The sequence below is a fragment of the Panthera uncia genome, chromosome A2 (genome assembly GCF_023721935.1).
Source record: "Panthera uncia isolate 11264 chromosome A2, Puncia_PCG_1.0, whole genome shotgun sequence".
Taxonomy (NCBI): domain Eukaryota; kingdom Metazoa; phylum Chordata; class Mammalia; order Carnivora; family Felidae; genus Panthera; species Panthera uncia.
The window spans coordinates 18,434,641-18,503,674 of NC_064816.1; the positions used below are offsets into that span (position 1 = coordinate 18,434,641).

At 54.0% G+C, this 69,034-nt stretch overlaps 2 protein-coding genes across 4 annotated transcripts; one reads left to right on the forward strand and one right to left on the reverse strand.

Annotated features, from left to right (window-relative positions):
• Positions 1-28,849: 28,849 nt before the first annotated feature.
• CA2H3orf18 (chromosome A2 C3orf18 homolog) lies at positions 28,850-38,644 on the reverse strand. Its single transcript, XM_049640547.1, has 6 exons — positions 35,877-38,644; positions 35,133-35,521; positions 32,439-32,464; positions 31,762-31,909; positions 29,542-30,520; positions 28,850-29,317 (listed from the first exon to the last, which is right to left on the reverse strand). Exons 2-5 carry the CDS (start codon positions 35,364-35,366, stop codon positions 30,440-30,442), a joined length of 489 nt encoding a protein of 162 aa, XP_049496504.1. The 5' UTR covers positions 35,367-35,521; positions 35,877-38,644; the 3' UTR covers positions 28,850-29,317; positions 29,542-30,439.
• Positions 38,645-38,771: 127 nt separating this feature from the next.
• HEMK1 (HemK methyltransferase family member 1) lies at positions 38,772-49,099 on the forward strand. Of its 3 annotated transcripts, XM_049640548.1 has the most exons (11): positions 38,772-38,850; positions 39,869-40,248; positions 40,547-40,638; positions 40,951-41,044; positions 45,069-45,203; positions 45,533-45,597; positions 45,874-45,923; positions 46,882-46,990; positions 47,826-47,921; positions 48,073-48,186; positions 48,350-49,099. In XM_049640548.1, the coding sequence occupies exons 2-11, from the start codon at positions 40,021-40,023 to the stop codon at positions 48,408-48,410; spliced, it is 1,044 nt and encodes a 347-aa protein (XP_049496505.1). In that variant the 5' UTR covers positions 38,772-38,850; positions 39,869-40,020; the 3' UTR covers positions 48,411-49,099. The 3 variants fall into 3 exon arrangements, with proteins under 3 accessions (XP_049496505.1, XP_049496506.1, XP_049496507.1); XM_049640549.1 differs by lacking the exon at positions 47,826-47,921; XM_049640550.1 differs by lacking the exon at positions 38,772-38,850 and having other exon boundaries at positions 40,122-40,210; positions 40,913-41,044; positions 48,350-49,096.
• Positions 49,100-69,034: the final 19,935 nt, after the last annotated feature.

Genomic DNA, 69,034 nt, shown 5'->3' on the forward strand with positions numbered 1-69,034 from the left:
CACAGCAGGGACATCTGTAAGGTGCTTGCCATGAAGGAACAATGATCTGAGCACAGCAAGGGCTGTGTAGCTGTCTCTTGCCAGAGATGGGGAGGGAATTCTTGGGCGTGAGACACCTTGTCACCAGGGGCACCTGCCTGAACCTCTCCCCTTTTCTTCACCTACAGGCTCTGGCCCCACTCACCTAGCTGTTCCCACTTTTCAAGCCTACTGCCCTCAAAGTGTGGCAGGAAGGGGCACTGGAACAGGTCGCTGGATAGGTCCTGGCATGGCCTGCAGTGTAGTGCCTGCCCTTATCAGCAAGTGGGTCCTTGCTTGGGAACACCCTCTCTGATGAAGGTGCCCACATGATGCCAGGCATCTGGATGAAAGATGCCTGCCTTCCTGAAGTGGGGAGGTGGGTGGGGCCAGAGCCAGAGCAACCTCTGGTGCCAGGAACCTCTACTCACCTTCCTGCTCAGTAGCCCTGAGGCTGGTCATGTTTAATTCTCCACTGGCACTCAAGGCCAAAGTCTGGCCATGGCTTCCTCTTGCCACTTGGGCTCCCTGACCCTGCAGCCCATGCACAGCTGCCCTGGATGCCCACATGGATGACAACTGCAGGACTCAGGAAGTACCTGGGGTGGGTGACTCTCTGAGGACCCTACAGGGATCTGACCTAAAAGCCCTCTCCTCAGTACCTAAATCTCCTTGACACATCCAGCCACCTCCGGTGTCTTTGAACCTATCCTCCCCTCCCCATAGTTTGGCCCCCAGGGTAGCCTTTCCCCTCATCCCTCCTTCCTCAGCTTCCCTCACTCCAGTGCCTCTTTGAGTCCCCTCCTGTTTACCTCCTCCCCACTCTGAACCCCTCCCCTGCCCAGCCTAGGGGCCATGCTGGCTGATTTCACCTTGAAGCTCCCTTATCACAGTCTCCATCTCCTGCTCAGCCTTAGCTAGAGCAAAATTGTTTTCTTTGTGCTTACCCTGAGCAGTGGGGCCAGAGTGAGTGTGGGGGTGGGATTGGGCTATGGTGGGTGGAAATTCAAGTCCTAAGATCCAAGGGTCTCCTCTGCCCCCTCTTCCGGCATGTGATCCTGTCCCTATTCCCCAACCCCTGGGCCAAGCACAGGTGTGGCTCACCCTAATTTGCTGTTCATGCCCACACTCCTTTCATCCTGGGCTGAGCTGACTTAGCAGACACTTGGATTGCCCTCTCCCCTGTGTGAACATGCTTCCCCCACCCCATGGGTTAGGATGCACACAAGCACACGCTCACATTTCTTCGGACTCCCATTTTGCACTTGTGCTCCCCCTAGGCATGCACATACTCCCCCCGCCCAAACATGTACCCACGTGTGTGCATACACCTAATAGAGACACCTCCAGATCAGAGCCCAGAGAAGCCCAAGAAGGTTCCATTTTCTTGACCCAGTCAAGACACCCTATTGTACAAATGGGAATGCAGAGGCCCACAAGGGTGAAATGGAAGCGGGCATCCTGGGTGGGAGGTAGGGCTGCAAAGTCCCAAGGAGAGGTTAGGGTTAGGAGCCCACCTGGTTTCCCTACTGCCTTCAAGACAGGCCTCTCTGCTGGGCTATTCACCTGGGCACATTCTCTCTCCAGCCTTTATTCCTCCCCAGAGCAATCAAGATCGCATTGCTCTGCCCTAGGGTGTTTCAGTCCCCCATGTCCCTCCACCCCTACCATCCACCCTTTCCTCTCTATCCCTTCCTTTCTATCCCTGGCCACCTCCCCATCAGGAAAATCATCTCAGACCCCAGCCATGGTCTGGAGTCCCAGCTCCAGGATCCTGCTATGTGACCTCAGGCAGGTCATCTCACCTCTCTGAGTTTCCATTTCTTCACAAATGGGGATGATAACAGAGCTGACCTCACAACCTCACAAGATCTTATGAAGCTGAAAGACTTACCTGGAAAGGACTTAGAACAGGGAACAGGTATATTACATTATACCAGCATAATAGTAACAGCAATGGTAATAATAAAGCTGCTGCCCTTCCTGCATCCCCATCCCTGGCCCCACCCTTAAGGATAATTTCTGTATCAAACTTCTTGCAAGAGTTGCCTGCACCCCAGCCACTACTTCTTCTCTACGCACATACCCCTACACGTGTGTGTCCACCCATGGGGGTGCGCCCCCCAAATTCACATTCATATCTAGTACTCTCACATGCTCACACACACACACAAATGGTAAACATAATATAATTCATTTGTAAAGGAGACTTCAGTCGTGCCATCCATCTTAAGCTAAAATCCAATATTTCCCGGCACAGCCCGTCGGGTCTTGATGAATGGAGAGGACAAAGGCTCCGACTCACACTCCCTGCTCTCTGGCACATCTAAACGCCAGCCACGAGGGGCCAAGTGGGGCTGGAGGGGCAGGGCAGCAGTCCAGCCATCCTGAAAGGGGTCTTCTAACAGTCTAGCAGCCCAGGTAAGGCCAGAGCAGGAACTCCTCTGCATCTGTCTCCCATCTGTAGCCTCCCAGAGGTTCAGGTGGTTCCTCTCTGATGCTGTATTTTTTCTGGGCCTTTTGGGCCTGTGCATCCTGACCAGGGGATGGGCTGAGCCTCTCCAACTGCCTAGATGCCAGTCCCCACTCAATTCCATTTCTCTGTCCCCAGCCTCTTCACTCTCTCAGCTACCCCTTCTTCTTCTTCTTTTTTTTTTTAATGTTTATTTATTTTTGAGAGAGAGAGAAGAGACAGAGTGCAAGTAGGAGAGGGGCAGAGAGAGAGGGAGACACAGAACCTGAGGCAGGCTCCAGGCCCTGAGCTGTCAGCACAGGGCCTGATGTGGGGCTCGAACCCATGGACCGTGAGATCATGACCTGAGCCGAAGTCAAATGCTTAACCAACTGAGCCACCCAGGTGCCCCTCTCAGCTACCCCTTCTGAAACAAGTTCCCCTGTCACTGCCTGCACTCCACTCCCTTAGAGCCTGACGCCACTTCTTGAGTACCCCTGGCCTCTGCTAAGATGTTCCACACCCTAGATCACCATTCCTTCCCTTCTTAACCTGAGGAGCTCCTCTGCACCATTCAAGGCCCAGTTCAAATGCCCTTCTCCCATGAAGCCAGCCCTGACCCTCCTGGAAACAAACGAGTCCCAGCCAGTCAAGGTGATTACGGCCATGCAGCTGGACACGGTGAGGGAGGACAGAGCATCTGTCTGGGGCCCCACCACTTAGGCCCCTGCAGGCCAAGGAGGGGGCTAAGATGCAACCCAGGCAATGGGAATCCATGCAAGGGATTAAGGGGAAACAGCGTGGCCAACTGAAGCTCCTGGCTGTGGTCCTTTCCTGACGGTAAGCCTGGCTGAGGAGCCCCAGCGCGGGCTGTTGGCTGTCGGAGTGCTCGGCTCCCGGTTAGCGCTGGCGCCAGAGCTCGCTAAGTGCACATTCCTCCGCTTGGGGAGTTTGATGGCCCGCGGGGCTTCCTCCGCAATGGCCTGTGCTGTTTACGAACCCCTCTCTGGCTTGGAAATAGACTGTCTTTCCTGAACGATTTTCTCTTTTCCCATTTACTAAACATTGATTTCCCCCCTCCTGCGCCTCTAATAGAGCAGAAACCAATACGTCTTTGTTTGCTTTTCTCGCGCGTTTGGGACTCGGGCGGCGGCGGGGGGCGCTGCGGAGGCGGCGGGGCCAGGCGGCGGCTGCGCGCATGTGCATCGGCTCAGGTGGCAGTGCCCTCCGCTGAGCCACTCGAGCCCCGGCCGGGCTGCCTAGGCCCACATCTGGGACACCAGTACGGTGCCGGCACACCCAGTCCTCTGGGCTGCCGCGGGGAGTGGTGGCAATGGTACCGGGAAGACAACCTTTTCTTAATCGTTTCCTAAATTTCCTACAGGCAATTTTATTAGCAGTGCCTCACCTCCAGATCCTTCTTTGAAGTCAAGGTACTTCTGGATGAGGGGTCCATTTAGTGCCTGGGCTGCATTCAGTAGGGGCCAAGTGAGGCTGGGACATTCTTTTCTTCTTGCATTCAGTCACCAGACATGTCAGAACACTTGCTGTGAGCCAGGTCTGTTGCTGGCTTGGCATGGAGGAGGATGAGGCCCCTGCTCTAGGGGCTCTAACTACGGGTCCCACACTGCTTTCTCCTCAGGAGGTGCTGGAGTAGAGAGAATTCTTAGACTGAGGCAGCTCTGGCAGGGGAGCGAGGAGCATCAGATTCCTAGGGGTAGGCCCTGGGCAGGCCACTGCTCCCTCTAAGCATCAGATTGTGCATCTGAAAACCCGGACTATAATAGTTCCCTGAACAGAGTGGCTTCAGGAATGAAGTGTTGCCAGCATTGTGCCTGGCATGGTGTAGCTGCTCAAGAAAAGTTCCTTTCCATCCTGGCCCTGCCGTCCCCCTCAGCCCACTGAAGAAGCAAACAAACCAGGGCAGGGAGGAAGGATAACTGAGCATGAGAAGACCTCAGCCACCTGTGGCCATGGTGTTCCCCAGACCAGCCAGCTGTGCAAGCCTTCCCCTTGCAGAGTGGGGATTCAGCTCCCTGGTTGTCAGGAGGAGCTTGGCAGATGGAGTCACTGCTAGACCAGGATTCACATGTGACTTTGGCAAGCGTTTTCCCTCTCTGGACTCTGGTGTTGCTATCTGGAACATGAGTCTGGTGTTCAGGTGGGCTAGAACTGCTGACCGAGGCTGGTGCTGCCCATCCTGACCCTCAGGAGCACCCAGGCTTACCAGCACCCACTAACCCACCCCAAGAATAGCTGCCACAGCTCTGGGTCCAAATTTTACTTTGCTGTTATTCGCGGTGGGAGCTTAGGCATATCCCTTCTGTCTTTGTGCTGGTGGATGGCCCCTAGTTCATAGAGTTGTGCTGGGGATCAAATGGCATGAGAGTGTCCAGCTCCTGAAATGCAGTAAAGAATCCATTTGTGGAGAGGGTAGAGGGGCTCAGAGAAAGGAATGGTGGGCCTGGGTGAGATGCCCCAAAGTGGAAGTTAAAACAGGGCCCCTGGCCTCTCTGCCAACAAGTTATGTGGTTACATGTCCATCCAGAACCCCTATGAGCTTCCCAACAGCTCTGTGAGGGACCTGTTAGAAACTGTGGTTTGTTCCAATTTTACAGATGAAAACAACGGGAACTCAGATAAGGGAAGGATCTTGCTGAAGTCACACAGCAAGAGAAAGGCAGACCCAGAAGAGGGCCCAGACCTACTGACTCTAGGTTGGGGTAGTCTGTAGTCATTGGATGTGTCAAGAGAAGAGAGGGCACATCTGGCAGGGATCCTGCTGGGAGCAAAGATCTAGAGGCAAGAATATGTATGATGCAGGCTGGAGGAAATGAAGGTCAAGGTCAATTTTTAAACTTCCCAGGAATTTGGCTCTGGCTTGTTTGTGACTAAGTGAAATGTAGGAGGAGACTTCATGGAGTTGTGCCTCATGGAGACAAAAACCAGAAGTCTCAGTGGACAAATACCAAGGGAACAAGGCTAGGGCAGATGCAAAGAGGGGTTTGGGGAGACTGAAGGGCAAAAAATCAGACAGGGATACAGGCAGAGAGATGGAGAGATAGAGGGATGCACAGATAGATGGGTTAACAATGGATAGATGGATGGACAAATGGACAGACCAATGAACAGAATCACTGAGAGCACTGAGCGGGATCCAGCAGAGCCAAGAGGAAGAAGGCTATCCCCATATCCCAGGCAAGAGTACCTGTGTGAGCAAAGGCTCCGAGGTGAGGCTGAGAATGACCTCAGGGCTTTGGGCAGTTGGGAAGGAGGCTGGTATCCATTACAGTAAACCTCAGAGGCTGAGGGCTATGAGGAAAGCAGGACTGGGGTGGCAAGTGGTTGGGAGGTGGGAGAGGAGGTAGTTATGTCCCCCTCCAGACTCCTGCCAACCCCAGAAAAGCCCACAACAGGACAAAGGTGATTCTAGGGTGGGTTGGGTCATTCACATCCTCTAAGGATCACTGTACCCATAACCCCTTACAGTTGGTGCCCAATGTCTATTTGGAGAAAGGGCTCAGATGGAGATGACTTCACTGCGCCAGGAGCCAGGTGTGAGGCTGACCTCCAGAGTAAGGCTGTGACCACCCAGGGCCAGCTAGGGCAGGTGGTGGGCAAGCAACAGACACCCTGAGGGAGCCAGCTGCAGCCACAGCACAGGGAACCTCAGTAGGGGCCTGGACCAATTAGGAAGGAAGGGGAGGCAGCAATAATTAAAAATTAAAAGCCAACAAGACAGCAGTTTAAAAATGGAAGGAGTGAGTAAAACAATTAGCAGAGATGAGGCAACAGGGCAGGCATGATACAAATGGAGCTGATCACAAAGCACTAATGACATCGGGAAACCTAATTTTTACGGTGTCAGGACTGCGTGATGAAGCACTGGGCCTGCTCCCCTGAACCAGTCTCATGCTGTCTGAGGTCAGTGGCACTTGGTCTCCCTCCGCACACCGCAGAGGGGCCTGAACACGAGGCCTGGGGGCAGAGGGCACCTGCTGGTGGGGAAACTTGGAGGCGGAGAGGCCTAGGGACAGTGCTGGGGGGCGGGGGGGGGGGGGGTGGTGGAGGAGGACAGGACCCTAAGTCTGGGAAACCAAGGCAGGAGTCGAGGGGGCCAGATATCACCCCCTCAGTGTCGACGCCGACAAGGCAGCGGTGGTGAAGTCACAGTCCTCCCCAGCACGCACCCGGTTGCCGCGGAGACCGGGGGACCCTCCCGGCAGAGGGAGGCTGAGTCAGTTTGAGTAATGGCGGAGAACGCCGCCGCTGATGGGGAAAAATACATCTTCATAACAGGGTGAACCTTTTGGAAAATGGAATAAGTAAAATAATTGAGAGAAAGAAAATTGAGTTTTTATTGCTTTTTAAGTGTTTAAGTGGAGGTTTCATTTAGGGAAATTATCGTTGCTTTTATTTTTAGCCACCCGGTAGGGTAGGGCGGGGCCTGGGAGAGCTTTGATTCGGGGCGGGGCTCTCCTGCCCCTCCTCCGAGGAGCCCCAGGGGCAGTCCATCCATCTCCCCAAGATGGGAAGGCGTCCAGGGCTCCTTCTGGATCGTGCCTTGCCTCATGGGGTGTCTTGGGTCCTGCATCAGGCTGGTTGCTTCACCACCTCTCTTGTCCTTCTCCTGTGTTGGAACGCCCCCCCCCCACCCCCGTTCTGTCACAGCTCTTGCCCACACAGTCTGGGATGAGCTGGGGGCCTCCCCCAGGGCTCCTCTTTAGGCTGAGTCTCTGGATGCCCCGCTTTTAATTTCCTGGCTCCTCCTGACTGGTCCTGTGTCTTCTGTCCCCTGCTCTTGTTGAGGGACTCATCCCCTGCTCTTGTTGAGGGACTCATCCATGATGGAGTGGGGTGGGGCGGGGAGGGATTCCTCAGTCTTTGGACCTGATGCCCAGAAAGTGCTTGTTGAGCCTCTCTGATGCCCTCTGCCAAGCCTGGGTGTCTACAGCCGCATCCACCATTCTTATCCCCATTCACTTCCCCGTCCCACCTCTGGCTGGAACCCTTCCACTTCCTGGAAATGGTTCAGTCCAAGGCCACCAAAGACCCCACCAGGCAGATCACACACAGTGGACGAGGTGGCCTGCCTCTCCAGACCCCAGTGCCCTCCTCTGCCCCATGTCTGGCTGTTACTTGGGGTTCCATCTTAGGCCTACTCCGGTACTCCCTTTTCTGTCTCTGGGATTGGTATCTCCAAGGCTCCAGTCTTCCTAGGATCTTCCAGATTCTCTCCTGAGCCTCACATGGAAAGCCTTGCTGGCTAGTCTTCTTCACTCTTCACTGGACCCACCAACCCTTCTTGTGCAGTTCAACCCCTGATCGATTTATTCCACAGACCCCCTCAGCTCTCACCAACATGGCAGTTCCAGCAACTCCTTGGTCTCCTGCCTCCACTCTTGGGCTCCCTGCCCTGACAGCTTTTTTCAATTCTTCAGTAGTGTCAAGCTTTTTTCAACCCCTTTGGGGCCTTTGCTCATGTTATTCTATTTGCTGAGAAACTCCCCCCTTCTTCACTTAGCCTTGCCCAGGCATAGGGGGTACTTTCATCCTTCACGTCGTGAATTGGGAGGCAGAAACCATGATTCATGTTATTTCAGTAACAAAATGGAATTTACTGGCACAAGTAACTGAAAAGTCCAGATCTATGAGCTTCAGGCATAGCTGGATACAGGTGCTCAAACATTATTACCAGAACACAGCCTCTCTATCTTATACTTCTCTGAGTGTGAACTCCATGCCTCTCCAAGACCTTCCATGTCCTTCCCCCTCAGAATACCTCATTCCTGTACCCCCAGCAGAAGCCTCAGCATCGAATTGGTCACATGCCCATCCCAAAAAGTCATTATGGTCCTCAAGCTGGAGGAAGCTGATTGGCCAGGCTTGCACCAAGTCAGGGAGATAGGGGGAGGACGTGTGCTTGTCTCCAACCCATAGAGAGAGAATGATGGAGTCATGGATTCCCCAGGGACAACTGGGAGTGAGCACGGGAGCAGGCCCGGCCACTGCTGAGCCTTCATGCTGCTTTAATTCCCTTTCCTTGATTCATTCCTGGGGCGGGGTGGGTGGTGGGTGGGGGTGATTCTTTTCTTGTCTGGTCCCCTCTAGGCTGTGCCCCAGAGGCAGGGACCAGGCTGTCTTGTTCACCACAGGATCCCCAGTGCCAATGAGTTAAGGGGAGCCCCCTCGTGTTACAGCTGGGGAAACTGAGACAGGGTCTTGGCTAAGATCACACATCTATGTTCATGCTAAGGTGCCCTATGCTCTGCTCCTCATGACATCTCCATTACTCTCCCACCAGCCCCTCCCAACCCTCTTCCGAGTGCTCCCACAGCCATCTCCCCCCTCCCAAATCACCCCCATTCCCACACATGCCTCCATCCGTCTGCCTGTCTGCTCATCTCTCCTACACTCCTCCCATGGTATCCACACTCTGATCTCTACTTCCTTAGTCCCAAAGCTGCCATATGCAGCTCCAAGGCCTTGGTGGCCCCCCACTGATTCTGACATGCACACAACAGCCCCTCACCAGCATGTGGCTTGTTGGCTTGTTAGCAACTGCTTTCCACACCACACACCTGCCTCCCCTCCTGCCCCTTAGCTGCACTGTCTCAGTCCCTTTGGACATGTCTTCTTCCAGCTGTCCCTGGATCATGCCTGTCCCAGGGCTCTGTCCCCACTGATGGTCTCATACCTTCTCTCCAAGTCCATCCTTGCTTGTGGCCTCATTCTCATCCTTGGGCCATAGTACGCATGTTGTTCTCCTGGATCCTTTTTTTATTTTTTTTAATTTTTTTTTAATGTTTATTTATTTTTGAGAGAGGGAGAGACAGAGTGCGAGCAGGGGAGGGTCAGAGAGAGAGGGAGACACAGAATCTGAAGCAGGCTTCAGGCTCCGAGTTGTCAGCGCAGAGCATGATGTAGGGCTCGAACCCACAAACCGTGAGATCATGACCTGAGCTGAAGTCAGATGCTTAACTGACTGAGCCTCCCAGGTGCCCCTGTTCTCCTGGATCCTGACCTCTGACTCGAGTCACCTTATGAGACACCTCCCACACTGCACTTAGGATCTATTCCCAGACATGCTGCTCCCACCCACCACCAATCCATCCCTTCTCCCAGCCCTGCACGCCCTATAGAGCACAGGTTACAACACTCTGGTTTGGACAATCCAAACTCCAGATGGGCCTTCCCATCCCACCTCTGCTCAAAACCATCCCTGACTCCCCTATTGTCCTCAGGATCAGCCTAAGCTCCTCCCTCCCACACCTACCACACTGACTGCTCCAACCCACGCCCATGTCCTGACCCTGGCTGCTGGTCTCCACAGATAGACAAAGTGCCATCTCTGGAGGGTGTTTTCATTGGCTTTCTTCCCATGCCCCTGCTGTCCCCAATGCCTAAGTGCTTTCCCTGTCTTCTCCCTACACCCATTCCTTTCCTTGGTTAACTGCTCCTATTCTTCCATCTTAGGTCAGAGATCACCCACTCTAGGGAGACTTCTGTGCCCTCCATCCTGAGCCAGACTCTTGTCCCTGTCTTCTCCCCTGCTGTAGGATGTTTACCCATGTGTGCACTGATTCCTCTCGGTGTCTGCCTGTGTCAAACCCTGAGCCTGGTGCACATTACTGAATGAATGAATGAATGAATGAATGACTTTCCAGTGCTAGGGACTTTCACACATTGGACCGGTTCTTCCAATGCAGGATGTAGGTCAGTCAAAAAGGCCTCCCAGGGCATGTTTGGCAGAGTCCAAGACCAGCATTGCCAATTGAACAGGTCCTAAAGCATCCTGAAATGTGGGTAATATGTCTGTATTATCATCACTGGCCCCTGCCCCACCAGGAGAGGACCCTTGGGAAGCTGAGAGGGCACAAGCTCATCCTCTGCCCACCTTGGGTCTCCTTTACATCCTTCTTAATCTCTCTGCCACCACTGAGTCCCGTCCTGGTCCCTTTGGTCGGTGACCTTGGTCATAGTTCCTTTCCCTTCCCCTTGCCTTCTGCTTTCCTCCCTGGGGTGTGTTCAGGAGCTGTCTCTGGCAGCCTCCCGCCTCACCCCCCCGCACACCTTGCCTTGCCAGCTCCCATCCCCTCCTTGTGCAGCCTCTGTTTCCTGAAGCCTTGCCCTCCCTCAGCTGAGTGCAGCTGCTTTCCTCTACGAAGTTAAGTTGAACTGATCTGCTGTTTAATTGCCTGATGTGTTCATTGTCCATGTGGTCCATTGGCAGAGGTGGCTGAGGTGGTGGGCAGGCAGAGAGCTGGGATGTCTCAATGCCTAAGTGGGCACCTGTCTGCCCACCTGGGAGCATAGCAGTGCAGATGTGCTTCCCAGAGTGGCCAGGGCAGCAGGAGAGGACTGCATACACCCACCCACACATGCATTCACCAACACACAACACAACACAAACACACACACACACACACACACACACACTGGCAGACTCTACTTCTAGCTGCAGCCAACAGCTGTTATCGCTGCCTTTCCTGGGCCTGGCATTCAAGGCCTCCATGATCAAGCTGTAATAGACCACGCCAGCCACATCTCCTCAAGGTATTCCTGGACACACTGGGGGCTGACCAGAGGAGGAGGCATTCTATCTTTGTCCATCAGTCTGTCAGTGTGTCTGTGGAGGTGTCAGTCACTCTGGGACTCCCCTCTATAGGCACTTCTCTCTGAGCCTGCCAGGGTGGGCAGGGGTAGGCCAGGCCTCCCACTCACATGCCATCTGCCTTCCTCTCTCAAATTTGCACTGGGAAGCTCCTGAATTCTGCCCAGCCCTGAGTTGACCCCAGGCACTAGGAAAGGAGGAGGGGTGGCAAGGAAGATACCTCCTGGAGGAGGCAGAAGAGGATGAGCCTTCACTGAGCACCTACTGTGTGAGGAGCTTTTCACACCACTGTAGTTGTTGCGTTTCGTTCTTATCACAATCCTGGCCTTCCTGTCCCCTGCCTGCACACCCTCCATGTCCCCCTCCCCTTCCAACAAGCAATGAGCTCCTCAGGGAGTGCCCTTCCCAAGTCACACACCCTCCTGCTTGACCCTCTCCAGCATTCCTTGGTTATTTTTGCAAGGCCAAGGATAAATCCCAGTTGCATCTCCTCTCTGGGCCAAGCAGGAACCCTGGGGTGGGCTTGATTGCCCCTTCTGCTCACTGCTAACCTAGGTCCATCTTGCCACATTCCACCATGATACTCGCCTCCTTGCCTCCTCACAATGTCCATGTGCCAGGCAACCCCTGAGGTCCTCACCGGCCCTGTGGCAGAGGTGTGCCTCTTGATCCCATTGTATAGGTGGGGAAAGTGAGACATTGAGAGTTTAAGAGACTTGCTGGGGAGCTCACGGTAGAAAGTGGCAGAGGCAGGAAAGGAACTGACCCTGGGTCATCATTGGGCTGGCTGATACCCAACTCCTTTGCACACCTTCCAGACAGATGGGAAGACTGAAGCCCTGAGGCCAAGAAAGAAATGTGCATGGTGGTCCCATGCACTGCAGCATGCTGATATTCAATGCATGGTATTCTTTCCAGAGGACAAAGTTTCCTCCTGAGGATTTCCTGTGGATTGGATTCCAGATTACAGGGAGCATATCTAGGCTGCTTGGGGATGGGATGCAAACCGTCCCAGGCCACAGCACACATTTGCATCCTATGCCCATTACTAGACCCTCTTATCTCTACAGCCCCAGGGGCCTCTCTTTGTAGGGTGCCATTAGCTGTTCCTCCCCTTTGAAGGGAAGTGGTCAAAGGGGTCTTTGTCCAGCGCCAGCCCTGGAAGGCTGACCTTGGATGAGTGAGTACAGTGACCACTGTCAGTAGCCCCCTTCAACTCCTTTCTCTCCCCGAGGGAGAGGGCATGGTGTGGGGGGAGGGAGCAGAGGAGGAGGAGGGGAAGTGGCGGAGGAAGAGAAGAGGGAGAAGGGAGGGGAGAAAGGGAGGAGAAGGGTGAGGAGACTGACTATGAGGGAGGGGGAGGGGAAAGGGAGGGAGGGAGGAAGAAGGTGAAGGAAGGAGAGGAAGAGGGAGAAGAGGAGAGGAAAAAGAAGGGGAGGGGAGGGGAGGAGGAAGCACAACCTGACCTGCAGTGAGGCTGGAGGGAGGGGAAGGCTGGCCGCAGGGGAGGCAGCGGTGGCTGCAGGAGACAGATAAGGTTGGGGAGAAAGACGTGGCTGATGGGAGCGGAGGGATTAGGGGCTCCAAGGGCCAGTCCTGGGCCTGTGGGTGGAAACTCAGGAAGAAGGGAGGCTGCCCTATCAGAAGGGATGAGAGAGAAGAGAGATCCCACTCCAGGGGACCCCTGTGCCCTTGGGGAGCAATGAGAAAAGCCCTGCCCCCATTCATCTCTGCTGCCTAGTGAGCTATCCAAGCAGGCTAGGGCCTCTGGACCTGGGCCGGTCAGAGGGACAGGGCAGTGTGGAAGACACCCTGAGCTCAGGGCCCTCCCCTGTAGGGGAGGAAAACTTCCTCCTCTTCCCGTCTGGGTTTTTTGGCTAGCCTAATAGTTAAATTGACATAAGACAGATTAACAAGAGAAAAATATTTAATTTCATATGTACAGAAGCTCAAAAAATCTGAGACTAAAATAAGTGACCAGCTTTTATACCTTTTGGACAAAAGTGGCAGCTTTTATACCTTTTGGACAAAGAAATTATAAATTTGTGAAGAACTGACAAGGCAAAGTTTGGGGCAGGGGTAGTAAACGGGTGAAGTTCTCGGCCCTGAATTCCCACCTCTGGTGATAAGGGTATCTTTCCACCTCCTGGTACAGGGAGGCTACTTTTCACCTGGGAGATGTATTTCCTGTTTTCAGGGGGACAGAGAAGGGCCAAAGTGTCCTTCCTGCACCAGCTGCTTCTTAAGTAACTTTAATTCCCAAAAATCAGTATGCCAAAATGGCATGTTTTGGGGTGGCTTGCCCTGAGCCCTATCACCTCCAATCAAAGGAGATAACTCATGGCTATGGCAGTCCACCACATGCCAACTTGGCATGCTCACACCCTGGCAGGCATGTATGCCAGCTATGGAGGCAACAGGGACTGTCCCTGCCCTGGCGGAGATTGGCTACCCTTCACACATGTGTCCTATGCATCTGTGTTCTTACTGAGGGCCACGCACAGTCTCTTGGATTCCCATACTCTGCTTGGTGCCTGTGGCCTCTCACCTGGGGCAGGGGGAGACATGCTCATGCCAATTGGGCTGGGCTCCAGTACCAGGTGGGGTAAGGGCCCTGCATAGCATGCTGTCATTCTCAGGGCTAGATTCTGAGGACATTCCTCTTCACCTCCTGAAACAGGATAAGGCAGGCTCCTTGGGGAGGCCTATGGGGCCCCTGGGCTCCAAGCTGGAGGAGCCCAGGCCTGAGGCTTCCTGAGTTTGCACTGATCATAAGGCTGAGCCTGGGAACCAAGTCTTTCCTGGCCAGAGGAACACGGCTCAGTGTGGGTGAGGGTGGGACCCCCACTTTGCTAACTGTGCTGTGCCCAGTACCCAACACATGTGGGCATGTTGTGGGCACTCATAGATGTCTGGAGCAGATGAATCTTGAGCTCTTAGAAGCTGAGTTTCCCAGGGGCTTGGTGGGAGGGGGTCACTTCTCCAGTCCCCTGCAGAACTGTGCAGGGACCTACCTGTGGTAGCTTCCTCCCTGGGGGAGTCCAGCTGATGAGACTGGGAGTTAGGGAAGGGCTACCCAGTATCAGCCCCATGGAATAGAGATAGGACCTGTTGGCCAAGAGCCTGGATGCTGAGAGCAGCTGATGGAGATAAATGTTCCCTATCTGGGTGGGGGTCAGGGCTGGCTAAGGTGGCCTTGGGCCTGATGGATGAGTCAGGGGTGGGCCAGGAAGTCGGGGAGGCCTCCTGCAGGGGATCTGTCCATGTAGCAGGGACCCAGCTGCCTGCAGCCTGCCCAGGCCACCTCCATGGGAGGGCTGAGGGTCTGGGGGAGGGGAGAGGCTTGCCCTACCCTGTCACGGGTGTGGATGTTGAGGCCCTGCTGGGCCCACAACTGCCCAGTGGGCCAAACTTCTGTCCAGGCAGGAAATGGTGGGTTTTCCTGGGTATATTTGTCAAGTAGACCAAGACTGTCCTCACAAAGACCTCAGTGTGAGGGCCGAGCTGCTGGAGGGCCTACTCCCAGGCCTTATTTGTTTGTTTGTTCATTCATCTATTCATTTATTCCCACGTCTGCCCCTGGTGTCCTTTCTGGCCTGCTATAAACCCTTCTCCACCCAGTGAGGCCAGGCCCTTCCCACTCTGGCCTCTCCTTGCCCGTGCCACTCTCCTTCTGCCTCACTGGCTTCTTGGCTGTTTCTCTAAGAAACCTCTAGACCTTTGCTTTTGCTGCTGTTGTTTGTTCCCATCTGGAACCCTCCTACCCCTGATGCACGCATGGCTAACAACTCTTGACATTTGGGTGTCAGCCCGGTGCTTCAGGAGCTCCCCCTCCCTGAGTGCCCATCTGAAGCTCCCCCTCCACTTTTTATTTCCAGTCTTGTTTTGTCTCCTTCAGAGCCTAAAAATACCTTGTTTATTGGTTCTTTGTTTATCATCTGTCTTTCCCAGGCGTTGGGGAGCCCAAAGGAGCCATCACCTCACCAAGACCTTCCTAGGAGACAAGGTTTCAGCTGCTTTCCCTACTGGTCCACGAGTGCCCAGGACCCCGGGGGGGAGGACGCACTCAGGTCAGAGTAAGATAGGCCTTGTTCATGGACCAGTAAAAAGAGTAAAAAGAGGGTAGTTGCCAGGGCAATTGGCTGCCCATCTCTGAGGGTCTCACATAAAGGCTTAAGGCTTTGATCCAGCCTGTCAGAGGGGGCTCAAATGGTCATGACACACCCAGAAAGCAGGTTCCCCAAGCCCTGCCGTGGTTAAGCCCCAAGGCTGGGGTGCAGAAAGGGTGCATGCCGAGATTGCCACCAAGTCTGGGCACCTCCTTATCCAGTATGATAGAGATAAACGAGAAGCATCTGGAGCTGGAGTGGATGACAAGGAGGCTGATGCAGCCTGAGTGATGCAGGGCTTGGGGAGGGGAACAAGACATTGGGAGGTGAGATGCTGGAAGAATCCAGGACACCATCCCTCCATGGTGAAGAAGAGAAATGTGCTGGGGAGTGGGGTGGAGGCAGTGGCTCCTGGGCCCAATTCAACCTCAACCCATGGATGGACAGTGCCAGAGTCTTTAATGCCACCCTGGTGCTGAGTTCTGGATGGGGAACCAAGTAGAGGGCAATGGGACCTTGCACAACAGTCCTGGCTCCTCTCCCCATCTACCCCCACCCTCTTCCTTCTTCCTCTACCTTCCCAGGGTCCTCAGTCTTCAGGAAGGGTCCTCTCTGGTTACCGGCTGGGAATCAGTGGGCATGGTCAGGGCTGTGGGTGTCTCAGGTTGCCAAGCTCCTAAGACCCACCCCAGGAACCCCCAGTCTCTGTTCTTCCCACCCAGCTACTGCCCCAGCAGCCCCTACAAGTGCAGAGAGGAGTCAAGGCCAAGTTCCCTCATTCCTCTGAGATGGAAGGAGGCCCTGTACCTTGGAGGAACTATGGCCCCATCTTGCCTCAGCTTTGGAGGTCCAGGGCCACCAGATAACCTCAGGGTCCCTTTGGAGGTCAAGTTTACAGCTCCAAAGAGAAAGGACAGAACAAGGCACACTGTGGCTTCCACTGCTGCCACCTGGTGGCTGACAGAGGCAAAACACCTGCTATTCCAGTTTCCAGAAGGAGGTGGAGGGAAGACACTCCTCAGGGTTGGGGGCAGAGGCACAAGGGGGTAGGATATGCACTCCTCTCACCTCCACTAGTATTCTGGCCTGGAACCTGGGCCTTCACTTGCCTTGGCTCAGAGCAACCCCAGGTACCATCAGACATGTACCACTAGAACTTTCCAGAATGCCTTCAAAGCAGATCTGTCTTCAGAGATGACCCATCTGGCTTCTACTGTATTAAGGGAGGATTGGGGGCTAGAATGATAACCAAGATCATAGCTAATGGGTCTTGGTGGCAGAGAAGAGGGGGAGGAATAGGAGCCTAGAGGGAGGAGGGAGAAGGGGGAGCAGAGAGGTGGGTGTAGCCCAGCCAATCCCTGCTCTTCCTTGCCTTACTCTTCAATGAAGCTGGTTCTCTCTTTGCAGGACCTGAGTTAGGTGAGTCCCATGAAGTTCTCCTCAGCACCCTGCAGCTTCTCACGTGTGTTGTGATAGTCCCCCTCCCTGCTCCAGAATTGGGGAGGCTTGCTCAGGACTCTTAGGCCTTGGCCAACTGGCCCCTCAAAGTGTCCTCAGGAAGGAACAGATTTCCCTTCCCACTATCCCTTAATTCCTCACCACTCTGCCTGTATCAAGGTTATGTCAAGGTCACAACATTGACTGAAGGAATTATGGTGTGGTAGGCAAAATTAAAACTGGGTACCAGGAATGACTGTTTCTGGAGTCCAAGCAAAAATCAAATGCAGCACCTAATGTGGGCTTCCCTCTCCTTTTTCTTAACCTCCAAGGGACATATCCCACCTTGCCACCCTATCCTAACAGGGCTGGTCTCCTGACATTGTTTGTCCCTGTCCACTCACCAGGCCACAGGACATGCTATTTCCCCAGTGGCACATTTCCCAAGTCTCAATAACTCATTGAGAATAACCTCCAGGAAAAGATGATGCTGAAATGACCAGATGATAATATGAGGGGAAAATTAACTTGGATCCCTACCTCACACCTTAAAACAAACACCAATTTTAGTTGGATCAAAGCTAGAGGGACCAAAGAATGAAGAACACATTTTCAGGGAAAAACAAGGGGTTTTTGTGTGGTTTTAATCTCATATGACCTTTTCTAACTATAACAACAACAACAACAACAACAACACAAAACAAAAACAAGAAAAGCCACAAGAGAAAAAAAAAACAGACACATTTGACTGCATATAAAGCAAACATTTCCGTGTGAAAAAAATAAGATTTAAATATAAACAACAAATTGAGGAAAAGAGTCACGAACTTTGATACTCTATGAAGGGCTCCTATATTCTAGAAGGAAAATACCAGCAATCCCACTGAAAAATGGGCAAAAGAGATGAACACACAGTTCACACAAAAGGGAATCCAGAAGACTCAACCACAGAAACCATGCTCAACCTTATTCCTCTGAGAGAAATGCAAATTCAATAGGCAAACTTGTGAAAGGTCAATGCACATTTCTCAGAGAGCAAGGGAGTAGCAGAAACTTGTAGCTGCTTAGTAGAGTGGAAATTGTATAACCTCCATGAGAGCAACTTGGCAATGTCTATCAAAAATTAAAATGCACAGATCCTTGGGCGCCTGTGTGGCTCAGTTAGTTAAGCATCCAACTTCGGCTCAGGTCATGATCTGACGGTTTGTGAGTTTGAGACCCGAGTTGGGCTCTGCCCTGAGAGCTCAGAGCCTGCTTCAGACCCTCCCTCTCCCTCTCTCTCTGCCCTTCCCTTTCTCTCTCTCAAAAATAAACATTTTTTTTTTAAATGCACAGATTCTTTGATCTAGCACTGCTCACTTCTGGGAATTTATCCTATAGATACACTCACACGCATGTGAAATTATACCCCAGGACATTCACTGTGTGATTCTAAGAGTAATCGGTTGGAAACAGCCCACTCCGAAGAGGAGCCTGGCTGAGTGAATATGGAACAGCCTCCATATTCACTATGTACAGACTATGCAGCTCTTAGAACAGAGGAGGGCGGGGCAGTGCCACATATAGGGGTGTAAGAATGAGGTGTAGTATATGTTCAGGATGTTAACCTCGTGTTTTTTTAAAAGAAGGGTAAGTGCCTCTGGAACACTGTGGTACCCTCCAGATCTCTCAGCCCCTATCTTCCCTGCTCTGTCCAGCAAAGTTGAGTTGTATGGGGGGCATCTCCCTGGCTCTGCCCACTGGTGTTGGTTATGACCACTGGGACCCCACCAGAAATTTAGCAGGTGAGAGGAGGAGGCCATGTTTATTCCCTTGGTCCCTCCAAGTCCATCCTTCTTTTGGTTTTTCTAAACAGATATCTGGTCACATCCCTCCCTGTTCACACTCTGTGGCTCCCCATTTCTCTCTGGATAGAAGCCAATCCCCACCTCTGACCATGGGGCCCCACCATGGCTTTTGAGGGTCTGCTCCTGCCAGCTTCCTGGCTGCCTGTTCTCTGTGTCTCCAGATCTCTCCCAGCTACCTGCTCTGTGGCCTCTTCCTGCTACCTGCAACACTCCTCTTACCTGAGGGGACAGCCTCAAAGGAACTCCTTGTCCTCTCCTGGATGCTGGGCTCCTGCCCTCACAGTGTCAGCCCCCATTGTAGTGCCTGCCGCTGGGCTGGGCTCTGCCAGGAGGCTGAAAGCAGGGGCGCTCTTCCCTGAGCCCCACCAGTGCTCCTGGAATGCAGAGTCTAGCCAAGTGAACAGAGGTTCCACGAGGCTCTTGGCCTCTGAATCCCTTCTGAGTCTGAGTTCTGCTGCAGGGCCCAGCTCTGTTCCTTCCAGACGTTGGAGAGAAGGTGCCCTGCTTGACTCACCTATGGGAGACTGGACCAAAAGAGGCGACTGGACCAAAAGACTGGACCCAGGAGACTGGAGACCAAGACTCAGGCAAGAACCCTGGTAGAACAGGCTGCCTGTCAAGACCGGGTAGGAAAGGGGCTGTGTGCAGCCAGAAGCTATGTTTTGTTTTGTTTTTTAATTTTTTTAACGTTTTTTTTTAATTTATATTTGAGACAGAGAGAGACAGAGCATGAACGGGGGAGGGGCAGAGAGAGAGGGAGACACAGAATCGGAAACAGGCTCCAGGCTCTGAGCCATCAGCCCAGAGCCTGAAGCGGGGCTTGAACTCACGGACCGCGGGATCGTGACCTGAGCCGAAGTCAGACGCTTAACCGACTGAGCCACCCAGGCGCCCCAGAAGCTATGTTTTTTTAAAATAACTTTGCTGTCAGCAGCGGTGAAACAATGTAATAAATATGAGAAATAAATCTCGTTAACATGTAATGAGCTGCCTTATTAATGTGTTAAACTTGTAAGAAATGCTTAAGTGTTTAATTGGCACCTAATGAGGGTGCCAATTAGGAATCATTATACATTTCTTTAAAAAATCGTAATTGGCAGGGGGCCATTTCAATCAATGCCACAGGGCTGGTTTCATAGGGACCCCGTCCTGGTGGTGCATCTGGTAGCCCTACCTGCAGGGCCACGCATCTGGTGGCTAACCCCACTGGAGCCCACAGCAATGTCAGGGCCACCGGGATTGGACCTGTCCTAAACCCCACCAAGCATCAAGACTCAGTTTCTTCCCAACCACCAAATCCTGCTACTGATTAAAGCCCACCTGAACTGGTGCCTTTGTCAGGAGGCCACCTTGTTCCTTCAGCCAGATGGGGGTAGGGGGAGATTTGGTCTGTTTGGAGGCTTCGAGAGGCTGGGAGCTCAGTGAGGATTAGTGGCTGTCCACCAGTGCCCAGCTCACAGAACCTCTGTGTCCCTTAATCAGCTCCCCCAGGAGCCCACAGGAGGAGGCTGAGAGAAGGCTGAGCTGGGGGAGGAGCTGCCACCGGGGTAGGGACCTCTCTGTGGCTGGAGACAGGCTGAGAAGCAGTGCTAAAGAGCATCCTAGGGTACCCTAAGGGCCTCTGAGGGGCAGAATCTGGGTCTCTCTTTCTCTCTCCCTCTCTCAGCTAAATATCATCTTGGTTACCTTTACAAGTAGCCCCTGTGTGTCTGGCAATGCCCAGGGAAGGGCAGTCAATGGACTCAGAGTGGATTCCATCCCTCCTGCCTTCAGGGATCAGCCCCCCTTCCCAGGAAAATAAAGCCAAGCAGATCTATATTCCAGGCCAGGCCAGTGGAAGAGAAGCATCTTGAGCAGCCAGAGCATGATTAATTACCAAATTAATTACCAAATTAATCACTCGGGTAATTGCCAGAGAGCTGGGAGGAGGGCAGAGAGGGAGGCTGCTGCCCACCAGGGGCAAGGTCCAGCCAGGGGCAGGGTGGGTCGTGACCCTAGCCCACGCATGGGGCTGGAGGGTTGAGGGCTGGCTGCAGGGGAGGCAGCAGGTTGAAGGCCTTGGGGGCCAGACTAGAGGGCTCCAGAGTTCAGTGAAAGCCTTGCTGGCCTGTGAGTGGAGGATGGAGGGGACATGGGGCAGTGTGGCAAGTAGGCATGGCTGGGAGCCTGGTTTAGGTGACTGGGAGGCTCAGGGAAGATGACCGGGTGGCCTGTGTGAGCATACTGTAAGACTTGGGCAGAGGTACTTGGTCCTCTGAGCTGGACAGAGAACATGGTGGGCAAGGGGCCAGCCCCTCCCCTGCAGCCTGTGGACCCCCAGGCCTCCTGGGCTCTGAGCCCCTCTGTGGCTCTTGTATTAGGAGTGACCAGGGAGTGGCAAAGCAGCCTCTGCCATCCTCTGGTTTTCAGGAACTGTCAGGAACCAGAGGGACCCCATCTGTCCCAGTGGAAAAATACTCAAGGTGGCCACTTGGAACCAGGCAGAGGGCTCTCTGGCCCCAGAGCTCAGGTTCCACCTTATCCTTCTTGCTTGCCGTACCTGCTACCACTTGTCCCACCCAGGCCAGATCCTAGAGGCTGAACTGTGTTCCTAGGAGACCCCGAGTCAGGTCAGGTTTGGAGGAGGAAACTGCCCCATACTCCTGTCCCCATTTATCAGTGGGGGACCTGGTGGGGCCATTTGTACTGCAGGCAGAGGCAATGTTAGGACTTGAGCTGCTAACAGGGGGTTGGAGGGCAAGACCTTACTTAGGAGGTGTGGCCTGGGCCAGGTGGACCTGCAGCCCCCGTGGACCCCAGGGCTGCCGGAGGGCTGGGCCTATAGGTGACTCCTTCCACTCCCGCAAAGGCCCTATACTCCTTTGGGCCACCCCTTAGATCTTTAGTGTGTTATTTATTTACTTGGTGTGTGCCATGTGTCAGGCACTGTTTGAGGCCCTCTACAAATATGAACTCTTAATTGTATCAAGTAGAGAGGACCTGTCCCAGTTTACAGGTGAAGAAATTGAGGCAAGAGGTGCAGAGGCTTGTCTGGGGTTGCAGAGTGGTTAAGCTGGGATTCAGACCAGCTGTTCATGCAGCAAGGGGCATACAGGTGAGTCCAGTTGTCCCAGGGTCCCTGGGCGGGGGGTCTCTGGGACCCCTGTCACCGATGCCCATGGTAGAAGGCAGAGTCAACTTACCAGGAGTCATACCTCCTCCTGACAGCTGGAAGAGGGTTCCAGGCCAGTTGTACCACCACTTCCTCCTCGGAGTCAGTCTGCCTGCTGCACTTGACCACCAGTAATCACATTGCAGGAGCTGCGTGTTTCCTGCTATCTGCCTTGTTGGAGATGATGTATGGGGAGGAGATGGGCAGCGCCCGCCCTCCCCAGCCACATAGTTTGGCTGCTGCAGGCAGCGAACGCTCCATCTCATGTGTTCACTCATGGGGATACCGGAGCTAAAAGGAGGGGGCATCTCGGTGATATACCCAGGAACCAGCCTCAGCCCAGGACCAGAATGGGGCCTGCCATGAGGGATGCAGGAATGAACCAGATCCATTCAGAGGCTGGCCACAGAATTGGGTTCAAACGCTGTGTGATCTAAGTCACAATCTTACTGAAACTCGGGTGCAGGTGGGATAGCTGATTAATTTCAGAAGAGTTCAGTGGCGGGGGGTGGGGGGGAAGGCTTCATGGCTGGGGGAGGGGAGAAACATTTATTGCCTTTCTGTGTGATGCCTGTGTGGGCACTGCAAGGATTTGAGGTAAAGATGGGACAGGCATTTACAGTGGAGGTCAGGATAGACACAGGTGGCAGTGAGAAAGTTCCAGGAAGGAGTGATCTGCTGATTTGTGAGCTTGGGCCATGACCACCAAAGGGCGTGTCCCCCAGCTTCACCCCTGCCCAACCTCCAGCCAGCTGAACCTTCCAGCGGGCCAGCCCTGTCAGGGGCAGGAGAAGGCTGGCTGTCTCTCCTCCCTATGGAAGACCCCTGGTGAAGGTGAGGGGGGCCCAGGCCCTCTGCCACCCTCAGTGCTTGGCACAATCCCCTGCTGGCCCCAAATATCCACAGGGCTGCTGCTGAAAGGTGAGGCACCTTGGGGTTCAGTTTTTATCCCCTGCTGGGCAAGGCTAATTAGATCCTGGGGTGGGGCCTGCTTAGACCCCCTAGGCGCAAGATGGGTGGGGTTTCTAGGGCCTGTGCTCTGGGAAGAGCCATCTTTCATAGTAGAAGTACAAATAACTACATACATTTATTGAAGACTCTCCATGTGCTTTTTATACATTAACTCATTTAATTTCCGTGATGCAAGACCCATTTATCAATCCTCTATTTAGTAAATAGCCCTGAGTACCTAGTATGCACAGGGCTCCGTTCTGGCGGCTCAGGCCACAGCCAAGAACAGTTGCCCTGACCCAGCTCCAGTCCAGACTTGCTCCTGGCGGGGAGGAAGCGAACAGCTTCATTGCACCAGCCATCCAAGAGTCCTGAAAAACGCCTCAAAGCTAAATTTCACCCGGAGTACCGCCCTTGCCCCCGTCGCTCAGCCGGCCTCCACCTGCCTCCCCCGCCACCCTGCCCCACCGACCAACCCCCTAATCTGGGCGTGCACCGCCACCTGATGGTCACATTGGGAAAGGGCTTAGAACTGAGTGCTCTTGTCTCCAGGAGGGAAACGGTGCTGGCTCTACCCACTCAAGCCCGGGAAGGTCAGCACTTGGGCCTCCTGGGGGCCTCTGGGGGTAGCGGAGATGGGTGTGGTCTGTCTAGGGGAGCCTTGCAGCAGCACCACTCTCCTGGCGATTCTTGCAGAGAAGCGTCTGATGCATCCCTGCTCCTACCTGCACCAGTGTAGAAGACAAGCGGTTACTTTGTAGAGAGGCAGTGTGGTCAAGTCATGTAGGGCTGGTCTCGCACAATGTAGGCCTTCCACGTGTGCGGGGTTGCCAGGTGAGATCCCCATCCCCAGTGCCCTGGCTGTGAGAAATCCCATCATTCCTTATACCTTGCTCAGCCTGAAACATCTCCCACCACCTTGTGTCCACTCTGTGCAAGGTCCAACACAGTGAAAGCCTTGCCTTGCCCCCAGCCAGAAGTGATTGACCTCTTTCGAATTCTCCTGTCACCTGACCTGCATCTTTGTCACTTCCTGGGGAGGGGCATGTTGTTGCTGTCAGTATCACTGTTCTGGCTTGCATACCAGGTGGGACTCTCCCACAGCCAGCCCCTTCTGGATGCCCCCTCAGCTCTGGAATCCAGCAGAGGGCCTGGTGTGGGAGCTGGGACCGTTTGAAGGGAACGAGTGAGGGGCAAGAGGAGGGGGCAGCTCTGTCTTCAGAAAACATTCTTTCCTTCTTTTGGAGTGTTGGGTGTGAGCTCTGGGGTTTGCCCTCTGGGGTCAGATCCAGGCCCTGCCTCATGCTGAGCAACCCTACTGTTCTGTGTCTCAGTTTCCCCATCTGTAATATGACCGCACACTTTGGGGCTGCTGGGGGATTATATTGGTTCTGATTCTGCCTGCAAGTGTCCCAGGAGGTTCCCACACACAGATTCTGGGTCTGACCCACCTGCAGGGACTCACAGCAGGAGCCCTGCCCTCCTCCTTCGCTTCAGACTTCATCTTATTGAGTGTCACCTTACTGACCCGTTATTGAGCTCCTGCTAAGTCCCTTAAGTCTCTCATAATCTGGTGTTCTCAGCCTTCTGCCGGTGAAGAGCATCTCCACGAGCTCCAGCCAGGGCAGGGGCCCTCCCTCTCACTGCATGGACTCCTGGGGCCTCCAACCTGCTGGCATGGGAGTGGGGGTGAGATGGGGGGTTAGTGTCTGCCTGCTGGGCGCTGACCAAGAGGGACCTCAGTAACAGGGCCAGGACTAGGATGAGGCACATGAGGCACCCAGGGCACAAGTTTAAGGAGGCACTCATGCTCAGGTTGGTGCACGTGCCATCTGAGTGAGTGGTTCCTTACATTTGGAACCCTAGGCCCCTATTCACTTCACTCTAGTCTTGGCGTCGCCAGATGAACCCTTGACGTGGGGCTTGCAGCGTGAGGGCTGCTCTCCACACCAAATGAGGGAGAGGCTGAGTGCAGGGAGGGATTCAAGGATGGGGCCTGAGGAGAACTGGCAGTGCGGGGTGGGGGTGGGGGTGCAGGGTGCGGGGAGCTCCAGACAAGTGACCTGGCTGAGGCTGGGGGCAGGAAGGCCCCTTGCAGTGCCTGAAGCTACCAGCAGGTAGCAGCACAGGCTGGCGTTGGAGTCTGAGAGGCAGATTGGGAACCCAAGGAGGCAGTGCCTTCTGGGTGCTCTCTCAGGCCCCATTACTGTTTCTAGGGTTTGTCTGAGACTCCTTTCTGGAATGGTGTAGAAGAAAAGCCAAGTGCCTGGCTCTGAGCCTGATGGCCTCAGTCTCTGGGTGCTGATGTCTTCCCCTGTAAGATGAATGACGGTAGGCCCTCACAATGGACACTGGGAATAAAGTGAGATTGTGCAGGATGTACTAATCAAGGGTAATTGTTACTAGGACCAGATTCTGGCCATTGTTCAGCCATGCATACCTTTGAGCTGAATGGCACTCCTGCTGGCAGTGGGGAAGACTGACCTGACCCTCCTCCCTCCGTGAGTGATCCACTGGGTCTGGCACATGGCATGAGCTCAATAAATCATGCATCATTATGATTTATTATTGCTATTACTATTATTGGCATTGTTATTACCCTGAAGTCTTTTATCTCTTGTCACACCCCAGGAAGTAGAGCTGACTGCCCCTCCTAACCCAGGCCTCCAGGCCTCCAGGCCTCCAAAGGAAGTGTACTAAGAGCTGGGCGAATGGGAATGGCCAGGGTGAACACCTTTCTCTCCTGTTCAACCAGTGGGTAGAGGACAGGGGGCCCACCAGCCCCAATGGCTGGTACGTCTGCCATTTTCCCCTCCCTACATTCTCCCAGGCCAGACCGCAGGTTGCAGTCAGGTATAGGAGAAGCTGAGGGGACTGGCTGGACCTCAGCCAGAAGACCCTGGGAAGCCCCAGCAAGTGGGCACTTTCATCCAGGAAGCTGACATCCAGGAAGGCAGGAGCTGGACAAGTGTGAGACTGGGAGACTGGGCGCTTCTTGACAGTCACCTGTGGGGCTGGGCAGCCCCAGGCAGGAGAGCTGGCACCTAGCGACAATGTTTCAGAACAGAGGGCTAGCAGACAAGGCCATGGATCCTCCCATGCAATACCACACATGTACTCCTGGATGATATGGGGCTAGAATCCAGGCTGCCGTGAAGCCTCAGAAGTGACCTAGTCCTAGCCCTCACCTATGAAAGCTGGGCTGAATCTGTGGCCATTTCTCCTGAGCTACCTATGTGTAAGAGGTCTGGAGACCGGATCTGCCAGGCTAAAGAGACCAGGAAGGTGGGGGCTTAGAGCATTTTGGGCCATCCTGGTGGGTGCAGGCAGATTTGTGCCCTGAGAGACTCCATGCAAAGGCCTGCTGGGCCACATGGGTTGTGGGCCCTGGGCCCAGGCTGTACCAAGTTCGAATCTAGGCTCTGATGTGCCCACTGGCTGTACACAGGGCCCTGGGATGCTTGCCTCTGACTGCTCAGTTGCAAGGTCCTCACATATGAAATGGGAGTGAGAAAACCCTCCTTCTCCAGCCATTTGTGGGCATCAGACATGATGGATGTTGGTCCCCAGTGAGAGATACTCTGGTCCTCCCCCCCTCCCCAGACCTCCAGCCCACACAGGAATTCATAGTCCATCCAGGCACCCAGAGAGTTACCTTTCAAGCTGAGCTGTGAGAAAGAAAGGGACCCTCCAAAGCTGAGGGGAAATCCTGCTTAGGGTGGCAGGGAGGTCTCTGACCCAGATTGCGTACCTCCAGCCAGAGGCTGGGAAAAGGAACCCCCTCCCCAGACAGGTCTCAGCCCCACCTAGCCCTCTGCTCCCCACACAAATGCCCTCCTGGGCTGAGCCTCTAGACCCAGGGTTTCCTCTGTGGTGGAGGAGACCATCCCTATTTTTTGCTCCTCCCCAGCCCCCTATGCCTGCTGACTTTCCTCTAGGTCCCACAGGTGTGTGGAGGTGGTCTCCCCCTGGGGAGAACAGACACCTACCCTGATCTTCTACTTGCAGAATCCAAGAGGCCAGAGTGATGAGTGGGGGTGAGCACCACTGCCAAGGGGCTCTGAGGTAGGGGTGAGAGAGGGCAGACCCAGGCGCAGATGGGACAGCATCCCAGCCTCACCCCTCTCCACTGTACCTGAAGTTCTGCACACTCTCCTCTTCCTCCCCCACCTCCTCCTCCTCCCCCTCCTCCTCTCCCTGTACTTTCTGCTTACACAGTTCTTGTTCATTTCTCAGCTTCACTGGCCTTTCAAAAGAGGCCTCCGTACAACCATAGATACCTCTGCCTGCAGTTCCCCTTGTCCTGAGGCCACAGAGGCCAGGCTGGATGGGGTGCCAGACCAGCAGCTCCTGGGGTTCCCTCGGATACCCTCAGCCAAGACGCTCCACACTGAGGACTGCTGAGGGGTGCAGTTGGACAGGATAGGGTGGGTTATCTGCCCTCAGCCTCCGAATGCCCCCCCAGGCACACCTGGCCCTTATCCCTGCGTTCTTTTGCATATAGATGTAGATATAAAGATATATAGACATAGGGTATATATGTATACACATCATACACACACACAGTCATCCTTTTTTCCTATTTGACACCTGCTTCCTCCCATCTCAAATGGAGGTGCAGACACCAACTAATGGAGCTGGTTCACTGACAGGATCACAGTGCTGGGCTCGGTAATGTTTCTGGAAGGAATCAATAGCAAGGTTAAACTGCTACTGGTTTCTGAGCTCACCTCCACAAGAACGACCTTTACATTCTGAAGGTGTCCCTGATGTCTGCCTGCAGCCAGGCAGTGGGGTTACTGTATACACTTTGGCTGGAAGTTGACACTTCACTTCACTAAACAAGGTGGCTTCCGCTGAAGGTGCCCATCCACGTCCACGCTGATAGCACCCACTACAAAGTGCTGCAGCTTTTACCCTGAAGCCCTGGTTGCTATTCATTTATAGAGGATTCGCTTAGCGATGTGTGTGTGTGTGGCAGGGGCATTTCACAAGGGCCTCCTTTAACAGACAAGTTCAGGAGCGATAGGGCAGGCAGGTGACTTTCTCCCCCCATTGGTCTCCTTCTCTGGTGAAGAGAGTTCTGGTCAGCCCGCCAGGCCCATGGTCACAAGGACACATCAACTGAATCCTTCCACCATGATATTTATTGATCCCATGCTCTGTGGAAGACCTAGGAATGTGCAGGGAGTTTGGGTCTCCTCCACGATTGGGAGAGAGAGCTAGCAAATAGAAGGTGGGTAGGAGGTATCTGCAAAGGGATAGGGATGAGGCAGTGGCCCTGTCACTCACAAAAAGTTGTACTGTCCACCTACCTGGGCCCACCCTTCGGAAAGGGCATGGAGCAGGCAGCAGGAGAGAATGGCGACAGGGTCCTCCTGGAGCCTCCATCCTGGCCCTAGTCCCTAGGTGCTAGCCTTACTCCATAGGCCTCACTCTTTTAGGGTCCCTTAGACACTGAGTCTTCTGTAGCTCCCACATTTTTGGATTGAGGGGTTATCCAGCAGGATGGGGGGCACACAGCCCATCCATCCCTCTCCTCTCACCCCATGACCCTTAAGAATCCTTCTGCTAGTCTGCGAGACCAGGGTCATCACTGACAGGCCCATCTGTGTGACCCCAATGAGGGTGGCCTATGGAATTCTTGGGGAATCACCTTTACCCAGGGCCCTGGCCTGCAACCCCGGCTCCCAGCCTAGCCCTCCGCCATGGAACTGCTGCTCACCCTGTCCTTGTTTCCTATGCTGGCCTGAAGGCTCAGGTCTTTAGGGGAGGATCTGAATATCACTTAGAGTCCTGGTTTGTGGGATTTTCAATGCTAAAATTGGGCAGTCCTGAGAAAACCAGGAGAGTTGGTCACCCTGGTGTCATTCTCCCCAAACCCTTCTGAACCCTGTAGGTGGTTTCCACACAGATGACCTCAAGGCTTCCCAACTCTACCCACTCCCTGCACCCTGTGATCTGGGAAAGACCACATTATTGTGTTCCCTTTTGTGTTTCAGACCCAGTTCCTATGGATCCTCAGGCACCACACCTCCCCCTAGTCCTTGGGGCTCAAGCCCTCTCCTTCCTCAGGTCCCACAAGGTGCACTTTGCCTCTCCACCCAAGGGGATGGTAGGCATTGTGACTCCATCCCACAGTTGAGACACGAGGCCCCACAGCAGCCTGAACTCAGGGCCAGAGGCATTTCATCAGATAGTTCAAGGAAAGCCAATGGAGCTGCCAGCTCATAGCTGGGCTCCAAGTGACTATGCCAGGCCCCCACACAGCCCTTCACCCATCTTGTCCCTCCTGGTGTTTCACACCCCAAGTGTCACAGACTCACACTCTTTTTGTGTAAACATCTTAATTACATCTTTAATGCTCTCACATGGAGATGCTGTGAGTTAAATTACAGCGTCTGTGCATCCTAAATTACCCACAGCCCTCCAGTTGGTTCAAGTGCTAATGTATTTATAGCATCTAGAGGAGGGAATACATCCCAAATCTTCCCTACACGGGCCTCCTTGGCCCTCACATCCTGACACGTGGTATTTGCCCAACAGAAGGTCTCTGCTGCTGCCCCCGCATCCCCTCCAGAAAGCGGAGGACAGCAATGGTGGCGAGGCTGGGCATGGGGGCATGCTTCTGTGCATGCTCACGTGCGCATGCATGCTCAGAGTAGAAAATTGCTCAGCTCCTGGGGTCTGGCTTAGCCCCATGCCTTGCTCACATGCCCCAGACTGGTAGAAGAATTCCTGAGGGATGTGGGGTGGGTAGACAATGGGTGGGTGGGCTATGCTATCGAATGCTATCAAATAGGTCTGCTTCCCATGGGGCTACCCCCGCCCCGTTTCAGGCAGTCAGAAGTCCCCAGATAGCCCACAGCCTGTGACCACTGCCCTCAGACCAGTAGCCTCTCCCACAACCCTAGATCCCCAATATACACCAGGACAGGGAACCATTTTCAGAAGCAGATTACCTGGCTTGTAGAGCCCAGTGAAGAGATGAGATGGGCAGCAGGACCTTCACCTTGGCTTTCCTTTCCCTTCAGTCCCAAACACTGAAGGCAGAGAAGGTGGCCTATCCTGGTGCTCCCACACACATCAAGGGGTGGGGTGGACTTGGAGGCTGGGGCCCATGCAGAAGGTCTTCATCCTACCCTGTGCTGGGATACGCACATCCTACCCTGCACATGGGCACATTCACACACATGTCTGAGGCCTTTCAGCAGGTCCAGGCATTGTGTCCCTCTACACCCGGTCCCCTACTTCCTTTGCTCTTTCCCAGCCAACAGCTGGCTGCCAGGGAGGGTGGTTGGGAGGCCTCGTGGACCCTCCAAAATACAGATGGGCCTTGGGTAGGAGCAGCCCTCTTCCTGGCATCCTTGCCCACTTGGCAGTTCTTGCTTCATCCCTGGGCTTCTCCTGGGGCGACCCGGTTGGTTGCCTCTCCACACTGTAGAGGAGGCTCCAGATTCTGAAGACAGGTCTCTCCCTGACAAAGGGGAAACCCTCCCTACTCCTCTCTCCTTTCCCCTCCCATCCCATGTCTCCCCCCCATTTCCTCCACATTAGAGGAGCAGACCATGATGTAAGGAGTCTGGGGAGGACACAAGGAAGCTAGCATAGCTCTCAACTTCCTGACATGAGGGATGCCCTCCATGCCAGGGCCCTCAGATCAGGGGACATCAGGAGCCAGATGTCCAGCCTGGCCAGGGCCTCTCTTAGAGCCTGGAGAGTCAGCAGGTGGGTCCTGGGAATAGCTGGGCCTTGGCAGGGCAGGTCCTGAGAGTAGGTCTTAACAATCACGGAGTGAGCAGCTCAATGGGCACTCTGGCAGGTGTCTTCATCAGAAGTCCAGGCCTGTCCCCGGGGCACTCATGCATGTATGGCATTGGCTACGTCGGTGAACACCAGCCGGCTGGGCCTCTGCAGTGGGCCCTGAGAGGGGAGAGTGGTCTGCAGAGAGACAGGGGCATCAGGGACCTTGACCAAGGCCATTCACCTCCACCCTTGCTTCCGGGTTTGTCTGTTTTCACTTGGCACCAGCTATGCCTTCCATTTGGAATGCTCTCCTTGCAAGTTCAGCCTGGATATACCAACTGGCTCTGATGCCCCCCCCCCCCCCCCCCAGCCACCACCAGTTTGCCAGCATGCACTTGCCCTGCGGGCCTAGAGGCTGGATTAATTACGCATGCACCACTCTCTCCCAGCAGAAGGGGGCTCACCTCTGTATCCCCTAGCTCTAGCACAGGGGCTGGACCAGAGGAGGCAGGGAGGCACACAGGAAACAACTGTCAAATTGTCAGTAGTCCCATGGGCTGGGTGGACCAAGGTTCTCAGCCTGATTTCCCAAATATCACAAGTGGGGAATGTGTCCTGATCAGTTGCCACAGAACTGGTGGCAAAATCAGGAGGTCTCTGGACTCCCAGTCTGGACTCTTCCTGAATCCAGTCTCCTAATTCTGCCCTGGCAGGGCCAGCGCCTCCCCCCCCTCCCCCCACAACCTGTGGGGTCAAGGCAAGGAGAAATGCAAAGGGGTTTCATGGGTCAGGGGGAGACCAGGCCTCCTCATGTTGCTCTGGCCCTTGGGAATTTTAGGGACTGGTGGCAAATGGCCATGCAGCCCAGTGGCTCTGACAGGGTGACCACACAGGTACCTAACCCTTTGGATGTAGGAGGTGAATTTGGCTGGGGTATCCACACACCCAGGGTTTGTCAGTTGCTAGGAACCCCCTAGGGTAGTCAGGGGTGCCCCTGTTCCAGAATCTGACCCCAATCATGATGTGCTCAGGACCAGGGCCCTCAGGGGGCAGAGGCACCAGCCTCCCAGTTCCAACAATCTCTCCCATCAGTCCTCTCCTGCTTTCCTAGCCAAGGCGTGGGGGCACAGAGGGCAAGAATTAGGACTTTCATTTGCAGACAAGCAGAGGCTCAGAGAGGCCAAGGGGCTGCCAAGATCACTACGTTAGCAGGGGTAGAGCTGGGCTGGATTCCAGGGCTGCCCTGGCCTCATGTAGTCAGTTTATAGGTGGCCACAGGGAAACTCTACCTGTTTCTAAACAAACCTGACAAAACCCATATACCCACTTGACCGTATGGCAGGTGCTGGAAAGCTGCATGAGAAAGGAGGGAGGGGTGGGGGCAGAGGACTCATGAGCAGCCTGCAGCCTGGGTGGGGAGCCTGGTTAGTGCCCACCTTGCCCTGCATGGCCTGCATAGAGGCAGCAGCCTGCATGGAGGCAGCATCCCGCCCGTGCTCCAGCAGCTCCTGCTCCAGTTCATCTTGTTCCTCCGTAGGGTCGAAGTTGTACATGGGCATGAGCTGGTGGCGGAGCTTCTCCAGCCTGGGGGTGGGGGGAGGCTGCTGGGGGCATGGCAGGTCCTTGCCCTCCCTCCAGCCTTCCGGGCCCTGCCTGATGCCCAGCTGAGCCATAGCACACAGCTATGCTTAGGGGGCCTGAGGTTTCCTCTGGGATTAAATGAAAGCTATTTTTGTACCTGCAGTACCACCTCCACCCCTCTGTTAGTTACCCACTCCTGGGACCAGATGGGGCCATGGCCCATGGAGGCATCATCTGTGGGGTCCATGAAGACTGCGTAGGCCAGGGCCGTGTGTGATCCACAGCCTCTGCGGGCCAGGCAGTGTAGGGGAGTCAGTAACCTGGAACTCAGGGTATTGGGGTAAGGGTGGCTCAGCACTCCTGGAGGGAAAGTATTCATCCCCAGCCATGAGTGGGCAGAAGAGGACCTGACTCCCTGACCAGGGAGAGGGGCCCCAATGTTGGTGGGACTCTCTTTTCCCACCCATGTCTCCTGGAGTCCAGCCCAACACTGCCAACAGGCTGGAGTTTTGGGTGGCAACTGGGGAGTTACCTCTTCTTCTTCCTGATGTATAAAACCTGCAAGAGAAGGAGCAGTGTCAAATGGCTGGGAATGAAGTCCCTGACTAGTCAGCAGTCCCTTGGGACAGGGGACATCCTGAAGCTGATGATGGGGAGAAGTGTGGGTCCCCATGTCCTCAGGGGATTCCCTCCCAGGGACACACACATCTGCATTTGTGTCTCCTTTTGACATTTATCAGCTGCTGACAGTGCCTGGGCTTCGAGGTGGGGAGCAGGCCCGTGCTTGAGGAGCCCAGCCTGGGAAGACCACGCAGTCAGGCCTGGCCTGCAGACAGGAGGACCCTATCTCTGCCAATATAAACTGTGGTTTCAGCCACTCAGCACCTGCCTCAGACTCCTCAGGGCTGAGGGGGGAGGGAAGATTTCAGCACGCCCTCTCCTCTCAACTCTCCCCAGGGAGTACATGGCTTCCCCAGAGCCATGGATGGGCAAAAAGAACAGGGGAGAGGTAGTGGCCAAACTCTGCAGGGCAGTGGCTCTAGGCAAGGCTCTGGGCTGGGCTTCTGAGGTTTCCATGGGAGGCTGATGGGCTTCAGTGGACGGGGCCTGGGAAGGAGAGCATGAGCCCCTGAATAGCAGCCCAGACTGAACACCGGAGCTCGGATGCTGGAGGAACGTAGAAAGGCCTTGGGTCCTAATCCCCATGGTACAGACTGGAAGATAAAGGCCTAGGCAGCTTGAGGAAACGTGCAAGACCTAAGAGCTCCAGGTGGGAGCAGAACATCCTGATACAAAGCACTGAGAAGGGAAGAAGGGCTGGCCACCAGGGCAGGGACTCCAGGGACCTCTGCCACCACCTGGCTGTTCCCTAAACTGGTGGTTTCTGGCTGCCAGGAGAATGACCACTTCTGCCTGGGGAAAAGCCATGTCCCTAGAGTCTGTCCTCTGTGGCTCTCATATCCTTTGTGCCTCATTCACAGCTTGAATCTGGTTTGGTTTCCAGCCTGGCCCAGAGTTCCTCTTGCTGCTTGTTTCCTCGGAAACCCCAAAGGCCTGAAAAGAAACTGACTTGCCCCTTGCTTTCCATCCCCTCCAGGGGTCACATATGGATGATACCCTTGCTGTCCTGTGGAAAGGATGCTGGGGGAGCTCCAGGTCTCAGACCCAGCCCCCTATCTGCCCTGAACCAGCAGCTTCAGCCCAAGCACCTGGACTCCCTCTACTCCCTCTACTCTGGCCCTTCTCCAAACCCTCCTTACTGCCCTGTGGTCCTGTCCTACAGACGGGTCTTCACGAGAATCCAAAACCTTTAACCAATCTCCATGCCATGGTCCTGCTGTTCCCTCTGCGCCACCTACTGACACCACCCTCCCACATACCTTCCTTCCAAATCTTCCCACCCCTCACCATCCAGCTGCAGTTCTGCCTTCTCCAGGAAGCCCTCCCATACGACTCCATCTGTGTGAGGCACACAACCTGGCACTGATTTGCCTCTCCTCATACCCAACATGGCCCTGCTGGGGGCTGGCATGAGAGGAGAGGAAGCAGCATTCAGGGAGCATCTCTGAACCTGTTCCCTAGTGCCCAAGAGCTATTTTCTGCCCTCCATTGCCTTTGTCCCACAATCTTCCTACCTCTCTGGTTTGGGCAAGAAGTTCCTCTATCCTGGCCCCCTGAATGTTCCTCCAGAATGAAACGTAAGGGAGTGCTCCCAAATTCCTGGGACAAAATCTTTTGCCTAGAGTCATAAGGGCAGATTCCAGACCCCACATTTTCCCTGAGGTAAGATTGTTTCAGTTTACTTAACTGCCACATTGGTGCCATGGGGAAACATTGGCGCTCTGCCTTGCTCCTGCCCAGGGAGCCCGCTCACTCTGTGTGTTGCATCCTGGCCCTGCTTGCTGGCCAGGAGTTGTTCCCTGGCAGTGATCCGGAGCCTACAGGGCCCATATGGCAACCTTGGTTTAACAGTAGCTCCAGCCAGGTCATGGATGGACCATCCACAGCCTTATTTGCCAGAGCAACCTGGTCCTGAGCCTAGGGCTAGCCATCAGAGTCTGCGAGGGGCAGTGGCCAGGATGCCACCATTGTCAGCCCACCCAGGGGACCACAGGTGCACCCCAACTCAGTCCCTCTAGGCTGCCCTTGGCATCCTTGGTTTATCTGTCTCCTATTTCCCCAAAGAAACACAGGGCAGGACCTTGTCTCCCTAGTCCCTGGGGACCTGAAGGCTTGGTCCAGGGCAGATGCCCAGTAAATAACTGCCAAGTGAATGAACATTGCCAGCAGGCTGCCATACCCAGAGCATCCCACCCCTACTCTGCAGCCCAGGTTCTATTCCCATCGCCTTCTGGCCTCTACTCCTATGGCACCCCTCCCCCCACTTGCCTCACTGTCCTGCTTGCTGCTCACAGAAACCCCTGCCTGCCTCCCAACTTTTGCCCATCAGGACCCTCCACCTGGAACAACCCCCTCTCCAACTCCTACATGGCCCCCATGGCCCAGCTCAAGACACCATGTATCCTGAGAACCTTCTCTGGTTCTTCCAGTTGGAGGCAGCCTCTCTGGTCTCTGGGTCCCTAGTGGAAAAATACCTGGAGAAGGGGAAGATCGTGCTATCATTAACAGACAATTATCTTCTGATTAGAGTTTCTAAGATCTAAACACTGACCACCCTCCTCCAACTGACGGCCATCTGGGTCAGCCCCAGCCTGCCAGCTCTTACCATGGCCACAGCCAGGCCAATCACTGTGATGATCCCAAAGGACAGAAGCATTGTGCCCACACCAGCTGTGCCACCAGCCACATCAGGGATTCTGGTGTCATTAAAGCTGGTAGCTTCTGTGCTGAGGGTAGTGGTCTCGGAAGCTGGCCCATCTGTGGCAGGCTCCAGGTCAGGCTCAGAGGTGGGTGGGCGGCTGCTGAACCAGCCCCTGGCAGATGGGATCCTGGAGTTCATGCTGATGCTGGGAGGGCCCTGGCTGAGAGACTGCCTGTGGTCAGCCAACCTGCCAACTTGATTCTGACATCAGTAGTGTCCCAGACTGTGGCCCCCCACTATACTTGCAGGTTGCCAACTCCTTGGATAAAGGGAGCTCCCTGGCTCCTTGGGTGCTGGAAAAGAAAGAATAAAAAACCATGAGGCTTAGAACAGGACTCAGTGGTAACATCAAGTACCCCTAAGTTCTGAAGGCACTGGGGAAATAAAAGTTTGAGGGCAAAGGCAAGTTCAAGGGACATCAGGACATGTGCTTTACTTATGTACAGTTCCCATGTGGATTTAGGAAGGTGAAAATGAAGCCCTTTCCCTTCTCTGAGGGTATGATAACCATAGTGATTATACTTGGAAGATGTGAAAGGTGGCGGGGAGGTTTGAAAGAAAAAGTCTCTCCCCTGTGTAATAGCCACCTTCCCACCCCTACTCCCTGCATTTCCCATCTCCTCACTCCCTGCCCCCCATATGCCTCACCTCCTGCTTGGAGAAAAAAATACTGCAGCTTTTTCCTTTCCTGGAGGGAAACACTTGCCCAAGAGTCAGATGACCTTAGGCATGTCACTCCACTTCTGTGTCTCAGTTCTCCTGAGTCTGAGATAAAACAAAAACAAAAACAAAACCCCACCTCCCTCACAGGATCGTTAAAATGGCAGAATGAACTGGTTCCTAGAAAAGACTTAGCTCAGCGCAACCCTTGCCCACAGTAAGCACCCAATGTATAGACCTTCCCCACTGGGCAGCCCACTTGGGAAAGGGGAGCCACAGAAGCCCCTGGACCCAGCCAATTTTGTGATCCAGGCTGTGTTTGCAGTGGGGCAGGGCAGGTGTGGAGAGCCCAGGAGGCAGGAAGGGGAGAGAGGCTAAGGTCAGCTCCTCTGGCACGACTTCTCTGCAGGCTCTTAGGGTCACTGGACCTCCATAGGGGAGCTAGGGGCTGCCAGAGACAAGGAAAAACCAGGTGAGCAGGGAGTGTGTCTTCATATGCAGGGATGGAGCACCCACTCTGAGATGATTCTTCTCCCCTCCCTCCTCCCTTGGGATGAGAGGGTGGGAGATGTGGCAAGAGGGTGTGGCTTAGGTCTTCCCAGGCCAGAGGGCACAGGGTAAGGCAAGGTGGGAAGGGGGCCCATTCAAGCTGCCTAAGGGCAGGTCTAGGGAGAAGGGGGAGATACACAGCTCATGGCTGCACACATACCTCCCTGTCCTAGCTCATGGGTGTATGTGGGGTGCCTCCCTGTGCAGGTGCATGGGTGTGTGTGTGTGAAGAGTGTACACACCAATGATGGCTCCTTAGGAAGGGGTAAGGTTGGCAGAGGGATATGGGGGCTCATCCCTCTCTGCCCTCTCCCTCCAGCTAGGCTGAACGCGTCAGCAGCCCCAGGTTCTTTCTTGGCTCTGCCTCTGACCCCAGACATGACCTTGGGCCAGACCTTTAACTCTTGCTCTGGGCTCTCTTTATTCCTCGATCCAAAGCAGAGAAAAGGCCCTGCCCATCACTGTCTGGGACTGCCTGAGGGTCCAAAGGGCAAGAGAATGAAACGGGTGAAATGGGTTGGCACCGCGACCTCCGAGAACCCGCATACCGTTCTCTACCAGGTTCCTCAGTCCTCCCTGCTCCAATCCCCATCCCCGCTCTGCGACTCTGTGATTCCTCCATTCTTGCACAGAAGCTGCGACCTCAGCACTTACTTAATCCTCTCTGGGACGCCGAGCTCAGCCGGAGAGGCTAGGGGTGGTGGTGATCGGCAGGAGGCCAGAGCCGGGGACTGCGGGTCCGACCCCAGGTCCGCCCTCCCAGTGCGCTCCGAGCCGGGGCGGGGCCAGCTACAGCGCACCGCCGGCAGCCGTGAGTGCCGGCTCAGTCGGCTTGGGCCGGGACAAGCAGGGCCTGGACCCACCGCGGGGGTGGGGCCGAGGCGAGTAGCCCCAAGGGTCCCCCATGCTCCAGTGCCTAGCCTCTCTGCCCGCTCCGCGCTCTTGGCTCCCGATTGGCTGTCAGGCCCAGAGCCTGCCCGGCACTGGCCCGATTGCCTGTCGCTCTGATCTGGCTCCGCCCCCAGCAGGAGCCGGACACTGGGTGTCGGTTCTTGCAGACCACCCCTCGCTCCCCGTGGCCTTTGCTGAAGTAGGGTAGAGGACCTTGGATGGCTAAGCCCTTCTTGCACTAGAACTCGGGCGGAGCTCTACCTCCGCCGAGATAGACGCGTGCGTCCGAAACGCAGGCGGACGCTGAAGGCTCGGGGAGAGCACTGGACTGGGAGTCCTTGGACCTCCATTGAACTCTGGCTCGCCCCTCTATGGCTTTGTGACCTAGAGCAAGATGCTTCCCCTCCCTGGGGCTCGCTTCCTGCTCAGATGGGCTCTACTGAGAGGCCTCTTGGGTAAACGCCCACCCCAGGCTAGAAATGGGGTGCTTAGTTCAGAGAAGTTGGGAGCAGGATCGTATTATTATTATTGGATTGGTATTATTATTGGGCAGCCTGACACAATCCTACATATATTCCTCACAATAGCCTCCATCCACAGCGCGATCATCTCAGGGGAGGGACCCTCGGATACCTTCTAATCTTCGGGTTTTCAAGGGAGTTTACGAGGATTAAGGGTCTTGGACCGAGCCCAGGAAACTGCATGTTTAATAGTAGTTAACAGTGATCTAGTTAACAATAGATCCTGGTGGTAGGAGGGTGTCAGCAGGTCACACTTTTGTGGGACACTGCCGTGAGTTTTATAGAAGGAGCAACTGAGGCCGAGTGAGCTGGCAACAGCCAGAGTTCGAACCCAGGTCTCCAGCATCCAAACCCTAAAACCTGGGAACAAGAGGGTCAGAAGCGGCCCTGGGGTCTGGTGACCCCTGGCCCCCAGCGCGGCTCGGACCACTCTCGGCCAGGTCTTGAACACTGGGTCCCGCCCTTAGATTGCTACCGTCCCCAACACTGGAATCCATCCAAGTGCTGCTAGGCCTGTGCAGAGGCTACGCTAGACCACGCCCCTGGACATCGCACTCCAATTCTCAAACCTTGGGCTGGCTGCTTACAGCCCCGTTGGGGCTGACCACGCACCACCGCGGCTGGGTACCCAAATGCCAGCTCGTAGTAGTCCCCGCGGGCTGGGGCCATGTCCCCTCCGTGACCTTCAGGAAGAATGGGGAGACCTGGCTCCTAGGGCGCAACCTCCCACACATCCACGCACCCTGGCGCGGGTGGACTACCGGTGGACCCCGCGTGGCTTTCACAGCCTCCTCAACAGCCCGCAGCGGCTTCCCGGGTGGAACCCAGTAGCACTAGGAACTCTGGAGCTGGGCAACTGGGTCCGCCCGAGTCCTTTCTCAGAAGCACCGACCCCGGAAGCAGGGCGTCCGAGGGTGCTCACGTTGGGTCTTGCATATCCGGGGGCCATGCCCCGGCAGTTTCTGCATCCGGGCGGGCGGGCGCGGTAATTCTTCAGGCCGGTATGTGCTAGAAATGGGAACCGGGACGGGTGCCCCTGGACTGCAGCACTCTCGAGACCCCCACTCCGCGTTATATAGATGAGGAAACAGGCTTGGGGAGAGGCGACCTTGCCTGGGTCATTAACGATGCTTTGCAGAGCTGAGAGGGAAGCTGCGTCCCGGACTTCAGGCCTTGGCTCCTCCTGGGGCAACGCTCAGGTGGACCGAGCTGCTCTGGAGACCGGAGGACGTGGGTTTGTGTCCTGCCTGGGACAGTGCTAGCGAGGTGATTTTAGGCAAGTCGCTTTCCCTCCCAGCTGGTCTCTGAAGGTGTGACACTTAGCAGGTGCTCAGTATGCGAGTTTGGACCTTAGTCCGTGCGACGGGAAAGGGGACCACTAATTTTAAATCTTCTGTTAAATCTTGTTTGTGATAACTTACTTATAAAGTTAACAAATAATCGTCAATTTCTTTTTGGCTGGGGATTTTTGCTGATGTTTAGGATTATGGGTTAAACGGGGCAGGGGGAGAATTTTAGCATACAAATCAGTCAGTACATGCAAAATGTCAAAAGCAAAGCTCCCAAGCAAAGGCAATCTCCTCTCTTCTTGCAATATTAGTTAAGAGCATGTAACATTGAGTCCCTCCCATGTGTTGAGCTGACTCTCAGGCCAACTTTCATTGTCTGCTGCACTGCTCACGTGGAGTTGATATTATTCTCCTCGTTTTATGGAGGACACTGGAACTCAGAAATAATGACTTTCCCAAGTCGCACACACTAGATGATACAGATCTGTTCAGCCCTCAAGCCTGAGCCCCGACCCATCACCAGGGACTGAGCTCTGGGTTCAGCCCACTTCAGCTAAAAACATGATGAAAACATAATTGGCCAAGACAAGAAGAATCAAATAAGTGGGTGAGGGTCTAAAATGGAGTTAAGGAGGTAGCAGAGCAAGAGCGTGCCCTCTCTCAGGCAGCAGGTCAGGGAAGAGTGGGTCACACAAGACTCAGCTGCTCTCCTGGTTCTTCTCTCTTGCAGGTTGGCAGTCACATCTGGAGCAGAGCCACCTTGAGGAGCCAGAGCCTGTGACCATCTCTACCTGGTTGGACCCAGTGACCCATCTTCAGCAGCTGACATCACTTGGAAGACTTAGGGACCTGGGAGCACTCAGGAGAGCCTTTCCCTGAGACATGGAGCTTGGGGACCGAATGCTCCGGGCCCTCCTGTCTGGCCTGGGAAGGAAGGGAGGCACCAGGGACTGGGCCTTCAGCTCATGGCAACCCTATCTGCCCCTGGCTGGGTTGTTGAGTGCCACAGAGGTGGTCAGCCACTGGACTGCAGTCTTTGAGAAGAGGGGCATCCCTGAGGCCCAGGCATCCAGTGAGTACATCGTGGCTCATGTCCTTGGAGCCAAAACAGTTAAGTGCAGTGTTGTTAAGAGGGCAGAAAATGGGGGAGGGAGAACCTTAGGGAAGAACATCCAGGCTTTTCTGCCCCACTGAGAATGCTAAGCTAAGAGTGATGGGGTTTTTCTGAAGGCATGTCTTAGATGGATACTTATTCATTCATCCAGCTAACGTTTACAGTGTGTGCCAGGCAGTAGGGATCCAGGGATGACCAAGGTGGTCAGTGTTGGGCCCACAAACATTGTCCATCTAAACCTGGGTCAGGCCCTTGGATCAGGGGAGGCAGCCACTCACATTCTCTGTGGGGCAGTTTCAGAGCCTGAGACCAGTACTTCGGACCCAGCCCCTGAGTCCTTGGCAGCTACAGCACGTGCAGAAGCTGAGTAGCTGCCGATTGCAAAGGTGAGCATCCATGCGCCAGACCTGAGGGCTCTGTGTGGGGAACAGATGTCTGATTTCCTCCAGCCCAACTAGTTTGTGGTCAGGGAGGAGGAAAGTATCCAAGGACTAGGAAGGTGTTGGTCTGAAGGATTGATGAGAGGGGAGTCAGGCAAGTAGAAAGGGAGAAGGGAGGGAGGGAAGGCCTTGGCTCAGAGTCCTGGGGCAAGGAGGACGACCCTGACGCTTTTGGTATCCCACAAGTTCTCTCAAATCAGTCATGGTCCTATTGGTCCAGGCTCTAGCACTGATGTCACCCAGCTGCCTCCTCTGCAGGATGCCTTTGCAGTACATCCTCGGGGAGTGGGACTTTCAAGGGCTCAGTCTGAAGATGGCCCCCCCAGTGTTCATCCCTCGCCCGGAAACTGAGGTAGGTGTGGCACCAGGACAGGGCAGGATGGGGATGAGGGTGGGGTTTAGGGTACCTGTCTTGCTCCAGATTTCCTCCAGGGGGCGCTGGGGCCCTGTGATTATTGTCCTCAGAAGCCTTCCTTTTCCATACTGGTGTCTCCTGGAAAGCTTGGTAGGTGGGGCCAAGAGTGTAGAGGTCTCCTTCTGGCCTCCTTGAGTGTCCTCACATCCCAGACCAATGTCCTAGCTCCCAGACATGGCCTATCCAATCCATGGGGGGAAAGTGCCTTCCTCCTATCTCAGGAGGTGTGGGTGGAGTGGATAGGGCTCCAGCTGGACACCTGGAGGCTTGGTACAGCTATGTGACCTCAGGAAAGTCATTGACCCCTCTGGGCCCAGATGATGAAAGGATTGGGCCAGGGAATCTGTGACTTGGTGGTTCTCTTAGATCCACTGTCTGGTCAGGTAATCACCCGTGTCCCTCATATTACTAGGACTAGGGATTGGGTGGCCCTAGATACTGTCTGTTGGTAAGGCACCCTTACTGTGGGAGAGATGCTTTCTGTAGCCCTTCTTGGGCTTCCCCTTGACCTTATAGGGAGCCAGAGAGAACAGAGCAGGTGGATGGGGCTGTGTGGGGGCTGATGGGCAAGCTAGAGGGCACCAGGCTCTGAGAAGGAGTGTTTCTCAAAAGGTACCCAGGCATACAAACATTCCTAGGAAAGATCATACCTCATTCACCTGCCCAGACAGGTACCCAGAGTCCCACCTCATTTTCCTAGACTCTCTCCCCTGGCCAAGAAACCTTCTGACCCCATTCACTTCCACATCATGTGGTTCAGAGGCCAGGTCCTCACTTTACAGCCCAGCACTGGGAGGGACAGTAGGGGATCTGAGAACCACCTAAAGTCACAGGGCTGCCAGGGGAAGGAGCGTGGGGGCAGCACTCGGACTTTCTGACTCTGGGTCAGGGCCCCACATCTCCCATAGGGCTGTCCCATCTGGGATTGGATGAGCTGGGATGGAATGCGGAGATCCAGAGCAGGAAGTGGTGGTCTGCCACCTGTAGGTTTTTGGGAGGCTACCCTGTGTCTTTCCCAAGCATGTGACCTCTGGCTGGGAGCTCACTTACTGTCTCCTGAAGCTGCCAAGGGTCAGGACATGGGAGGGAAGCTACCATGATGACCTTTCAGTCCCCTCAGAGCTGATCTGACACCAGCCATGTGCTCCAGGGTTCTGAATGTGGAATGTGGACTTCTGGCTCACATGCGGGCCCCCCATTCCTGTGTGGGTCTGGGCCAGAGAGCAGCTCTGTTGCAAGGAGCAGGGGGAGGGGAGAACGGAGGGGGAGGCTGTGGTTGGGAGGTCAGGTCCTCACCTCACTGTGCAGACATTTCTGAGAACTTGCCAGGTTTGCCCCAATGTGAAGCCACATTGGGGGTGCTTTACCAAGAACTTGAGAGGACGTGGCCTGTGGCAGGGAGTAGGGAGAATGGGTGCAGGGAACAGTTCATGGTGCCTGTGATCTTTCTATCACTGGAGGACAGTTTCTGATGATGGGGGCAGAAGTCAGAAATGTGAAGCTGTAGGTGGCATGTGGCTCGATGAGTTGGGCTTTCCCTGTGGGTGGGAAGGTGGCTCAGTCCCCAGGCTGGCGGTGTGTACAGTGGGAAACCCAAGGCTGAGAGTGTGAGCCATTTGTATCCAATTGGGCAAGATGAGGCTCTGCGGGGTATGGGAGGCTCAGTGCCTTATCTGTGATTAGCTTGAAAGAGGCAGTGCCACCTTCATGGGGCTGCTGTCTCAGAACATCCGAATGGAGGGTACTCACAGCAGTCAGGTCCTGCTGAGGCCTTGGGCTGACTTCTTGACGGAAGCTGTCTGTTCCCCACATTCCCTTCTATCCCCACCCCATCATGGTTTTGGATTCTTCCCTTACTCACCTAGAAGAGGTGTCCTGAGTCTGAGGCCAGCTCAGCTTTCAGCCTCCTCTAACGAGCCACCAATTTCAGGCTGATGGAGGCTGGAGGCTCTTCACTTGGTGAGGAGGAAAGTTTGTGGACTTCTTTCAGGTGGTCTCTACCCCTATAATTGTCCCATAGCCAAGTTGATCCTCAAGTGGTCTGGAGTGTAATAGAGGGTCCAGGGGACACTCAGCTTCATGCGCTCCCTGGGATGGCCGTTCATATATGTTGTATGTCTCTCTGAGGTCAGGGGTGTCTCTCTGAGGTGGCTGGCCAGTGTGGCTGTCCAAGGGGTCATTCTCCAACCAGAGTAGGTCTGTCTGTGGCCGAGAAACCAAGAGAAGTTCACACCCCTGACAAGCCTCAGCTGTCCTACCAGATGCTCAGTATGTGGCTTCAGTGCTGAGCCCGCAATCTCTCCACCACAGCTCTAGACTTCTCGTGCTATGGTAGTCCCAGTGCTATGGGCCCAGGTTGCTGCAAGCACCCCTGCAATCTCCAGTAGTGCCTGGTACAGGACTAGTGGGAGCAAGTGAGGGAAACAGGAAGGGTTGAACCCATAGGCCAAGTCCTACCTGCCTTGAACTTGCTACCCTGGGCACAGGTGAGCTTTGCTCCTGGGATTGGGGGGCCTGGAAGGATAAAATGCCTTTTGGGACTCAGGACTGAGGAGCTTATATGGCAAATGGGTCTGAGTGATCTGGAGCTGTTGAGCTTGACTGTTGATATTGGGAGTTTGGGAGGACCTAGGGAAGTCTGAGACTTAGAGGGTAGCTTCCCACGACCACTGAGAGCTTGCCCAGCACTTGGAAAGTGGCCAGGAGGCCCCTCTGAGGGTCAGGCTTTGCCTGTGGGACACACTGTGATGGGTTAGATTCCTGGTCTTCCCATCATGGAGCCTTCAGTCTGGTAGGAAAGGCAAACTGCATCCTGGACTTTAGACTCATGGTGAGGAGCCATGGTAGAGAGAGCCTGGTGGGGCGGTGGGGGTGAGGAAGCCTTTCTAGAGAGGTGGACGTGTTTGTAGATGAAGGGAGCACCCACTTGCAGACCCCTTTGCCCATTCCTGAGCCAGCCCTGCCTAGGATTCCAGGAGTCCCAAGTAGGGAAATTCTCCTAAGGGTTGTCTTTGAGAAGGAAGCACACTGCCCTTTCCCAGTTCCATGCCTGGCTGCTTGGGCCCTCACTCCACTGCTCATTAGAAACAGTTGGCTACTGGGCAGCAGCAGCCCTCCACTCTCACCTCCACCCTGTATTGGTTTTCATGCACAGTCCCTGCAGGTAGCAGATGGGTGGACAAGACTTGAAAGCCTGTTGTTTCCAAAGTGACAGTGTCTATAAGTGTCCCCAGGCCCCCAAGGCAGGTGCAATCAGGCACCTCCCACCACACTATGCCCACTTATTCCCATGCCTTGTGTATGCATGCCACAGCCCTCTTCAGATATGGGGCTTAGGTGGGACTGTGTTCTCCCTACTATGCCCCACCTCCATGGAGGCAATTCCCTGTCCCTCCCTGGGAGACTTCTAAGTTCAGCTCTATGAAGAAGCTGGGGCCACTCTGGCCCCTGATAATTGGCCATCATGAGCTGTGAACTAGGCTCCAGGAGGGGCCTTGACCCCTGGGCCTTAGCTTCCTCATGGACCATTTGTGAGGATCCAACAGATTAATGGAGGGAAAGTTCTGGAATCAGGGCCAGTCAAAGAGGAAGTGGTCGAGGAACATCAGGCATGGTTCTAGCATTGCCATGTGCACAAAACAGAGGCTGTCTATAAAAGGCCTAGCTGAGGTTTATTGAACACTTAACATGTACCAGGAATGGGACCCATGTCTCACGAATGTGTTTCTGTTTAATGTCCCCAGCATCCTGATGAGGTGGGTTATCATCCACTCAGTTTCACAGGTGGGGAATCTGAGGCCTAGAGAGGCAGAGTGACCTGCCCATGGCCTGACATAAAGTTCAGTCTAGCTTTAGACACCCCCCTACATTGACCCCTCTAACCATGCTTGGGCCTCTGTGCCAGTACCCCCTGGAGGGCTGGGTTGTCACTAACTCTGATCCAGACCCCTTTGCCTCACAGGAGCTGGTTGAATGGGTGCTGAAAGAAGTGACCCAGAGTTCCTGTCCAATGGGAGCCCAAGGTGGCCCCCTCATCCTGGAAGTGGGCTGTGGATCGGGAGCCATCTCCCTCAGCCTGCTGACTCAGCTTCCCCAGGTGAGCCCCCTCTGCGTCCCTGTGCCCCACCCTGAGTAGACTGGGATTACCACTCACTGTCCCACAGATCCTTTCCCCACCCATTTCTGCTAGAAGCACTTGAGAGGAGGTGGCCAGATATGGGAAGACAGGGCTGCCCTCAGCCTATCATGGTCATAACCTCTAACTCTTTTCCCCTTTTCTCTGGCCAGACCCTGGCTACAGAGAGGGGAATGGCTGTTGGGTATTTCCCTCCTCTCTGGTAGGGGTTGGAGGAGAGCTCTGGTCCCCAGCCCTGGCCTCTCCAGGCACCCTGCCCCCTACATACCCATCATTTATTCTTGGGGCAGAGCCGAGTCATTGCTGTGGATAAAGGAGAAGCTGCCATCTGCCTGACCCAGGAGAATGCTCAGAGGTAGGCGGGCTGGGGAGACAGAAGGTCAGGGTTGGGGAAGTCTGACTTTGGGACCTGGTCTCAATCCCTGTTCAGGTATTAAACTCACTGATGTCTGTTTTCTACTCCTAAGAAAGGGGAGGTGGGGGGGGGGTGTTGCCTGGCATGGATCCCACAGGGTTATGAAGGACAGTGGGCACCAGATAACTGCCAGTCCAAGAAGAGTTTATTCTCACAGTCCTGGTAGCCACAAGTAGGAGCCTCCCCTGTGCTCACCCTCACTTCCCATCTCTTCAGGCTTCGGTTGCTGGACAGAATTCAGATCGTTCCCCTGGATGTGACTTTAGGTATCTTCCCTACCCATCTTCCTTGGGGTGGGGATCCTCAGCACAGGTGCTGAATGGTGGAGAGATGGATGGAGGGCTTCCCCAACATACACACACACACACACACACACATACACACACACACACACACACACACATACACACACACACACACACACACACACACACACACACAGTATCTTAGACCAATCCTGCAAATCCCTGCTGCCTCCTGGGCTGATTTGACCCATGCAGGGACCAGCCACAGGGTCTTTGTTATTTTCTGAACCCCTGTAACTAGTGAGATTAACTAGGGCTTGCTTGCTTGTTGTCAAGAGATGAGCAGAAGCTCAGGAGAAAAGCTTTAGGACCAGAATACTTTAATACTTTAGTGCCTACCCACGCTGCTCCTGCCTGGCCCAGGCACAGCACAGCTCAGCCACACCTTTGCAGAGTGTTCTTGGGTTCTGGCTGCAGTTCTGGCTTCATTACATATCCATAAGATCTTTGAGCCTCATATGCACCCTCCATAGAGTGATACACCTGGTGTGGCACCTGGCACCTGGATGGAACGGACAAGCAGAGTTGCCAGGAATTGACTGACTAAAGCCAGGCATGCCCTCCACACACTGAGTCCATGTTGGCTATGGGGCAGCATATGGCAGGGCCAGTAGGGTTACAGAGAACAGAGGCTCTTGCATTGACCAAGCAGAGAGGTCTTCCTAAAGGTGGCACTTGAGCTGAGATTTGAGAGGAGGGAGAGAGGGCAAGGATATTCCATGTGAAAAGTTGCCATCTCAGAGTATACATGCTCCTGGCCAGGCTGCTGGCCGGGGACCCTGGGCACTAATTTGCAGGTCTGGGTTATCAGATCCAGAGATAGGCCCATGGTGTGGCTTGGGGAGGGAGACTACCCAAGGGACATGGTGGCAGGTAGAGCTGCCACCTAGTCTCTGCTGTGTGTTCCCTTTGACCATAGAGGGGAGCTGGTCACACCTCCTGCCCTGGGGCCCCATGGACCTGGTCGTCAGCAACCCTCCCTACATCTTCCACCAAGACATGGAGCAGCTGGCCCCTGAGATCCGCAGGTACAGGGTATGATAGGAGAGAGCCAGGCCTGAGAAGGCCTTGGGGGATGTGTCTGCCCTGGGGGAACTACACCATTGGGAGGGCCAGGGAGGGAGAGGGGACTGAAAGGGACAGTGATGTTGAAAGAGAGGTTCACTTAAGAGCCCACAGACCTACTCGGTTTAGCTTCTGCCTTCCCACTTAAGACCACTGAACTTCTCTGAGCCTCATTTCCTGCCTTTGAAAGGGGAGTGATAGATCTTTGTAGGGCCATGAGGAGGACTTAACAATGAATGACATTAGACATTGTATAGAATACATAGAAGGTGCTCAAATGGGTACATCATTTTACAGAAGAATGAGGCCCGGAGAGGGAAGGTGCCTGGTCCAAGGTCATGTAGGGGCTTAGCAAGAAGGCTGGGACTAAGACCCTACTCCAGGCTTTACTGTGAGTCATCCTGTTCTCAAACAAGGGCTGAGAACTAGGGGTAGCCCAGGATCCCTTGGACGAGGCAGCGGTAATGTGGGTCAAGGTGCTGGCTCCCCCTTTCCAGGCTCTCAGGAATGGTGTAGCTAGTTCCAAGCCCCCCCCCCCCCCCGCAGACTAAGCATAGGAACAGCCTTGCCTCGCTATCAGTCAGTGGGATTCACTAAGCACTCCCAGCACTGCCTGGTGGGCTGCTGCCTATAGGAGGTAGGGGCATCAGAGCTGCTGTTGGGGTCTCCTCCCTCTGTGTCCTCAGATTTTCCTGTCAGCCCAGAGTGTAAGTTCCATGGGGCCCCTTTGTGGAGGGCCCTGCTCAGTTTAAGATACCCCCTGTCCCAGACTCTCACCTTCCACTGTTTTCCCTTCAGCTATGAAGACCCAGTAGCCCTGGATGGTGGGGAGGAGGGCATGGACATCATTACCCACATCTTGGCCCTGGCACCTTGGCTTCTGAAGGACTCTGGGTATGGATAGGGCAGGTCTCCTGGATCTGTCCCAGTGTGTACTAGGCCTGCCCTGACAGTCATTCTGCCCCCACGCCTCCCGGTCCAGGTAACCCAGAAGTGCAGGTCCTAGTCCTGCCTGGTTGAGCTGACCCATTTCTCCTCCATGTAGGAGCATCTTCTTAGAAGTGGATCCAAGACATCCAGAGCTTGTTGGCAGCTGGCTTCAGAGCCGGCCTGACCTGTCCCTTGATCTCGTGGCTGTGCGCAAGGATTTCTGTGGGAGGTGAGCTCTACCTACCCCACCCCTACCTTCATAGTCATAGCCACACTGGTTCTTCCACTCAGGCCATCCACAGCTCTGGCTGTGGGGAGAGTATGCTGTTCCCACACTCTGCTCATCCCCTGGGATTCAGGCAATAATTGGCCTCTTGTCCCTGTCTCCTTAGGCCCAGGTTCCTGCATATCCGGAGGTCTGGGCCACAGTGTGGCTGCCTTATGGAAGCCTGACCAGGGCCCCAGCCTACCAGAGTGCCTGGCTGATCCTTCTTCCTGGAATGCTACTTGGAGGGAGGTGATGGCACTTTCTAGAACCCAGATGCTTATGACATTTCCCATGGCTCTGTGATTCCCCAAGCTCCACATTTCTGGGAGACTTGGGGATAGAAGCAAGGGTGGGGATGTCCTTCTTGGGGTGGCAAAGAACAAGGACATCCATAGTTTGGCTCAGAGCTGAGCAGACCTAGGTTCCCATTCTGGCTTCCCATCACACCAGTGTGGCCAAGGGTAGGTTGCTCAGTGTCTCTGTGAGTGGAATTGCCTTGGGGATGTTGGGAGATATGGCCAATAAAGTGTCAAGAGACCAACAAATAGTCGTCTAATGTTTTGTTACTGTGATTTGTGGGTGTCCTGTCCCCTTGTCCCCAGGCAGTGCTGGGAGTAAGAGCTTCCTCCTGCTCCAGCAGGACTAGCCATCAGTCTCCCATCTGGTGGGAGTGTGAGAGTGTAGTGTGGAGAAAGGCACATGGGTGCTCCTTTTGGCCTTGGATGCCAGGGGCTTGGGACTAATCAACTCACTCCTAGGGTTCGACCTAGCCCTCAACTGCCCTAGGTACACTCCCACACACCCTGACTGGGTCTAGGCTCTGAGCACAGGAGTATCATCTGAACTTCAGCTCAGAGCTGACTGCCTGCTTCCTGGAGGGGATTGGGCTGAGGGTCTTTGGTGCACAGTTCTGGGGTCACCTATCCTCATTTATTTCACTGAAGGCTTGAGCCAGTAAGGAGTAAGTAGCGTTTATGTTTACTTTTTATTCTCATAGCTTTTGGCTAAAACATTCCTTCCAAGTTGACCTTGCAGTTTCAGGTAACCCATCTGTCCCTGGTTGGAGCTGGGGAGAGTGAGAAACCCAGACAGCGCAGGTAGCTGGTTGTGACCTCCACCCGAGCTCTGGTCTGTGCAGACTTGTGGCCACCAGGAGGCCCGAAAGCCCAGCCCTTCTGTCCACATCGACAGGAAGCCTCCCAGTTGGCAGGTGCTGGTGTGAATCTGCATCAGAGTGGGTCCTGAGGAACATGCCAGACCAGACTGGCTCATCCCACTGGCACTTTCAAGGGCCTGACCTGGTGGTATGGTGGCCAGAGGCAGTATGGTCTGGTGGTCAGTATTCTCTGCTAAAGCCAGGATGCTGGGCTCCAGGGCTGTGTCTTGCACTGGGACCTCGGGCACCTCCTTTCCCTGCAAGAAGCTGGCTCTTCTGGCTCCAAGGCCAGTGTAAGGTGGCAGCCTCATTTTAGCCTCAGTCAGCCAGGTGGGGTGTGAGCTGGCATCTGAATCCTCACTCCTTCAGCAGGGACTCCCCAAGAGAAGATGTGGCCTGCCTGACATCCCGTGGTGGGAAGTAGCCAAGTGGAGATGGGAAGTTAGGTCCCTGCCTTTGGGGAGTCTGTATTGCTGGGCTCATACCTGGCTTGAGTGACCCACTCCTTCCCCTACTGTGCTGAGGGTCACATCTGCCTTAGCAGGGGCCACACTGCAGCTCCTAAGGCTCCTGTGACCTGCTCCTTGCCCAATGCCAGCCACATGGACTCCAAGCTCCTCCTGACTTCGTTTGAGGAGGATCAGGGACTCCCCATCATGGCTGCCTGGAAGGAACCTGGGAGGGTGCTGTAGGGCACAGCCAGAGAGAGGTTCCTGGCTTTCTGAGCCCCCTTGTGCTCTCCAACCTTTGCCCACATAGGTCCTTACCAGTATCGCCCATCTCTTCTGCCTGTGCCCTTCAGCTCCTGCTGTCTTCAGCAGCATCTCAAGGCAACCTGCCCCATTGTTCCACAGCCTGGGCCACACCTCAGCCAGTACTGGCTTCCCTGATGGTTTCACTCTCCTGGCCTTGGACCTATCACCGAGGAAAGGTCTTGGCAAGCATGTGGATATGTCACCCCAAGAGACCATAATGATGGGAATTACAGTGTCGGCAGCTGGGGTCACAGAAGCAGGAGCAACCTTTGGAGACAACCTTCCTAGAAAACCATGAGGCTTGACTCCTCTGATAAAGAGATGCAGGCCAAGTGGACTGGCGGGCCGGGCCTCAAGCCTGCAGCTAGAGGGGTGGCCAGAGGCCCCTGTGGGGACCACATACAGCACTGGCTTGATTGGGCCTTGGACATTGAGCTCTGATGTTGGAGCCGCACCACCCTGAGTTCACATCTTGGCATCTGCCCCTCATCAGGATGTGACCTTGGCCAGATGACTTCACCTCCCTCAGCCTTGGCTTTCATACCTGATAAATGGGACCCTGTGCTTTATCTCATAGGATGGTTCTGAGGAGTCCGCGGGATGCACCTTTGACGGGGCATTGTGTTTTCACCGCTTGCTCCAGAGAGCAGACATGTGGGGAGACACAGGGAGGGCCTGTACCCTTATGCGTCTGTCTGGTGCTTGACACCAAGACAAAGCAGGCAGAGACACGGCAGTTTGGAAAGGAGGGAAGGCAGGGATTTCACTCTTGGGCTCTTGACGTCTACCTGCTCTCTGGAGATGGAGCCCCCAAGAGGCTGGTAGTCTGGCCGCCTAGATTTCCCTCAGCACCTCCTCTCTGCACTAGGACTTGAATGCCCTGAGGTCCAGGCCACAACAATCAGTGGCTCTGCCCCGGAAAGCCAGGCTCACCTGCCCTATCTCCTCCCTCCTTCCTGGGGCCAAAGCAAGAGATGAGTACCCCCCACCCCCGCCCCAGCATGTGTTATGGAGCTGATGGTAGAGTCCAGGCTCTTCAGACCCCTGAGATCTTGAGGGATGTGCCTACTGCCCTTCCAGCCTCCTTCAGCCAACCGTAAGCATGGACAGGGGGTGTAGGAGTCCTTGACTGATATACTCGGAAAGCAATTCCATCCTGTTTGCTGACAGTTGAGGAAACAGGCTTTGTCTCACAGTTGGGTGCTTGTCCTAACTGCCCTTAGGTTTCTCCATGGGGGCCCATCTAGCTGCCCTATTGAAATGTACCCCTAAACTCGTAAAGCCTTTTTAATTTTTAAAGTTTTTTTAATGTTTATTTAAAAATGTTTTTCTTAATGTTTATTTATTTTTGAGAGACAGAGAGAGACAGAATGATCAGGGAGGGGCAGAGGGAGAGGGAGACACAGAATCCGAAGCAGGCTTCAGGCTCTGAGCTGTCAGCACAGCTGACATGACAGCCCCCTGACATGGGGCTCAAACCCATGAACTGTGAGATCATGACCTGAGCCAAAGTCGGATGCTTAACTGACTGAACCGCCCAGGTGTCCCAATGTTTGTTTATTTTTGAGAGAGAGAGCGCACGAGCACAAGAGGGGGAGGGGCAGAGAGAGAGGGAGACAGAATCTGAAGCAGGCTCCAGGATCTGAGCTGTCAGCACAGAGCCCAACACGGGGCTTCAACTCACAGACTGTGAGATCGTGACCTGAGTCGAAGTCAGACACAACTGACTGAGACACCCAGGTACCTCGCCCCTAAACCCTTTTCTGCCACCACACTGTACCTGGACCCTGGGCCATTGACTGCTGCCAATCCCTGCCCTAAACCCTTGGCTGTCTCCTCATGACTTAAGTATGGTCACTGTGTCCTGCAGAGTCCAGGTCTGAAGAGGTGGGAGGGGGTTGGTGATGTCTGTGGGAAAGGCCCTGTGTGGACCCCTTTCAAAGCCCCATCAGTGCTCTGAGTAAGCTTCCATCAGAACAAAGTGTTCCACTGCTGACAGGCTTTGAGAACTGCTTTAACCTTTTCAGGCCAGCATGTCCTTCCCTGTCCACCTTCGGATTCTTTTGTCCACCGCCCTGGACTGCAGCTTCCTCGCAGAACTCTCTATTCCCTAAACATACCTCCTTCCCTTTGCCCAGGCAGTGTCTCCCATCAGGAATGCCTTGCCCACCACTGCCATCCAAATGATCCCTCCCCTCCCTTCAAGCTCCAACATAGATGCTGCCTCCTCCAGAACACCTGCCCTGATCCCTCTGTCCTCCCTCCCTCCTACATACCATGCTCCTAGCCCAAACTTCTGCCAGCACCGATGACATTCTGCCCCATGCATTTGGAAACCTTCCTGTCTCCCTCATCTCTCTAGGGCCCCATGTGGGTCTGGCATACCCTAAGGTCAGTAATGTCCACTCATAAACCAACGACGTGTGTATTTTCTAGAATGGAGCTTGAACTTCCTGTGTGGCTCTTGTCTGATCTGACAGCAGCTTTTGCATATTCTGGTCAATAGGGAGAGAAGAACTATGAGGGCCCAGCCTCCCACCCAAGCTAGGCAGCTGTCCGAGTTAAGCCATGGCTACTAATGGGCTCAAGTGCACCTGATCTGTGCACAGTGGCTGCGCCAGGAGTACAGGCTGTTCTTGGCGGCAACGGGGGCAGGTGCCAGGTTTCCTGGAGCTCTGGGCCCTGGCCAGCCCCCACCCAGAGTCTTGGCCAGAACAGCGGCCTGATCCCCTGTCAGGACTCCTCAGTCCTGGACGAGGCTTCTGGATGGGGCTTGGGATTGGCAAAGCAACCCTACCCCTCCTGTGGCAGACAGAAAAATGGCCCCTAAGATGTCTGTGTCCTAATCCCCCAAACCTGTGAATGTGTTACCTCACATGGCAAAAGGAACTGCAGGTGTGATTAAGTTAAGGATCTTGAAATGGAAGGATTATCCTGGATTATTCAGATGAGTTCAGTGTAATCAACAAGCGTCCTTATAAGATGGGGGTGGGGAAGGAGATTCGAGGGAAGCAGAGGTCACAGGGAGGCAGTGTGCTGGAGAAAAGGGCCATGAGCCAAGGAATGCAGACAGCCTCTAGACACTGGCAAGGGCGAGGAAATAGATTCTCCCCTAGAGCCTCAAGAAAGAATAGAATCCTGCCAGCGCCTTGATTTTCGCCTGGTGAAACTAATTTTGGACTTCTGACCTCCAGAGCTATAAAATGATAAACTTGTGTGGTTTTAAGCCACCAGATTTGTAGTAATATGTTACAGCAGCAGTAGGAAACTAGTACAGATTTTGGTACTTGAAGTGTTGCTGTCACAAATACCTAAAAATGGAAGTGGCTTTGGAAATGGACAGGAGCTGGAGGAAATTTGAGGTGCATGATAGATTGCCTTGAATACCTCTGCTCTGAGAAGGGGGGTGGCTGAGGTGGGGATGGGGAACACCCCTCCATCTGGAGACCTGAGCTGCCCAGGCTCCCTATCTAACAGGTCTAACGTGGTAGAGAAGACTGGAAGACTGCTCGGGGTGGGCCCTGGAGAGGCTGGCCTGGCACCAGGGGCAGCTATGGAATAGGACTGCGATCAGGGGAAAGGAGGCAAGGCTGGCTTCCATGGCCCATCTCTGTGGCATGGGGGCCACCCAGGCCTTCAGAGAGGATGTCAGGGACTGGATCCAGCACCTCTTGAGTATATGAAGATGAGCAGGGGCCTTGCACTCTGGGTTGCCAGTACCACATCTGTGAAATGGGCACAAGAGTGCCTGACTTCAAGCTGATGGATCTGAACCCTCTGTGTGAGTTGTGAAGGGTTCGTCTCCTTCCAGTCATCAGCCAGTGCCCAGCTCCTGCTTCAGGTCTGGACTGGGCTTTGTGGCTCAGATAAAATTGAGTCATTCCTGGGATTCTCAGCCTATGATAACCAAACCTGAAATGGCCAGCTAGAGTCCTTGATCCTGTCCCTGTTCAGGCTGGCCAAGTCCTGGGGCTCTTGAAGCCATGGTCCCACCTGAGGAGCCACAAGAAGAGCTACTGGGAGTCCAGGCATGGGCTGATGTGCCTCACGGCAGGTCTGGGAATCTGGATTCTCCTAATATGCTTTCGATGAAGCCAAGAGGGCCTGATCATATTGGGAGGGGTGGATTTTAGCAAGACTAACGTCTACTCCTTGATCTCCCTCTTTCCAAACAGTTCCAAGGAAGGGGCTCACTAGGGGTCGCATAGCACTTACCTCCTGACTTGTTGTGCAGTGCTCTCCACCTCCATTGCTGCCAAGGGCCTGTGGTCATTTACTTGGATGGTGTGGCTCTTTCATATGGCTCTTCAGGTAGCTCCTAAACAGAACTGACTTCAACCATTGCTGAGGGGTTGGGTGGAGGACATATCCGGGACAACAATGGGGCCCATGACTCTGACTAGAGCCTGGGGCCACCCTAAATTGGAGAGTGGGATGTTAAGGATAGTCAGCTCGAGAGTGTGGGATGCCATCAGACATGCCAGAAGCAGTGTTGGACAATGGACAAGGGCGTCAGGAGATCCAGATGCGACCAGTGGTGGCATAGGTCAGAGACAGCCCTTGAGGTAAAATTGGGAAGACCACCCTCCCAGGCCCAGTAACCAGGCATCTCCACATGCCAGGTGCCAGGTGCTGCACATGCTGGCATAAATCCTGTCTGCACATCAGGAATGGCTTTCTTGGCCACTAGACAGGTGAAGAGACTAAGACTTAAGTTGCCCAACATCACACAACCAGGAAGTGGCCATGCTGGGGTTTGAACCAGTCCTCTGATGTCCCAGCTAGTGGGCAGGGACTTTGAGCAGGCCCCCTCTGGAGGCTGACTGCATCCCAGGGCCTCAGTTCCCAGAGAGGCTCAGATGCCTGGGGGTGGGGGGAGCGGCAGGGCTGACCTGAGTTTCCAGACAAAGGGGAAAGTGGCAAATCAAACAGAAGCACCAGACGTGGAGCAAGCTTCCTTCCTTCCCAGGTGCCCAGCTTTCACACTCCGCAGCAGAGGAACCAGATGCAGAGCCCCTGCGTGCGGGGGAGGGGAGGGCAGTGAGAGTGGCTGCTACCGAAAGGAGACTGATGTACCCTGGACGTGGGGTGGGACTGACAGACATCAGACTCTGCTTCTCAGCTGACAAGTGGGTGGGAAGGTGAGTCCTATCTCAGCATAAGGGGTATGAAGCCTGCCTGGTGGCGGAGGCGTTTTAGGTCCCTAGGCCCGGGAGATCCTGGGAAGAGGCGCTGGGTGGATGTGCCTAAAGCCCTCCTTGAAGGCATTCCACAGCTCAAGAACTAACTACATCTCCCTCTCTCTGCCTGCACAGAAGTGCGCCATCTCTTCCTCACTCTGCCCAGCCCTTTAGAGCCGTGGATTTTGTTCTTTCAAAGCAAGCTTCAGGTGCAACTCCACCATGTAGTTTTACAAAGATAAAAGCAATACCTTAAACATGAATGTATTTTTAAAGTTCAAATTCTCAACATTTTCTCAGCGTTAAGTCCATCAGGAGGACAGCAGTGAACACACATTTGAACTGGGGTTGGGATAGGAGTTGCAGTCTCAGGTCAGCTTTGGTGTCTGGCTTCTTTCAGGGTTTGATTTCAGTGGCACAGGACCAAGTGACCCCTGACTCCCACAAAGAGGTGGTTACAAGTGGTGGCAGTGTTTCTGAAGGCCACCTTGCAGTCTCTTTCATTCACAGGGACAGCAAGAGAAGCTTTATTTCAAGCTCAGTACAAATCCGGTTCTCTGGACACATAGGGAGGAATCTAATGTGTCATAATTTGATGGTGTGCCCATTTGAGTCTGTGCGTGGTTTTTAAAATTGGGCTCCTTACAATAGCTAAAAATATGAAAAGAACAGAGAGGGAAAGCGAGAGGAAGGAAAGGAAAGGAGGAAGGGAAGAGAAGGGAATGAGGAAAGGGAAGGGAAGGGGGAGGAAACTCATGTGTGGCTCCTTTGGGTTCTTGGTGTCGGCAGCCTCTGCCTCTGCCTCTCCTGGGAAGCCCGCCCTGGGCTGCTTTACCCCCACAACCTGGAGATTCCCAGTGCCTCCTTTCATTTAGTGTCTGTCTCAGCAGGTGAATCTGGGCCACATGCTCCTGAAAAGTCTCAGGAGTCCACAATCCCCTCTCGGCTCCAATGTGGACCGATTCAATCCCTGGTTCTGGGGTAGGGAAGAAGGCACCAAGCAAGGAACAGGGACTAGGGGCTTCCCCGCAGGGTGTATGGTGGTGCCTGCACCGGTGGGAGGACTGGAGAACCCAGTGCCCCTGAAAGCCTGGGGTTTCTGTAGTTCTGGGTACCTTCATTTCTGAGAACTTGCTTTGGAAAGAAAGAAATGAGAAGCAAAACCCTAGGGCCCAGCACCGCCCCCCCCCCCCCGCCTTCCTGCCTTCCTTCCGCTGAGTCACAGCCAAGAGCTCAGTACCTCAGCCTCCTCTTGGGGCCACTTGGGTGGGGTGGAATTCAGGGTCATGTGAGGATGCAGCATCTGGGACAAGTCTTCTTTTCCTGCCAACATCCTCTGTGAAGTTACTGAGGGCTGAGGCTACTTCCCAAGCTTGGGGAAGGGGTGGCTGAGGTCCTTATCTGTCCTGTCTCTCCTCCCATTGTCAGGCCCATTGTTCACCCACAAGCACTGAGCACCAGCTGTGAATCAAGCCAGCGTTGGGGTGGTTCAGGCAGGAGGTCCTGTCACTGAGGAACTTGTGGACTTGGACAGGGACTTCTCCTGACAGACCCCCAGTGAGTGGCTGTGTCCTTAGGTTTGCTCTAGTCAGCAATGGGGAGCCACAGGAGGCCCTAGGCTCTGGGGAAACCAGGCCACATCACACACGCACCTGATAGAGACTTGCACACCCCTACGCAGGTGCCCCTGTATACAGGCATGTGCACAGGTGTGGGACTTAAGCACTTGGGTCCATGTCCATGATCACAGGTGTCTGTGCAGGGCTCCCATGGTTGGAGAAGCTCTATGCTTCGGGAGCCAGGTCAGGACTTTGTGTGTGTTAGGGGGGTATCACCCCATCTGAGGCCCAACCACTGTCTCTGAGTCATGGGAGCCCCTGGGAACTTGAGTACTGTGCTCCCATTTCATGGGGAAAAAAGCTGAAGCCCGGAGAGGCCCCCCATCTCAGCCAGGCTCACACAGCAAGTTAGGGGAGATCTGAGAGGGGAGTGAGCCTGACCTGGGTGCCTTGCCCACATTCCTGACCTCTTTGATCTGGCATTTGGGGCTTGACACCCCCCTGATGACCACACTGCATTAAACTCTGCGAGATAAGATTGGTGATTCTCCCAGCAAACTCACCTGAGGACCTACCACAGGGTCTTCCCAAGCTTTATGGACCATTCCCAGGGATTTCCCACATGCCGTCTTTGGTTGGGCCATCCTAGATGCTTGGAATGCTGTCTCTTGCTCTTGCTCTCAATCTTCCTCTCTCTCTCCCTCTCTATTAGTCAAATGAAATCCAGCTTCCATATTCGACTTAAATGCTTACTCCATCTTTTCTGACACCGTGGAACTTTTCCTGTCTCTGGCCTCCCCTGAACATCTCTTCCCCTTCCACCCACTGCTCACCCACCTACTAAACATAAAATTGATCTTTAGAGGCCAAGGCTGACAGTGGAGGGTCCTTGAGTTAGAGACGGTGGGAGCCACATCCAGGCCAGCTCAGCCTTTCAGACTTTGTCAGTCACTGGGGTGGGCCTGGAGCTAAGACAGGAGACAGCACTACCGGGTGCCACCACCTGCCCCCAGTCCTGCCCCTTCTCTGAAGCGGCAGCAAAGTCCTGCTGTGTCCTCTGAGGGCGGAGGAGACTGCAGCTGACAGAGAAGGCCTGGAGCACTGCGCTCGAGGCAAGATTGGCCCCTCAGAGTTTGTCATTCTGCATTGTGTTTATTCCTCCACACCCCTGAGCACCCCTCAACTATGTGCCAGGTCTGTGCCTGTGTTTGGCAGGTGAAGGGTGAGGGCTGGACAAAGTGTAGAGAACCCTCAGGTTTGTTGGGTGCTGCTGTTTCATAAAATGGCCCCAGACTGAGTTCTCTGCTCCTTCACAGAGCTCTTCCCTTCCACCTGGTCTCGGGAAGGGGGCTTGGGGGCTGCCTTTTCCCCACGAGGCTCTAAGCCCCATCGCTACATGGCCATGCCCTCACACCTAACAACTAAGAACTCTGTCCAGGGCTTTAGCTGCTGGCCTTGCTGTGTCTCAGGGAATGGACACAACTGACCTGCCCTCTGGAATGGCCAGCTTGTGTCCAGCCTCTAGTGCAGAGGGCCCAGCTTGGGGAAGGCCATCGGGATTTCACCTGTGCCCCTGGCTCAGGGCCCTGGAGAAAGTTTTGTGGGTTATGGGGGGCGGGGTAAGAGGGGAAAACTCACAGCCAAGGGGAAGGTGGTTTTCAGTTGCGCATGCCTCATTTCCTCCCCTGGCTATCCCAGACCCATGCCCCTAATGAAAAGTCAGCTTTGCTGCTTATCTACTATACAGCTATACAGTGTTTGTTGTTGTTTATTATACAGGGAGATGGCCTAACTGGTTCTTGCTGGTGTACTGGAAAGCTGTTAATGTATGTGGTTTATCCTATAACTGGCCACTTCTTGGTTTCTCTTAGATCTGTTGGTCGTTGCTTCCCTTGGATTTTCTATGCCGATATTTTACCACTGAAAATAATGATAAATTTGTTTTTTTCCTTTCTAATATTTATAGCTCTTATTTTTTTTCCTTGTCTCATAGCTTGGCTAAGGCCTTCAATATAATATTGAAAAATGGTGATGGCTAGAGTACTTGTATCTTGTTTCCCACACATGGAGTGATACCTCTGGTGCCTCCCTATCAAGTGTACTTGCTTTGATTTTGGATAGACAGCCTTTCTCTAGTTAAGGATGGCTCAGTCTCATCCTGGCTGACTCTGTTTTGTTCATTTATTTTAGAAGCTTATTTATTTGCATTATTCATGTAATAAACCTTCAGTGAGTGTTTGCTGATTGTCAGGCCTACCCTTGGTACCAGAGTATGAAGGAAAAATGGACACAGATGCTGTCCATAAGGAGTTCATGGCCTAATGGAGGATAGAGGGACATAAACAGGCCTTTATCCTTGGACCACATGGCATGCACTTGATGGCGGTCTGCTCAGCACTGTGCAGGGCACTGGGGATGGGCAGTATTCGGATAAGACCCTGCTCACACAGAACCCCTGGTGGGGTCACATCCTCTCCCACTGAAGTTCCCACATGGCAGTTGCAATGCTCAGCCTAAGGCTTTCTCTGATGCACAGGCCAGCTTGGTAAGTGCCTGAAAGGTCATCCCCCGGAGCAGCCCTAAACCAGTGAAGGTAGGAGTTGGTGGATATGCATCCCAGCTTTCCCACTCCTTGGGTGGAACAACCATGAGGTGTGTTCTATTTCATCTCTCAGCTGAGGACTGAGCTTCGGTTGCCTGCAGAGGGAAACTGCTCATTAACACACCTGCCTAAGTTTCCTTTCTTTCTCTGTCTTGCTTCCCCTCTCCTCTATGTCAGAAACTGGGAAGGCTCTGTGATTTTGCCCCACTTGCAAGCTAACAAGTTAGCCCCTTATATTCCCAAGGATGCTGGCAGAAGGCACAAGACTCGTGGTTCAGAAATAAAGATCAGTTTGTTACAGTAACAGTGGTAGACCCAGGATCAGCCTTTTCTTGCACCACTCCCGTGAAGCCCAGTTTCCACAGGATGACCCAGTAAGTACCAGATGGTGCCTGCACATGCAGTGGTTTGCATTACAGGAGAGGAACCCTGGGGTCAGGGGGCCCAAATCTTTTATAATAGGCTGCAAGCAAACCTACCAACGTTGCCTCAGAGGGAGATACTATCTTTGTTATACTGGACAATAAACAAATCCTCCTTTTTCCCCTAGAGGGAGATACTATCTCTGTCTTCTAAGGCTGCTTGGTATAATAATCACCCTTGAAAGGATTGCTTGGAACAAGGGAGTCATTGAGCCTATGGGCAAGTATACAGAAATATACTTTCAGAGAACCATGGAGAATTGTCTCCCAACACCCTACTGGTGATTCTTGGCATCACCTCCCAAATAAGCTATTTGTATTTGGATCCTTGTCTTAGGGCCTATTTCTAGGGGAAGCGCCCCCCCACCCCCACCCCCACCCCCTGTGCCTGAGACAGGGAGGTGACACTAAACGGGCATTAATGAATTTCTGACGTGACTCTACTTGCCCCAGACTAACCTGTCCTGAAAATGATGCAGGGGAGCACATGAAAGAAGAAGAAGTTTCCTCACCCAGAATCGATATTGTTGTAACTCCTAGGGAGATGCTCTAAAGGGCTTATAGGGTTTTCTCTTTCATGTTTAAATATTTAACACTTATGGTGGTTGGCTGCCTGTGTGAGGGAGACGTTGGACTTCCTTTTTTTCCCCCAAAGCTTTCCAATACCATCTATTGGAAGTTGTGCCTGATCTGTAACCACTCTCCTCTCATCTGCCTGGGGCCTGCTATTTAGAACATATCACAAAAACGAAAACAATCGATTCACAATAAATGGATTAAAAAACACGTGGGCATCACCATCACTGGGGATTTGACACTCAGTGCTGCCATAGTGTGAGACAGACCCAAACACCCACTCATGCCCCAGGGAAATGCAGGGAGGTTGCGACCCTGCCTCAGAGTTCACAGAGGATTTGAATGTGAATTGGGAAGGTTTATCTCTATAGAAATATAGAAATATTTAACAGTGAATAAAAGTTTCAAAAAGCTAAAGTTTTAGTTTCAAATCTTTTTTTATTTAAATGTTGACATCAGTTCGTTATAACTTATAATGTATATTTTGCCTTTTCATTTTTCTAATTCTGATTATTTTTAAAATAGCTTTTTGGAACATATTTTAAATAATTTTCAATTTTTTAATATATTTAGTTTAATTTATATTTTTGTGCTCTTTGAATATATCACTTTAGTCTTTTAAATCATTACATATCCTCTTGGATAGAAATTATATGAAAAATCTTGATTATAATAACACAACCAATAGTTTTAATGGAATAAAACAAGAACAGTGAATGTTACACAATAAATATGTAATACTCTATGAATTAAGCATGTCTTTATTTATTTCGTCTAACACCACTGAACACCTGGACGTGAGCGATAATTGTGAAACTCAATCATCTTTGATATCTGACTTTCTGATATTAAAAAAAATCTTTTTATAATGTTTATTTTTGAGAAAGAGAGAGAGTGTGAGTGGGGGAGGGGCAGAGAGAGAGGGAGACACAAAGTCTGAAGCAGTTTCCAGGCTCTGAGCTGTCAGCACAGAGCTCAATGCAGTGCTCAAACTCATGAACCGTGAAATTATGTGACCTGAGCCGAAGTCGGACGCTCAACCGACTGAGCCACCCAGGTGCCTCTGACTTTCTGATATTTTTATGTGACTTCCAGACATAGAAAAACTACAGGTTTTCAGATTTTGTATTGTTATGAAAGTTTCTTTGTTGAGTAGGAGGATAGAACGCATTTTATTAGCAGTTTATAGCTTGATTTAGGATTTTTAAGTATTTAGATTCTGTAACATGGGCTTCCATTTGTCCTTTTGCCTAGAGCACGGCAAGCATCAGGGCCTGTGCTCCAGTGGGAAAAGCAAATGTGTCCTCGGGTCCCTCTTGCTGCAACAAGGGCCAGAGAAAGAGCACTGCTGGGGCTCATGTCTACATGGGCTCATGTTACGGGGAAGCGGAGGGGTGGAGTGGGATTAGGGAGGAAAAACCCCAAAGAGAAAGAAAGCGACACATATACTCCTTGCCACGATAAAGGTAAGTGATAACATTGTCTCTGTTTTACAGATGATGGCTCACAGACTATTTGTGACTAGCTCAAGTCACGCAGGTGGCCTGGCTCTGAAACCATCTGCAGCAGGGCTCCAGTATCCCCTGAAAACCCAGTAGATGACACCGGCAGCTCTTCCCATTCCGGTTGGGTGGGCTCCGGGTCCAGTTCTCCCATGGTGGGTTCTTTCCAGCCAGCTTGACCTGGGTGCAGGTGCCCAGGCCTCTAGGTGGTGGAAAACTCAGCCTGCCCACGCACTGCCAGCTGCCTCAAGTAGCCTCTGAGAACCGGCACTTCTGAGAACCGGCACTCCCAAGCACAGGCACAGTGATGAACCGTGTCCCTAGGCTGCCCCACCATCCTCCTACAGGGGTCAAAGGACCTCTGTCACAGGCCTGCCTCACGGCTCCATCAGGGCACTGAACCTCAGCCCTTCTCAATCTCAGGACTGGCCCTGCAGGATGGGTTGGGGGCCCCGTTCTCTGGGATGTGTTAGGGTTGGGTGGTAGCAGGCTTGGGGCTGTGCTCAGTGAGAGGCAAAGAGTGACCTGAGGGCATGAGGGGAGAGACAAATCTGCCCACACTGCTATCCAGGCTTGGTTAGGGAGGGTTCTCCGTTTTTCTGAAGGCAAACATGCCCTGAGTGGTTAGAAGGCTGCCCCAAGGCCACCTAGCCAGAGAGGGAGGTCCTTACTTGCCCTCTGTGCCCATCCTGACCTGCCCTCCAGCCCCCTCAGCCAAACTTCCAGGCTCCTGCTCTGATGATGCTGACCCCGCAACCCTGTAATGGGGACACTGAGCTACACCCTCGCAGTGTAGCTGGACCCTAACCCTGTCCCAGACCCAGGTCATAGCCCCCACAGCCTTCCTGGGGGCCCTGTAGCATCTCCCCCCCCCCCCCCCCCCATTATCCAGGCAGGGAAGCTGAAACTCCAACTGGCCAGATGTGTGCTTCAGGCTGCACAGCTGGGCATTGGGCTGGGACTACTCTACATGGCCTGACTCTGAAGCCGGGGCCTGTACCCCAACCGTGGGACAAGGATCTGAGGGAAAGGCCATGTAGGAAAAGACTGGCCTATAGGAGTGATAGGAGATCTGGCCAGAAGCTGTCTGTCCATCAGGAAGGGGGACTCTGTGAGTCAGGCCTGGCATTGCTGACCCCACCTTGCTCTCCCTCCTAATCTCCTGAGCGCTTCACACCCTGGCTGCTCACTGGTCTGGGCAATATACTCGTGCCCAATAACCCACCTTCACCTGTGTGCCCACACCTGCACAATGCCCCCCACTTCCCTACTGTTTCTGGTTGTCCACTCTGTGCCTATTCCTGGGCTAGATGTTGAGTACTGCAGAGGCTGTGCCAGACTTGGGCATCTCCTGAGGCCCAGCAGACTTAATGCTGAAATGGGGGGAGTCCCAGGAGACCCCTGCAGTCAAGTAGGGCTTCCTGGAGGCAAGGACCAGAGCTGAGGCCTCAGCACTCTCTCCCCCTCACCGAGGTCACTGCCTGCCCTCTGAGCCTCTCTCCCTGGAGTGGCCAGCAGGTTCCAGGAAGCGTCCCCTCACCCTGCAGTGCTGATTCCAAGAACTGCAGCTCCTGGCAGCGCTAGCTCAGGATCCTTTCCTAGAACACAGGCCTCGCCCCGCCCGGCTGCTGGAGTCTCATTGGACAGCTGGTGGAGATAATGGAGGAGGGGGTGCCCTGGGAGGAGCCTCTGTAGGAACCAGACACTGGGAGGGGGGCCCAGACTGTCAGCCCAGAGGGGGCCAGGAGGTCAATGAGTGTGAAGACGCTCTGACTCTCCCCCGCTTTCATTTGTTGGCTGTGGGGGGCGGGCTGAGGGGGTGGGCGAGCCCAGTGAATTCAGCTCAGAGCCTCCCTGCGCACACAGGAGCCTTGCTCCTTGGATCCAGAAATTCTGCTGGCTGCTGCAACTTCACCCTCCGTATCCGATTTTCTGCCACCAGCCTGGCATTCTAGGGTTCCATTCCATGAGCGAATGGCACAGGCCTTACTCTGGCCCCATAGCAGGCCTTCATCAGATAACCTCCAGAGGGACAGGCCAGGGGACAGAAGCATCAGGTTCTAAGCAAAGAGTGAGGGATGGGACAGTCTTAGGGCCCTTGGAAGGACATGACATCTATATTATTAATCCTGTTATAATTTCACCTAGCGTGGTTAGGACAGAGGAAGTCACCCCACCCCATACCCCGGCAAATCAGGTCAGGTAGGTGGGGATCTGGGGTGACAGCCCCGGATTCATGGACAAGGACAGGGCCCAACTTCCCTCAAGGTCACTGGGCCTCTCCTCTGGGGCGAGTCCTCCACCCCCACCACCTCTGAGCTGGCAGCAGGCCTGCCTGCCCGCCTGGGACCTGCCAGATCACGTTGAGCAACCAGTTCCTGAGAAGCGTTGAAGGCTGTTTGGTTTAAAATTAACTCCCCCGCTCCTCCCTCCCCTGCCTGTGGGCCTCCTCTGAGTTCTTGGAAGAGGCGCTCTGCTCTTTCTTCCTGGGAAGAGGCCTCCAGCCGCAGCTATGCTGCGATTCTAGTGAAAACACCTCACTCAGGGTGGGGGTGGGGGAGTGCCCACACCACGCCTTCTCTGCACTCTGAAAGACCCAGGGATCCTCCTGGAGTCTAGCATGCCCCAGTTTGCCCACTGAGACCCAGAGGAGAAAGGGGGTGATTGTCAAGGTGCTGATAGGGTGCTACTGTCCCCAGAGCCCACAGCCCCCAATCAGGGACACGCTGTGCTAGCTCTCAGCAAAGAGGTAAAGGGTTATAGAGACACAGTCTGGGCACCTCTGGGGTAAGGAGATCATGCACGCTGGCAGTGAACTCAGGACTTTTGCTTCTTTGAGACGTATATGGATCAGAGAGATAAAGCAACCTGCACAGGGTCACCCAGCTTTACTGGCCAGGCTGACAACACTGACCAGGCAATGGCAATAATGCCTAGGGGCAGGCCCCACAAGCACCTACATTGGGGTTAGAGTGCTCTCTGAGAGGAGACCGTTGTCTCTCACCCACACTCCTCTAACTGACCTGGGAACCCATTTTCTTCTCGATAGGCCTTCGTCTTCCAGTGTCTCCTTGAGCTCCATGTCTCTGGCGCTTTGGAAAAAAGGTTTTTTGAGAACCTGCTCTTCTAACAGCACCTCCTGCCATGGCCATCTACCCAAAAGAGCTGAGGAAAATAAAGGAATGTTGGCCAAGTGGAAAGGTCAACACACGCGCATGCGCACGCACATGCGCACACACACACACACACACACACACACTCATAATGATGTTGCTCAGAAGTGGGACTGGTGGGGGTAGGGAGCAGTGAAGTACTCTTTGGAAAGAGGCTGAGGGCCTAGAGGCACTTTCGAGAACAAAGCTTTGGCCCAACCCAGACTACAAGTAAAATTTTCACCTCTGATGGAGGAAGACCCCAGCTCTGGTAACATGAAAAGCCCCATCTGGCTCATCTGATGTTGGATGAAGGGAGAATCCTTGGAACAGGGCTCCGCCTGGGGAGCATTTGCTGGGCATCATTCCCCTTCCAGCAATACCATCCCAGTGTGGGTCTTGCTAGTGGGGACTATACGTGGAACTGTCCTAGCGGACTGCCTGGAGGAATCATGGCAGTCCTGAGTTCCCTCAGGCCTCAGAGACCACTTCTAGTGCTCTGAGCCCTGCCTGCTTCAGCCAGGCCAGGGTCATGGAAGAAACTATCTTTCCATTAAGCATAAAGCTTTGGCCACACCAAAAATGCTCCTCCTGCTCCAGGCCTGCCTCATCTCCCGCTCATAGGTGAGCATCATCCCACTTACTCCTTGTTACCCCAAAGTCAGATCCAGTCACTCTCCAACCCCCTGGGGCACGGGCACTACCAGTATTTCTATTAGAGGGAGAAACTGAGGTTCCTAGAAGTTAAACTACTTGCTTGGAGTCCCAGAGTGATTTTGGAACTGAGATTTGAACCCTGCCTATCTATTGTTTTCAATTTGGCTGGTTTGCCATTTCAAAGATATCCCTAGGGGACTTTCATGGGAAGTATGGTGTGTGTGTGTGTGTGTGTGTGTGTGTGTGCGTGTGAGATATTTCATAAGAAGACAAAGAATGGCTGTTTTGAATCTATTATTGAAAGTGTTTTCTCCTCTCCAGGCTGGAGACAGTTGGGAAAACTCAGGCTCCAGGGAGATTCCCCAGGATGCAGTAGGTATCTAAAGTAGACAGGAATAAATGCTGGGGAAGTTAGGGAAGACTTCTCAGAAAAGGGGCATTTGGGTTGGGCTTTGAAGGGTGAGTAAGAGTTTGCCCTGGACATTCCCGTATGAATGATACAGTGTGATGGGCTATTAAGAGGGAAGAGAATGGAATGGATTGCCAGTTTTGGAAGCCATATCCTGGAACCTGGGGTAAGGCACAGGCAAGATATGGTGGGGGAGGGGGAGCCTGTGAATATCACTAAGTGGGGAAGGCAGGGCAAGGTCTGGTTTGTGAGCACCTCACTCAAGATGGTGGTAGAGCTGAGGAGGCCATCAGGATGGTCCAGCTGGGTGAGTGAATGAGGCTATATCTGGGCAAAGCAGCCATGGGGAGCAGCAGGAGGGCAGCTTGAGAGGGACAAGGGGCAAGATGGATGGACATGGGGATGTGAATGTGGGGGTTGTCTCCAAGATGGGGGGACAGTGGAGATGTGTCTAGGGGCTAGTGAAGAGTCCAGGTCTGGACATGGGGAGTCTGAAAGGCCATGAACCCGGCTCTTTGAGTTGCCAGCTAGCAGGCAGCTGATTCCAGTTCAAGAGTTCTAGGGGGAGAGGGACAAGCCCTGGCCTGGGACTCAAAGTCCTGGGCTCTAACCCCATATGTCCACTTCCTCTCTTGGTGACTATGGACAAGCTACTTTGCCTCTCTAGGTTTCAGGCTTGCATCTTTGAAATGAGGTAGACCCAGAGGCACCTGCCCCACTCACTTCCATCACCTGTAGCTCACCTATGAGGTCACAGACCACTGAGGGCTGGGAGAGGAACAGGCCTGAGGGAGACCACCCCCTAGGTGTGGGGCAAGGGTGGCAGATGGCCTAATCTTTATTGTCACTGCGAGAGAAGTTGCTAGAAGGTTGGGCTGGCTTCACCTCCATCCTAGCCTATGCAGAGACCAGGCCAAGGGTCTGTTCACTAGGACCAGAACCCAAGATCATTGGCAAATGATGCATGAGAGTGGAGGGCTGGGCTTGGAGGACAGAGCTGATGGGGAGAGGGGCCACTTACAGCTCCAGGTGGTTCCAGCCCAGCTCCCCTGCAGCCCAGATGGGGACCTCAGCAGACATCAACACCTGCCCAGACCACCTCTCAAAAAAGATGAAAACAATGGACAGAAACAGTTACAATGACAGCTGAAGCAGGTGCCAGATTGAACCCTATCAGACTCTCCTCAGCATTGCCTCATTAATCCTCCTGGGCTCCTCATGTCCCCTCTGAGGGAAGTGCTGTCACTCTCCTCACTTCACAGCCAGGAACCCTCTCAGGTTCTGTGAGGTTGAGGGAAATTCCCAAGAACCAAGTGGACAGCACAATCCAGACTGGAGGGGAGTTTGGGGTAAAACCAGGATGTAGGGGTTGTGTTAGCCAGGATTAAGCCTCCAGGGGTCTCTTCTTCTTGGGTCTCAGATGTGGGAGGCTCAGCCTGCCACCCAACGGTGACCATTGCAATGACCCCTCGGGCAGCTGGCTGCGTGGCCTAAGCTGGGGAGGAAGGCCTACACCGTGTAGTCGGGATGGTGAGAACTCACCATGAGAGGTTGTAGAGTTTCTGGCAAAGCTTGAGCCTGCTTTATATTAAAACTGGTCTAACAGGTTGGTATGAGGGGACTGCCCAGGCCTGCACAGGCTCTACTTATCCTGGAGTAAGAGAGCCTCGGCGAGGTCCCCAGAATCCTCTCCTGCTTTCTTGGTTGGGACCTCTTTCAAGCACCTGTCCCCCACTTGACCGTGGGCAGCTCTGCGGGGTGGGAGAGAGCAAGCAGCCCCTCTGAGATAGCAAGCAGCCCGGCCCTGCCCTCAGCCCTCTTCAGACTGGCATTCAGCTTTGGCCCAGCGAGATTTGCTCAGTTGCAGATTAAAAGCTGAGCCCAGGTACAGGGGCACTGATGACCCAGGTGGTGTTAGGATACTTGGTGATCATGAGAGAAACATCCCAGCAAGACCTCACTGACAAGAGGAACCTGGATAACCTAGTGGTAACTCTGTTCCAAAGTCATTCCAGAAGGCTGAGTCTAGCGAGGGGCACCATACAGAATCATCTCCAAACCCACCTCCTCATGACCTGGTAGAATCCTCTGGGGGTGCAGCCTCCACGCCCTGCCTCTGACACCTCCTTCAGAAAGTGTTTCTGACCCCTTACTTCCTTTCTGTGTACCCTCAGCACCCTGCAGTTGCCAAGGCTTTAGTATGTCAGCCCCTGGGTGGCAGAGCAGAACAGAGGTCATCCCAACAAGCTCTCAAATAAAGGTTTGAACCCTGGCTCTGCCACTCACAAACTGTGTGACCCTGAGAAAAAAACACCACCTCTTTCTGAGGCTTACTTCTTCTGCTGTAAAGGGGGACAACCTCTGCCAGTATTCAAGGCTGCAGCACGAAGTCCTGGGGCACAAACTCCACCCAGGATCCCCAGGCTGCAGTCCTCGCCTCCTGCTCCCCACCACAACCACCCCTGCCATAGCCTGTACCTCTCAGCCTCCTTTCCAGCTTCCTGTCCCCAGGCCCTGTTGGAGGCCATCCCCCACCCAGCTGACAGGTTTGCCCCTGAGAAATGAACATTAGAATATAGCATTTCCCTGTTAAACTCTGAGGAGGCCCTCCACCACAGTAGAATAAAATTCATGTGTCCCCTCTGCTCTCTCCACCCTTCCTGTCTCCTCAGCTCCCCTGGACAGCCATTCTGGACTTCTTTCTCCTGATCATACCAAGTTTGTTGTTGCCTCAGGGCCTTGGTATTGGTGGTTCCTTCTCCCTGGATGTCTTTTTCCTATGTTGTCTGCATAGCAAGCTGCTGCTCTTTGCTCAGGTGTCCCAGCTCAGTGGCCCCAG

Excerpts from the sequence above, each read along its gene's own strand:
- CA2H3orf18 (XM_049640547.1), bottom strand. The coding sequence starts at position 35,366 with ATGAACTCCAGGATCCCATCTGCCAGGGGCTGGTTCAGCAGCCGCCCA. Across the intron at positions 31,910-32,438 it reads TACATCAGGAAGAAGAAGAG|GCTGGAGAAGCTCCGCCACC; the intron begins GTAACTCCCCAG and ends CCCCACCCCCAG. Across the intron at positions 30,521-31,761 it reads TGCAGGCCATGCAGGGCAAG|ACCACTCTCCCCTCTCAGGG; the intron begins GTGGGCACTAAC and ends GTCTCTCTGCAG.
- HEMK1 (XM_049640548.1), top strand. The coding sequence starts at position 40,021 with ATGGAGCTTGGGGACCGAATGCTCCGGGCCCTCCTGTCTGGCCTGGGA. Across the intron at positions 40,249-40,546 it reads ATGTCCTTGGAGCCAAAACA|TTTCAGAGCCTGAGACCAGT; the intron begins GTTAAGTGCAGT and ends TCTGTGGGGCAG. Across the intron at positions 40,639-40,950 it reads AGTAGCTGCCGATTGCAAAG|GATGCCTTTGCAGTACATCC; the intron begins GTGAGCATCCAT and ends CCTCCTCTGCAG.